The sequence below is a fragment of the Amblyomma americanum genome, chromosome 4 (assembly GCF_052857255.1).
Source record: "Amblyomma americanum isolate KBUSLIRL-KWMA chromosome 4, ASM5285725v1, whole genome shotgun sequence".
Classification (NCBI taxonomy): Eukaryota; Metazoa; Arthropoda; class Arachnida; order Ixodida; family Ixodidae; genus Amblyomma; species Amblyomma americanum.
The window spans coordinates 127,179,828-127,251,416 of NC_135500.1; the positions used below are offsets into that span (position 1 = coordinate 127,179,828).

At 49.7% G+C, this 71,589-nt stretch overlaps 2 protein-coding genes and 1 non-coding gene across 3 annotated transcripts; all 3 read right to left on the reverse strand.

The window, feature by feature from the left end:
- Positions 1–7,029: 7,029 nt before the first annotated feature.
- On the reverse strand, positions 7,030–35,839 carry LOC144129814 (uncharacterized). The gene is made up of 4 exons (XM_077663883.1): positions 35,752–35,839; positions 19,294–19,562; positions 10,486–10,643; positions 7,030–9,129 (listed from the first exon to the last, which is right to left on the reverse strand). The coding sequence occupies exons 2-4, from the start codon at positions 19,505–19,507 to the stop codon at positions 7,030–7,032; spliced, it is 2,472 nt and encodes an 823-aa protein (XP_077520009.1). The 5' UTR covers positions 19,508–19,562; positions 35,752–35,839.
- Positions 35,840–36,119: 280 nt separating this feature from the next.
- TRNAL-AAG (transfer RNA leucine (anticodon AAG)) lies at positions 36,120–36,201 on the reverse strand. Its single transcript has one exon. It is a non-coding gene; the product is annotated as a tRNA-Leu (tRNA).
- Positions 36,202–45,127: 8,926 nt separating this feature from the next.
- On the reverse strand, positions 45,128–64,379 carry LOC144129815 (uncharacterized). Its single transcript, XM_077663884.1, has 4 exons — positions 63,831–64,379; positions 63,067–63,335; positions 48,699–48,856; positions 45,128–47,227 (listed from the first exon to the last, which is right to left on the reverse strand). The coding sequence occupies exons 1-4, from the start codon at positions 64,208–64,210 to the stop codon at positions 45,128–45,130; spliced, it is 2,907 nt and encodes a 968-aa protein (XP_077520010.1). The 5' UTR covers positions 64,211–64,379.
- Positions 64,380–71,589: the final 7,210 nt, after the last annotated feature.

Here is a 71,589-nt window from a genome sequence, read left to right on the forward strand (position 1 = left end):
TTCTTTGCGTATTCACTACACCTTGCCTGTCAGCCAGCTATTGCCCCCCAGTTTCAATGGACGCTCTTAGGCATATATTTGTAAACCTACACTCATTAATGGTAGACCGCGAGACGCATCGTTACCTGTAAAATTACCTTCGGAAGTATACAAGCAGGTCTCTCATGATGCGAAAGAGAGAGATAAATAACTTTAATGACCAAGGGATTAGGGACACGCAGGTCCCTGAGTCCCCGCACTACCCCACTGCTCTATACGTTCATGAGTTTATGGAGTTCCATGTCCTGGGCGGCTCGGTCAGGGTCGATCTTTTGCCTGGCCGGGTCCGTCGAGCGCAGTATAGATCTCCCATACTTCCCAAGTTGTCAAGAGCTCCGGACACCGCGGGGTAGGTAGGGTCCGCCGGGGATTCTAGGAGAATGCGGGTAATTGTGCTAGTAGACGGCATATTTAAGTCGGCGCAGTGCAATCACCTCCACGATAGCTACAATTCGAAAAAGAGATAACAACGGAGAATATAACCGAGAAAGTAAAAAAGAGAAAGAAACACAACTTAATAATAAATAAATGAGTGCTGTCGCAAGCGCAGAAGATTTATTCCCTCGAGACTTCGCGCTCTTGTTTCGGGAGGGAAGAAAATAACAACGCCTTCTTGTACAAAACACGTCCGTACAAAACGCACTGTAGCGTTTCAGGGCTGATTTAACAGGCACTGCAGCACTGACGATAGTAAATGAGTCCGATAGACGAGGCACACCCCGCTACAGTCCGCTGAATCTCACGAGCTGCCGGCACAGCTATTCTGCCGACTGAGCCATCGCAGTTTCTTGCTGGCGTGCGTGAAGCTCCGTCCTCGCCAGGTGCCAACCACTGGCGAGACAGGTGAGCGTAACCGCGGCAGTTGGCGCTTGCACCGTGCGTCGAGCCGCTCTACGCGGCGACGAAGAATAGGCCGCACAGCTCGGCTAATTGAGTGAACGCGTGGAGGCTATAGGCAGCAGTGCATGCAGATTATCACGGATGCGTGCATTTTGCGTTTATTGATGATTGTGCTCGTACGACTATTACCTTTAAAGCGGCAGTTATCGCAAGTCCGAACTTGTCGGACTTCCCGGCTGGATTTATAGCATTTGACCGCTTAGTTGCGGGCTTCTGCGTAACACTTTGGCAGCGAATTTTGGATGATAAACTAGAGGAGAAAAATAATTTCACCCAGAAATACGTAGTTTATTGAAATACCCTCAGCTGAGCTCTACGCAGTAGTTCTGAAGGCGCTAAATATCTCCCATAGACTCCATGATACTTCCTGTGCAACTCGGTTAGGGAGCGGCACAGTGCGATAGGTTTTCTGGTAGCTGCTCACTGGTTGGATTAGCCGCTTGTTCAAAGAAAAAAAAACATTGCTCTTATACCTGAGCTTATCTTGAAATAAAACCACTAAAAGGTCACAGGCAGCTGGTAAGAAATAATCGTGAAATAATATCTTGGTTAGACTTGATAACACTTGATTGAAATAAAAAGTTGTAAGTGACAGCTATGGAGGCGTTTGTGGTGTGTGTGCATGTTCGTGCGTGTTGTGTCCACGGGCGTATGTACCCAAAGACATTGAAAATATCAGCTAAAATATTAAGACAAGGAAACCAGGAAGGCATCTAAAAAAGCACAAGCGACGACTAAGTGAAGACCCGGAGTTCCGCGCCCGTGAAGAGGAGTGGAGGCGTCAAACGCGAGAGGATCCAGCCATCACTAAGCCAGCTGTAGCACTAACAGTCAGGTAGCGGTAGCAACCAGGTGGCAACCAGCGGGCGTTATAATATGCAGCGTGCTGGATGATCATCAGGCAATTTACAGGTGTCCCGAGCCCTGAAAAACATGTTCAGGAGCACGGAAGCAAAAGAAGAAGCATGATGCTTCAATTGCGCGAACACAAAACAGTAGTAATCCGAAGACAGCAGTAGTAATCCGACGAATTAAGCACAACAGTCGTACAAATGATTGGTACTGCAATTACAAACCCTTGTAAACCGTGGCATTAATGCAAATTAATAAGCGGTAGCCTGTCTTTTGGTAGGCCACGTGACCAGTGTCAGACAACCTAGCACCATTTTCCCCCAATAAATTTAATTCTGTGATGTGTTAGTCTGATGGCGGTCGCCCACACTGTTAAAAATGTTTCAGGGCTTTAAATGATCAAAACAATACGCGTTTTGTTGTTTTTAACAGCTCGTTGAAAACGAACAAAAAATAGGAGGACTCGAGCTCCGCCAGAAGTGCATGACGCCATAGCGTTAATGGGTTAATGACCATATATGCGGAATCGATCATTCTCAACTTTACATCCAACGATACTTGGGACTCGTCATACCACTCCTGGCGCAGTCGTGCAGCGGTTAAGAGGTGCCCTACTGCCCTGCGATCGCAGGTGCTGCCCCGGTGGGGCTGGTGCGGCCTATGTTGCTCTTCCTTAGCAAACCTTCGCGACCAGTCATTAATGTAATTGCCACCTGCCACGGTGGTCGTTTTGCTCACAATCCGCTGGGCAGGTTGTGATGATGCCACATTGTCACGTGACCTAACGCCGACTTGGGTTCAACGCCCAGACGACTACGCTGGATTTTCAGCTGAAGGTGCTCCCAGCGGGGGCCTTGAGCGGCCCAGGTGAACCTTACCGAGAGGCCAGTCATTAATTTAACTGCCATCTGCCACGGTCGGCAGGTCGTGTGACGCCGCAAGGTCACGTGATCTATGTGGCCCACCGGCCTCCTTGGTTGCTCTCTGGGCACAAGCTGCCTCACAACGCCGACGCCGACAACGGCGTCGCGTACAACGCTGACACCGGACTTTCTGGACAACAAAGCCTTAAAGCGACTCTGAAACACCTTCCCAGAAGAGAACATCAACTCGCTCAATCACTGTACTGTGTTGCCATGAACACCTGAGTCAAGTAATACAGCTTTTCATGCAGCAGAGAACCCACAATCAAGCGCGAAAGTTGCCGAGCCCATCCCGGCGACTTTTCCATGCTCGCAACCTCCTTCATCGCTGGCACCTGCGTATACAATTTGAGCGATGGCTATTGGTTAGATTCTTTCAGACGTCAGGCAGCTGCCGTGACCGCGGCCAATAAGTCGCGTAGCTCCGGAGGGTCAGGGAGCTCCGCCCCCGAGGCTATGGCCGTCGGAGGAGCGCCGACCTTCCAGCGTGCAAAAAGTGCCCAGAGGAGAGGGAAAGGCGCGAACAGGCTGAAATTCATTTAACTGAGCTTCTTCAAAGCGCATTAAAAAAATTCTTCCTGGACGGCATTCGTGAAGCGGCGTGCTTTTAATTAACGATATTGGTTTTAAAAAAAATTAAGTACAAATAATGGCTCAACACGCTGCGGCGCGACGCACGCAGCATCAAACGACAAAGGTTTCAGGACACATAAGCAGTTTTCTCCAAAAACAAGCCTTCTTAGCGCGCAAGATCTTTAGAATATGGGGACGCTGTCGATTAAGGGGATATGTTAATAACGTGACGCCAGTGCGCATGCGCAGGAGAATTACCCGAAGGGCTTTAGTGTACTCCGCCTGCGCACTGGCGCCGCAAATGTCTCATTGCCCCCTAATTCTTTGGGTTCCTCTATTCTAAATGTGCGTACTCTATATGCTTTATACGTGAATGGTACGGGAACGCGTACTGCCGCACGCAGCGGCAATGACTCCGAGTACGCCATGGAGTGATTTATTTGTCGGTTGTCATATGTGTTGCAATCTGGGCTTGTTTTTTGCCGATAATATTTGAAAGTTTTTTTGTTTTTTTTAAACAGTACGACAAACGTCCTTGAGCTGCTTCAGATATGCCAGGTTTTCATGTCCACTTTCCTGGTGCATTAAACAAGAAATTCGTTTCACAAATGTGGCATTTATATCTTCTTATTCGTCTGAGTTACTGAGCATTCATATTGATTTTTCTGTTATTCAGCAATTAAAGCATCTTTTTTTGTCATCTTTACCATTTCTTCCAAAATTTTCCAATATTTCCCGAAAACAACTCGAAAAAAAAATTTTTTTTTCAGGCCACCTAGAACTTCGGGAAATTTTGCATCTAGCTGGTCCCCCTCTTCAGGCGACTTTGCCAGTGCGACGACCGCCGGCAGAAGGTTAAAAAATATCGGGAGGGCGTGGGGAAGGCTGTGCGGCCTGACACAGGTGGCCGTAGCCTAAGCGCCGCCGCTAGGTTATAGAAATTTCGCGCGTGTTTATGCAAGAGCCAGTTGCGTGAGTGCAGGCGGTTATCGATTAGGCTTTGTCGAAGGAAGACGGGCTCCGACGCATGGGAAGCCGCCGCCCGCAGTCAGCTCTGAAGCAGAGCTGCTGAGTGTTCAATATCTGTATTGCGTGCTTGTGCAGCCTATATCGTCGTTTAAATGTTTGTATTAAGTTCAATTTCGCTTTTTATTTTTCAATTTCTTGCCCCTCCGGAACGGTCTTCCTTACTGACGAGTCTAGGCTATGCGGACAGGATTAGAATTATTCATAAAACGGGCATGACAAGATGAGCTGCGTAGGACATTCTCGGCCCAGCCGCTCCCCCGGAATATGCATCCAAAACTACAGAACGGGCGCTGGGAGGTAAGAGCCAGAGCCCAGGAGGAACGCCTAGTCGGAAGGGCGGACACGGTGCACGTGGACGCCTCCAGCTACTCGGGAATCAGGGCGACAGTAGCCTCAGTGGTCGACCACGCTCACTGGGAGGTCACCAGCGCCACCTTGCACTACGAGAACCCAAAGGAAGAAGGAAAAGCAGCCATTGCTGTCGCGATGGTCGAAGGCTTCATGAGGGCCACTCATTACAAAACAGCCACGCGCTCTCAGGCAGCCTGCCGGAATTATCTAAGGGTAGGATCAACAAGCCAGCTCTGCATATCCTACGCCAAGGCCCTACGACCGCCATCGCTGAGCACTAAGTTACACGGATACCAGGACATGCTGGCCTGGCTGGGAACTGCGCGGCGGATGCCGTAGATTGAGGATACACTAACCGCTTGAACCGTGGAAGCAGTAGTTCTGATTTATGGGGGTACCTTGTAATAGCGTTGAGAGTGGAGGATGGCCCTACCGCCACCGCACAGCCAGCTCATTAAAGAGCAGGCGACCACTTGGATGTGGCTCCGGATACTTCTCCTACTTTATACACACTAAGCGGAATTCTCCCAGATGCCTATAGGGCCGCCTGTCCACTCTGCTGGTAGGTGCCCACATTATAACACACCTCGTGACATCGTGGGGCTGCCAACGTAACTAGGTAGACCCCAGTATACAAAACCTATCACAGAACCAGTGGGAGGAGGCTTTGTGCAGCTCAAAGCTGGAAAGCAAGGGATGACTGGTGGACCGGGCGGGAGCTGCTACAGTCTATACGTAGGGACCCTGGACTATAGGGGCTCCACCCATCGGCCGAAAAAGCTTAGCTCGACTCGGTAAACTTTTTTTCATTCATTCATTGATTCTCGCCTGTTCTCCGAGTGTGAACTGTCCTTCATAATCACGGGGATGTGCGGTTATGTCATCGATGAAACCAAAGGGAACTGAGAAAAACATAAACGTCCTGTGCAGAAAAACGCACATGTATTACAATCATCGTTGGCAAAATAAAGAATGAGGCCATGGAAGCATAAAGAAAAGCAAAATTATTTTATTCAGTAATGTGATAAGCTACCGAATTACGGAGCCGTAATTCCTTTTGTGGCATACTATAAATGATGTCTGGTTATATCTTTATTTCATGTTATAGTAAAGGCATAGATACCCATAAGAGTGATGCTCTGTGGGTAAATCAGCTTGAGACAGATCCTCTTATGAACTAGCACGACGACCAGTCTGTCCAATGTACCCCTGCACTTCAAAGTATGGGTAAACAGCAATAGACGACCGCCTTCCGCATGTCTTGAACCCTCGTACGTGTGGCTAAGCTTTTACTGCAAATTTTCTGAATGGCTAAAGGCACGGAAGGCGATGAGAAATGCGTCTATGAAGATAATTACGCAGTTAACTGCGTAATCCACTCTTGAAAAAGGTACCGCAGGGACAGCAGAAGTGTTTAGCCCGTGCTGTGCATCAGGGTTGCCCAGCCACACTCTTTGAGGGGCCGCAAAGGACGCGAAAATGTTATTGTCGTTTCAGAATCAAAGCGCGACTGCACAATGCGGATGTGATCGAACATGCCATTGGCGTTTCGCAGCTTTCATGCAGGAAAACCAGCAAGCACAGTTGTCGATCCACGCTTGCCAATTAGCTTTCTTTAATACGTGGCAAAGAACAAATACACAACACATAAATATTAAGATATGTACATCGCCCAATCACTGGAAAAATTATGCGTATGAGCGAATAATTAGCTCAATGAGGCAGAACTTCAAGTCACATTACAATAGCAGAATCAAAGGCTTACTGCCAAAGTGCTAAAGTGCATGGATACATTTAAGGTCTAGTGCAAATGACATTGCATCAACTTGCTCTCAGACAACACTGACGAGGGAGGTGGCATTGTGGACACCTTTGACAAAAATCACACCAACGCATGCCTGTGGTCTCAGGCTGACACTCACACATAAATTACAATCTTGACACTCGGGCGATCGAAAGAGAAGTTCTGAAGCGGAATTTTGTCCATTTTGAAAGCACAGCCTTTGCGAGCCATGTCAGAAATCATTGTCGGCAAAACGCATATATTCACGCCAAAAACACAGATGCTGAGTAGAGAACGTTGTATCCTGATACGGAGGTTCTTAACTGTAAATAACACACGGTAAATGCCAGCGTTACATCGACCGCCAGCGGCGATACAAAGGAGTACTTATGTAAAAAAAGAAAACCTATTGATAAGAGCCTTCGCATCATGTTCTTGCCTACCAAATCACATCCTTGAACAAAAACATAATAAAAGCTCACAATATTAGCAAGTACATTTTGCAACGAACGCAACACGTTCTACAACCAAATATAGTCTAAATTTAAACTTCGATTCGCAGGCTCATGTAACGGTCTATCACACTTCGAAAAAGCGGCACTTTACCCCGGGATTCATATTTGATCCAGGCCGGCAAGAAAAGGCCTTGGCGAATGGTTCAAAGTTTTTCACAGCACTGTTACACAAGGGTGCCGATTGTCGGCCCGATAATTCCACCTCACAAGCCATCAGGCAAAACGTGAGAAAAAATATTTGTTTGGCGCTGTACTTCTCTAAACCCTTGAGAGGAAGATCATTTTCTTCATCTCGATACGTCACATACGCGGCATAGGCTATTTCCAGGGCTGGTAGAGAGGGAGACATTAACTCCACAGCGGACGGCGCCACACCGGGACACGACACGTTGTTCCCCAGCGTCATGACAATCGCACCTTCGGATGGTCGATTTGTATCGCCACCGTCGTCGAGCAACATCGTCAGGAAGTTGACTGTCTGCACGACCTCTCTGGCGTAGATGTAGCCAAGACCACCGTACAGCATGGCACTTGTACCGCTCTTGTAGTACAGAGGGGGCACCAGGGCCGCGAAGGAAATAGACATGACTTCGAGTACGGGATCGTACCACGTCACTGTTCTCGTGTCAAGCCGCGGAAGCTTGTTGACCGCGGCATGCTGTTCGCTGGCAACAGATGGCTGTAGGGCCTCTCTTAACGAGCGCCACCACGAGAATATGTTTGAGTCGTTGAAGGACGATACGTAGTTAGTGTAGATGTTACTTGGGTTTTTTCCGAAAACGAAAGCATCTTCAGGCCATGTGACAGCAGTCGTCCGCTGCAGCATAGACAGCAGGGCGCCTTTGACAGGACTGCGAATCTTCGACGATGTGCGGACTTTCTCCACAGCCGTGGAATGGACGTGCTCCAGGTAGCGCTTGATGGAACGCCGCTGCTCGGAAGCAAACTTGGGCTGGCTCACGGCGGCGAGGAGCAGATAATCCGTCGCCTCGATGTGTATGGCGCAAACTATCTTCTGAAACTGGGCACCCAGCTTGTATACACTTGCATAGTTAAATAACTGGTTGCTCACAAAGATACCAACCATCTGCAAGAACCACCAAGACGTGTGATAAACAATGGATCTGGCGTAGTAGGCGTCAAATAGTGTGCTAACAGCAGCCAATATTTCGCCATTTGTCGCTAGGAGTACGTCGTGAATTTCGATGGGAGGAGAGACGTTGAAAGCGGACTGCACAGCGATTGCCCAGTCGTCCGCTTTTAACTGCGGGATAAGAGATGGCAGCTTCTCAAGTTCCATTGAAGCGGGAACGAAGATGGACGCTCTGTTTGCGTGGCTCAAATTTCCCAACACGTGGCTCTGGATGACGGAACTTTCAACCAGGAACTCTTGGTATGTTGGTGTGGGTGTTCGATGGACGAAGAACTCTTCGTGAAATAGGTGTAAGTAACCCGGATAGACGTCCTGGTTAGATAGAAGCTCTCCGTGCAAGATCTCCCATATGATCGGAATTGCTGATGGCTTGACAGTGAGGGTACGATTCCGGGCCGGTCGCGGAGGCAGAAGGTCTATGCGGAACCAGAGCGGAAGGGCCCATCGCACGGCTAGCTCGATCAGCGCAACAAGTGCCCTGGAATAGCCGAGTGATTCACTACCTTCCTCCTCGGTAGGCCACGCGAAGCTCTTGTTGTGCACGAAGCGAATCAAGCTGATGACCGCGTCTTTGTCGTTGCCTTGCCTGTTGAGACACGAATGGACGAGGCGCATCGGCCTTTTCATAACGTCACTTTCATGCCGTGCCGTCGCAACGGCGTCCTCGATGTTCACTATCCAGTCCATGACCACATGCGGCACAACAGCCCAGGCCAACCCACGATGCCTGTTAGCCCATGTGGAGCAGACAAGGAGGCCAATGTCCTCGCAAGCTTTGGCTGCAGCCTGACTCTTGGCCGAGCGAAGAGCATTGGCGTGGAGGACGCAGTCACGCGTGTCGCAAACTGTCTTTCGAACAGGGTCTTTTTCGAGCAGAGGCAGCACAACGAACACGAAGAGGAGCATCAAGACACAAGGCAGACACAGTGCCAATGCGGCCAGGATCCACTGCGGTACCGTGCACTCCTTGTCCGGTGCTCGTGATGTATGGCCTGGATAGAAGCTCGGCATCTGCGTGTAATCAATGGTTCAATGGTCCATGGTTCGATGTTGACAACTGCTGTTCTTTAAAGTTGTATCCAACTACAGTAGCGCATAGCATTTGCCAGCGTATCTCGCAGGGGGGGTCATTTGCGGGGAGGGGGGATTTGCCAGCGTATCTCGATACGCTATATTTAGCATGCGCGAAATGAAGTCTGGAGGGGCGGCGACCCCTCAACCATTGCACGCGGTGGTGGGGACCATCCTCCCTAAAGTAAAGCGCCGTCAACTTTGTTATCATGCTGAGGGGGTATTGCACATCCACCACAGGGAGGAACCTGCATGTTTCCATTCACTGGGGAGGTCACCTTTCTATATCTACCCCTCCCCCCCTCCTTTCCCTGACGCTGATGGGACGCGTTTTCTTAGCATATAATCGACTTTTACACAAATGCTATGCGCTAGAAAGCTGATGTGATGCGATGCGCACTCATGTAAAAACGGTTATGTCCAACTGAAGAACGGGCTGATTTGATAGGCGAAGGCCGCGGGGTCGCCAGATTGGCTAGCGCCCTGTCCGGCCGCCGCCACTTTGCTGTGTTAACAAAAGGGCGGTGAGTTCCCGTTGGGCCACCTTCCACTCTTAGGGTAATTCCGCCTTTGTTAAGCAGCACGACCCGACTCAGCTGAAGAGCCTTGCAAGCCTTCGGGGTGCTTGTTTCAGGGGGTCGACAACAGTGGAGATTGATTTGTCCGTCCAGATTAAAACTAATCAACGTAATTGACCTCGAGAAGCCGCTGTTTGTTTGATGGAAAGGAGTGTCGGAAGAATGCTGCCGAGTAGTTTTTAAGTACGAATGAAAAGATTTCGGCTGACCATGCCGTGGTGTTTTCAACCGGACAAAGTGCGTGACGTCACAGTATGAGTGCAGATGCCTTTTATATCTTAGAGGAACTGCCTGGTCGCTTTCCTGGAGCCGCATCTATACGCTGTGCCAATACGTCGCCCAGCCGGCGCCCAGTAGTTTCCGCCAACACTGGATTACCGCCGATAAAGCTCGTCAAACACATCGTCGAACTCCATCATTTGCCGGCACCGGTCCGCCAGTGCGAAATGTTTGCGGGAAGTCCTTATGCAAGAGCTGACCATCATGAGCGTGTTTCTGTCAAAATCAGTGTTGCGTCTTATCCCAGAGTCTACGTCACTGACAGCAGCCATAAACAGTAGAAGACTAAAAGAATGGAAAATAAAATGCATTGCTAGAAAAAATGCTCGCAGGTATCTTTCGATATATGTTTTCTATTCCAGCGGCGAGTCGACCGCCATTGACGGCCGCCGCCGCCCGCTTCACTTCTCAACTATGCCTATGATTTGGAATGTCTCACGTTGGCGGCGTCTTGCATCAGGTCAGCGTCACATGCATCCTTCGGAGCGGTAGCCTTGACTGCCGCCTGGGGCGCAGCCGCCTCAATATTTGCCATCACGCCTGGCACATCGACAGCCGTTGCAGCCAGGGCGACCAGCTGTGTGCCTCGTCGGAGCACTGGTGGCAATCAGAAGAGAGGCGGGATGGTGCAAGCGTGAGTCAGGCACCTCGTTTCCCACTTTGAAATGGGCCACATATCAAAATAACGCGTCTATTGTTCGCTAGTTTCTTACAATGACAAAGATATGCCAGCAAGAATGGCACTCCGAACAAGAGGAAGCGCACAGCGAAGAACTGAGATGCAACAAACAATTCTATTGTTAAAATGTCGACGTTGTTTCCTGAAAAAAAAATTAACGTGGTAATGAAGCACGCTCACACAACAGGGCACAAAGAATTCAGCAGCATTCGCTAATTCTCTGCAGCTATGAATGCAAGGAAGGTACATTTAACTCATACTGGATATAGCAATTTAGCATTGCTGTTGGATAGTAAAGGCACGTTTTTCACGCGAATGCTCCATCGAGGCCACATTCAACGCCAAACATGCAATATGAAAGACGAAGAACAAAAAGACTTTTAGTTGAAGATTCAACTCTTGCTTTGATAGCAATGACTTAAAGATTGAGACAACCGCTCTTCAAAAGTGGTAACTAACAACGTTTGCACAATATCCTTCGGTCTTTATGTTTTATGATCGTGTTTTTGGACAGTTTGCGCTTCTGTCGCTCTCTCTCTCTTTCGAGGCAATTTACTGAACAAGAGTACAAGGAAACGTTGAAAAAAAAAAGCAGTCAATTATGCCTGTCGACGTCGCGGCTCTTGGGTGCAGACGACCGAATAATTATGAAACACTCGGAACGCACATCACAAAAGGAGTGAATAACATTGCAATTATTGCACTTAGCTTGCAGCATATAATTATTGAATTGCAGGCACCGGTGTAAGAGCCGAGACATTTTTTTAATTCCGCTGTCGTAAGGTTCAAAGATGGTATGCCATTCGAAAAGAGTTTAATGAACCGAAGGTACTCATATGCTAAAGGACATGTGGAAAGATCTAAACAAAATTAAAGAAATCAACTGGAGAGGGTTAATCGGTCACACTGGTAAAATTTTTGTTTCGCGGTGGTATTAGGGGACAGTCCATAATAGTGAAATGGTGACGTAACAAATCTTATATCCACAGGTCAACTTTTTCGAAGAAATACATGATGCGCGAGCCAGGTTTTGTTAAAGAAATTTGCAACGAACCCGTTATCGAGTTTTTGACTGAAATTATTTTAAATGCACTAACTGTACCGCACTGACGCAAATACACATGAAATTTTTCTAGGAATTATATTCCGTGAAGATTAAAGCTAGGTATAGTGCTTTCAATTTAAGAGCTGGAAATTCCAAGTTGAAGCTCGCTTTTCTGGAGGAAGAAGGGAACTTCAGTTGGCTTAAGTTGATGTGCACCATAAAAAAGAATATATCTCAAACAATGGTGCTCCAGTCGAAAGGAAAATCATACTTAGTGGTATCAGACATACGATACAGCCTTTCCACACATTTATAACGCCGATATCTCGACCCTCCTTGATAGTGCGCTACATTTCTCTGTTAGTGTACGTGTCACCTTTACCGTGGGGGATGTTAGATGCCATCATTTCTCTGTGCACTTTCCGCACTGGTTGCGCAGTGTAAGGCCATAGATATAATCGTACTCGCGAATTAGCGGATTGAGGAAGCTTGTGAGCAGTCGAGGTGCCGCATTTTGTGCATCCGTCATGCGTCGTAACGCATGCAGAGGCGCACCACGTCATTAAGCAATAAGTGGTTTTGGCATCCATTCCGGCATTTTCCGTCTGGGGTCCAGAAATCGCGGCGCGGTTGACTCCGAGACCAACGTCGGGACAACGTCCACCGTGGTCGAGAGTGACGCTGATGAGAGAGAGCAGAAGCAGGCGCAGAAATTTCTGTGGCATATGCATTCAGATTCGGGACAGAATATACCTGGTGCGCCGAGATGGCTTCAATTATGCACGGACACGGAAAAAGAGCCATCGAAGGAGTCATGCCAGCAAGCAAACTAGACGGATCTATGCAACAGATTTCGGAGACAGTGAAAGCGAACTGCTTTTAATATGTTCAGGAATACCTAAATAACTTAACAATTTTCCGTAAATGCAAAAGGAGGTGGACGGAGAGGATTCCAAGAGAAAGCAAGCATAGCAGGGTCGGCAGATAGACAGGTAGGCGGATGAATTAGAGATTGCATCGGAATGGAAAACGTTTATTGTCAGCAGTGAACCCTAGTGGGCCCTATACTAGGTCGCTTCGAGCCCATGGTTCTCGGCGATCTTGTGAACCCACTAAGTGGCCCGGACTTGTGTCAACGGGTCTGAGCTGGCCAGTATAGCCTCCCACCGCTCAAGAGAAAGCACTGGTAGTAGGCCCGCCGGTGGCGGTTTCTTTTTGCACTCCCAGGTTATGTGATCGTATACAGGCTATCTCGCCGCCTTCTTTGCACGTCGGATTGTATTGCGTTGGATACATGAGTGCTATCGACGCGCTAAAAAAAGTTCGCGTCTAGACCCGACGCCACGTTATCTCCTGGCTTTTGTCCATCTTTTTGTTTGGTTGCGGATAGATCCTCCTTTCTAGATTAAACTGACTGCTGTAGGCATCAAAGGATATGAATGCATCTAGTGAAATTTGGGGGCGCAAACCGGCTCACAGCTCTGCTGACATAACCTCGAGCTATACTGTGAGCCAACTCGTTTCCCCTGCTCCCAGAGTCTGCCGGCACACATATCACTTCCACCTCTCTTTGGTTCCAGTCTTGTTGTTTTAGAATTCGTTCTGCCTGCTGGGAGATCATATCCCACACGAAATTGTTTATAGCGACCTTGGAGTCGCTAATTATGGTGACTACTTTGTACTGACCATTGCTATGGCGACAGCCGCCTCCTCCACTTTCCCCGAGTTTTGTGTTTACCGCACCAGCCTTTAGTTTCACCCGAGTCGTTTCCGTCCACGACCACAAAGGAGTCGCCTCCTTCGCATTCCGCCGCGTCTACGTAGGCTGCGTATTCTGAGCCTTCTAGCTTGGCTTCAAGGGCCCTTGCTTTTGCTCTCCTCCTGGCTTCGTGAAAAGCAGGATGCATGTTTTTTGGAATTGCTTTAATAGTAAGTAATTTTCTGACTTCGGTCGGTAATTTTGTCCGCGCGTTTATTTCCGGGATTCTATCATGTAGTCCTAGGTTGCTCAGGATCTTCCTCATCGCGGCTATGGTTGCCTCACATATATGTGCCTCAAGTAATTTTGTGGTGGTGTTGTAGACCCCCAGTTTAAAAAGTCCTTCCGTAGGGGTGTAGTGCGGGAGGCCCAAATCTGCTTTACATCCTTGACTTATGGTCATCTCTGTTTTGTTCTTTTCCGGCAGCCCGAGCTTCAGGTAGGGAATGGCGTATACTGTTCTGCGTATCACAAAAGCTTGAGCGATTCGCCACATATCTTTCTCATTGACTCTCCGTGTTTTGTTATCTATTCGCATTATGAGCCTGGTTGTCATGTTAATTGTCGACTTAAGTCTGTTTATTTTCGCTGTGTTGTTTCTATTGTCCTGGATTATCAGTCCTCGAACCCTAATTTTATCCACTCTAGCTACCGTTGTCTCATTTACATCTGCGAGAATGTCTCCTGCGTTGCTGTCGCGTTTGCTCGCCCCTCGGATTTGCTTGGCGAGCATTTTAACCCTGCCCATTCCGCGTATTACTCGACAATGATGATCGCCTGTTCGAGATTGTCTTCTATTTCCTCATCGTTTCCTGTGTCCGTCCATATTATTATGTCGCCCGCGTATAGCGTACGCTTTATCCCTGCGACAGTCTTCAATAGCGGCTGTATGTTCCTCAACGCCAGTTTGAATAAAAAGGAGAGAGCACTGAGCCTAACGGTGTGCCCTTGTCTCCAAGCTTAAAAGATTGGGTATGATGTCTCGTAGATTTATTTCAGCTGTTCTTCAGGACCCTAACGTAATCGTAGGTCCGATTGCCAGGGGCAATCTCCGCCAGATTAGTTAGTATGGCCTCGTGTTCACGTTATCAAAGGTTTTTGTAGGTCGAGGCCCAGTATGGATTTGGCGCCCCATTTGCTGGGCAGGTCTATGTTGTCTGCTTTGAGCTGGAGCATGACGTCCGGCGTGGAGAACTTGCCCTAAAGCCTAGCATCGTTTCGGAAAATACCTCCCTTTCCTCTGCGTATTCCTGGAGTGTGTTTAATATTACATGCTCCATCAGCTTCCCCAGGCACGACGTTAGTGATTTAGGTCCGAGGTTGCCCATTTCATGTTTTTTCCCGGGTTTTGGAATAAAGATATTTTTGGCGTGTTTGCATTGCTAAGGTAGACTACCTCGTTTCCATATTTCATTTAGGTAGCCTTTGACTGCCGTGGCCGAGACTAGATGTCGGCTCCTTAGCATTTTGTTGGTTACGCTATCTGCCCCCGCCGCCGACGTGGTTCTTAGTTGACACATTGCTCTGCATACCTCCGCTATGGAGATGACCTCATCTAGCTCTGTGTTCTCTGCTCCTCGGTAAGGTGAGATGAACCTCCTTTTTCTGTGTTAAAGTGTCTGCTCCTCAGTTCCTCTAATAGGTCTGCGGCCGTTCCCTGGTAACCGTGAAGCAATCTTTTCAGCTGCCCTTGTGCCGCCTACTTAGTTTGCCCTGGGCCTAGCAAGTGGCGAAGAAGATGCCATGTGTTCTTGCACCCTAGCTTCCCATTCATTTCATTGCAGATATGTCCCCAGTGTTGACTCTGAAGCTCGTTTGTGTGTCTTCTTTTTTTTAGTGTAGATATTCTCTTTTCAGTCCTTCTATTTTGCTTCCGCTTTTTCCACCTCTTCATGAGGCTCTCGTGTGCTTCCCATATAAGGGCCAGCCTCGAGTCTGTGAAGTCACGCCCAGTGCATGGTTAGAGTCTGTATAGTGTGTCTGCTTACGTTTCTTTTGACTGTCTCGGCCTATTGATTTAGATCCGAGATCTCACTGGGAGTGGTTCTGGCCCTGACTTTTTCGAGTATGCCAGTCTGCCAGTTTCGTATTGCGCAGCTTCCCCTTCATCGGCCTGGTTTGTGTTTCAAAGATATAGTGATCGTTACCCAATGTGTGTCCTGCGTTTGACCACCTCTCACCCTGTGGGTCTTTGCCTAGCGTCAAGTCCGGGAACGTGTTTACACTGACGCTATTGACTATTCTCGAGGGGGCTTGCGGGTTGTTTAGTAACGTCGGCCTGAAGTTTTGAATTTGCGTCCATAGTCTGTTTCCCTTGGGGGAAACCGTCCGGCATCCCCATGCTGAGTGCGGGGCGTTAAAGCCACAGTGGTAACAAATCCTCTCTTATTAGATTGTCTAATGGCTTTCCGCACGAGGTCACCAGTCATGTCCCCTGGTTAGTCGGTGAGTTGCATGTATCCAGATTAAAGAGACTCTTGTCCCCATTAGTGTTTTGGAGTAGTTCTAACATCACGTAGTCCTCGCTTGTGTTTTCGAGTGCGTGTTGTGTTGCAATCAGATTTCTCTGCACAAGCGTGGCCGTGAACGACTTGGGTTTGTGCTCCCCTTGTACATCTAGCGGTGTGTACGCGGTGTAGCCGGTTAATTTGACCATGTCGCTTGCTTCCTGTAGCACGATAAAGTGCGGTGCGTTTATGCTTTTTTGAATATATACCTGCAGCTTCCCTCTTTTTGACTGGAGGCCTCTGAAGCTCCTCCGGCAGATTCTAAGGTGCTGGCGAGAGGCCATGACGTCTTATAGAGGCTGCATGTTGCTGCGGCTGCAGCGATTAGAGAGAGCTGCAGCAAATGGAGGGAGCCTGGCTTCTATGCTTGCTAGTGGGCCATAATTTGCTGGAAGCAAGCCATGGTTTGTTCCCTGAACATGAATCGCCGCAGTCAGATTAACAACATGCACGTTCGGCTATTTTATCTACCCTAGAGGTAAGGGCATCAATACTAAAGTCTTGAGAGTCAGCCCGCTTCAAGAGCGTGTCCATGTCAGACCTAAGCTTGCTTGGGCACTGGTCGATGCGTCCTCATTTGGACTTTCTACTATCTTTCTGGGCGTGCTGTCTTCGGTGTTTCCCTATCTGGGTAGAGGTCTTTTCGCGGGGACTCTGGTGTCTGTATCCATTGCGTTTTGGATGTCTCCCCCTTCGTTTGTGTTACGTGGGGGCGCCTGACTCGCGTTTTGCGATTGTTCCAAAAGTGGTTTTGCGACCATCTTCGGCTGTTTTGTTTTACCGTTAATAAATTTCCTGATATTCGCCATTTCCTTCTTTATGGGGTAGAGATCTCTCTCTCTCAGCGAGCTGCTCTACCAGTACCTTCTCCCGAGCGGTTTCCCAAGGGGAGGTCTTACCCAGCCAGCTCACTTTTTTGTCTGTGCCTCTGTTTTTGCTTGAGCCTATTCCTTCGCTCGAGCTACTGTCTGTCAGGACCCGTGGTGGCGCCTCCGCTCTCCGGCAATAGTGGGAAGGAGCTCGATTTGCTTCTCCTGCGGTAGCCTTTGCGGTTTTCGTTGTGGTTCCTGGTCCTCGATATTGGTTGGTGTCCGGAGTCATGTTGCCCCTGGTCGTTGTTGGCTTAATACGGTTTTATAGGGCTTTATAAGCAAGCCTAGATTTGCAGTACCGGCTACCGGTGGTGTGCCTGGACGTCTTCATATGCTGGTTGCGTGGCCGCGCATGTGGCCTGCACTAGCTGACGCGGCACGTAATCGTTCAAATTCCAGCCTCTGGGCCTGAAGATTATTTTATATTCGCTCTCTGAGAGCTTTGGCATTGGTGCTTTTTTTCGGACGTTGGGGTCTTGCCTCTTATTCTGAGTGTTAGTCGATTTCTTCTCCCCAGCGCTGTGCTAGCCATCGTTCCCGCCGAAGTTCCCGGCGGTGTTCGTGCTAGCGTTTCCGCTGGCGTTCGCGGGCCTCCCGAATTTTTTCACCATACGGTCCTGCACGTCGAGAACGATCTCCTACTAACCGTTTTAAAATTCCAAGTTGCCCAGTTCGTCTCCGTCGGCGGCGTTTTATATCGTGGTGGTCTCAGGGCCGCCCCCCACCCCACGGGGCCGGCTCCTGGTGATGCACGGGTTGCTACGTTAGTTCCGGGCGTTAGTTCTAGCCTGCTCTCACGCGTCCGAAAGGTGAAAAAGTTCCATACAATGCGAAATAGACCAGGTTTCCCGAAATTCGGTGTCCTCTTGCACAGAGTAACAATCCGGATCCTTTCGCGATGGTTTTCGGTCCGCAGGCCCAAGTTGAATGCCGAAAAACGGCTTCTTGGCGGGAGTGCTTGCGACGCACGTCCGCACCGCCGGCTGGTCTAAAAAAATTTTTCAGGGGAAAGGAAATGGCGCAGTATCCGTCTCACATATCGGCGGACGCCTGAACCGCGCCGTAACGGGAAGGAATAAAGGAGGGATTGAGAGAAGAAAGGAAGTGAGAGGGAACCCGTAGTGGAGGGCTCCGTAATAATTTCGACCACCTGGGGATCTCTGACGTGCACCAACATCGTGCAGCACACGGGCGCCTTTGCGCTTCGCCTCTATCGAAACGCGGATGCCGTGGTTGGGTTCGAGCCCGGGTACTCCGGATCAGAAGCCGATCGCCTTAACCACTAAGCCACTGAGCCACCGCGGCGGGTAGACGTCGGTCTCGTAGAATGGAATCGTAGAATTAAGGAGACTACTGATCCGGAGTTCCCTGATTGGAACCCGACCGCGGGTTCTTTCACTCCCTCCTTCATACCTTCCCTTGCGGCGCGGTTCAGGCGTCCAACGATATATGAGACAGATGCTGCGCCATTTCCTTCCTCCCCCCCCACGAAAAACCAATTATTAGAATTAAGGAGATTGCAGGGATACAGTGGCCACACCCTGCAAAGGACAGGGTTAGTTCGAGAAACATGGGACAGGCTTTTGCTCCACAGTGGGCGCAGTTATGCTGATGATGATGACGGATGATGAAAACTAAAATGGACTTCAGAATGTGCGCTCTCTTAATCTGGAGATGGGATGGGCAGGAGGAAGGACGATTGAGAACATGCTCATATTATAACATATACAGTAAATATGAGTGAGTAAAGATACCAAGAGGCACGTGAGAAATAACACTGTGTGTGTAACTATGCTCTTCTCCTGGCAGTGAAGCATGAGGCTACACAGTGGGACCACTTAGTGGCATACTTCAGGCACAAATGAAAAAAAAGGCACTCTTCCGACACAGTTTTTTTTTTCATTTGTGGGTGCAGTATGCCACTACATGGCCCCACTCTGCTGCCTCGCACTTAATTGCCAGGAGATGAAAGCAGTAACGTTGCTTATAAAATTTCAGGGGACAAAAAAGACGAGATATCTTGGAGAACAGAGGGGACGTTCGGAGTGGCTTCGCGCAGAAAGCACTCCTGAAGGATGCGCGGACGGGTCCTGGAAGGAATCGAACTCGCGACGTGCCACGTTTCGCGTCCAGCGTTCCTACAGCCGAGGTGTCCCTGCTCGGCTGTTCTGACCTAACCGGAACAAAAAAAAACATTGGTTGAGCGCACCCGGGCAGCGGCCGACGTCACTGGGGTCCCGTACTAGGGGCAGCACCTAGTGTTTGTGAGGGCCGTCTCATTAGGAGTCGGACTAATGATACCTCCCTGCACGTACTCTTTTCTCGAGGCAATAAATGTCTTTCACCAGCTCCACTTACAGCCGACGCTGTACGTGTTATGCTCACCGGGCTGGGACAGAGCCGAGACCATAGATATCACCTCGGACTTCATTTCTCCGCCCTCCGGTGGACCCTGTGCAGCTGGCTCCAAACCGACCACGCCGTTACTGGATGCCTCGCCTACGCAGGTGCCTGTCGCCGCTGTAGAGGCTGGCGGCGTTGCTTCCTGCGCTTGCTTGTTGTCTGAGGTGTGGATGTCAGCACGGGCACCACCTCGCATCTCAATGCCGAGAACATCGGATGTCTGTGGCTCAATCTGATTAGCTCCTTGAGGTCTGAAAAAGAAGATTTCAGGAACGGAACGTGAGAGGAGTGCTGCGCTGGAGATGCGAAGAGTTCAACACCGCAGTTACTAAATACTCGCGTTGTCAGTTTTGAAGTATTCTTAATTATCGGTTAACAGCATACGGCCCCAGTCATCATGCGCGATATTGCCAACGCCGCACAGAAGGATGGAAATTACGCGCGCAAGCAGCGTGCTTGAGCACGAAGCTCTTCACACTTTGCCGGCGAACAGAAATTCGTGACGGTAGTCCCGCACGGCGTGACTGGACCGGCAATTGGAATCGAGGTACACTTCTTGATGATGGTGATCATATAATGGTGTATCTTTGGTGCAGTGAGTGACCAGCGGTGCAGTTGTGTATATTTGGCGGTTATGGTGTATGTATACTGTGTAGTGACCACAGTTCCGTCCTAACGGGGCACAACGGCAGCGCCCATCAACCTCATTTTCTGTAGTATGTAAGAGTGATGGCACAGGAGAAAGCTCACCTGACCGGCGTACTGGAGACACCGCGTTCTTTTCTGCGTTTTCTCCGACGTAGACTGCCAGCCTCGGTAGACGTGTTCGCAGTGCCGTCCTAATCGTTATCAAAAACTGCGATGCAATGTTTGAGGAACATTGTGATAGCCCCTATTGTATTGCATCAAACCAAGGCATAGACATTACTGAGTATCCTTCGACGTTGAGATCCAAACACGTTCATTAACACCTGCTATAGAAGTCCTCGTGCACGCATTCTGGCGTTCTAGAGTGAGCAGCCCATCAAAAAAAAAAAAGAATGCTACACATGCTCTTACTCACTGCATCGCACATATGAGAGATAGAAATTTATCACATGGCCAGGTTCGCGGCTAAGTGACACGAATCTTGTTCGGTGGCTTAATCACTTTTGCATGGGGCTTTGATCTCATTTTACCAGTTTTCAGCTATTTTGGTACATTCAATTGCCTCACAATTTTGTTAGCATTGGGTATTTCCTTCGCACTGTCACTTACTGCTTCACTTACTTACTGCTGCAAAACACGTATGGTTTCCGTGAGACCACAGCAAGTGCTGCTTTAGCTGACAACGAAGAGCAGTAGCAACTAAGAGCACTTGGCCAAGTGTACGGCGAAAAATTCCTCGTGTTGCCACGATCAATTCTGATGTCGAAGCACTAACAATGGCATCATACTGCCACAGCATACTTGAAGCCTTTTTGGTTTACCACGAGATAATAATGCCAGTCCCGAGCGGAGAATAAGAGTGGAAGAGGAAGCTCCAGCATAAAAAAAAATCAACCTTCTATCTGAATCAAGGCGGCTACCTAGTGCAAAACTTGATCCATTCTTATTTTCTTCGAATTAAACCGTAACGGCCAATAGAGTCATTTTATTTTCTACTCTTTTCATTTTCTATACCTGCAGCAATTTTCCTCATTCATTTGATTGAAAAATATGAATTTGTATTGATATTTTTTAATTACTTCTTTTCGACAGCTGCCTTCAGCCTTCTGGGGACACCTACTGATTCTTGGCCAACAGTCCACATTGAGTATGAGCCACTTCTACGTTAAGGCTAAAAATAGTGACAATCTTCCCAGCCCTCGATCTACCGCGGAAGACTTTTGTCTCTGGACAAGATGTTTTGCTGACAATATACCTTTCTCGCAATGTACTACAGAATAGCTGAAACAACATGAATGGCACAATACTCATGCGGTAGACTCAAAACTAATTTTTAGTTTACTGTACGGTAGCGTTTTATTAGTGCAAGTGTGGCTCTCGCGGTCGCGAGACCATGCGCTAGTCGCGAAGCAAGAAGAAAGAAGAAAAGCCACGAAGCTCGCACAGTGACCGAAGTCTACGTGTTACAGCGAGGATGTTACCGATCCTTCCGCAGAAGCTGGCCCAGGTCGACCTGGTGACGAGCGAGTGCTTCGACTGCGGCGACATCTTCGGCCACGGTAGATTCCAGCGCTGTCTTTTCGTTCTCACGATGGCGTCCGTGTGCGCGATGCACTGCCACACACTCGTCTTTCGTCTCATCTCCGGCGACGTCGACCACTGGTGCAAGCAGCCGCGGGGCGACGGGATGATGTCTGCTGCCTCCTGGAGGAATGCGGCGATCCCTATTGACCCCGATGGACGTTTCAGCCGGTGCACCGTCTACAAACACCCGGACGACCCGAACGACACGAGGGTTGTGAGCTGCGACGAGTGGGACTACGACCCGGAGAGGCAGAAGAGCACCATCGTGAGCCAATGGGACCTTGTGTGCGACAGGCAGCCGCTTCTTGTTGTGGCGCAGGCCGTCTCCATCCTGGGCTCGTTGATATTCATGAGTGGCGTCGGACTCGTTGCGGACCACTTCGGTCGACTGCCCGTGCTCCTCTCGTCGGTGGTGGCCCTGCAGCTGGCCACATTGGGCAGCTCTTTTGCAGCCTCGTACAGCGTGTACGTCCTCTCGAGTTTCCTCAACTCTGGCTGCGTCGCGACGGTCATGGTGCTATCCTCCACGCTGCTCTTTGAGGCTTCGACTCATCGGCGCCGGAGCCTGCACTTATTCGTCGCCATGTCGGCGGGCATGCTCACAGCGGAAGGGTGGTTCGTCTTTGCGCGACTTCTGCGACAGCTGGGACAGGTCGACTGGATTGTTCTGCAGATCGTCATGCTCCTGCCGACAGTCCTCACGCTGTATGCGTTCGCCGCAGCATACGAGTCTCCGCGTTGGCCCGTTGCCAAAAAGGACATGGCCAGCGCAGGAATGATCATGCTCAGCGCGGCCAAGAAGAACCACTTCCCGCTAGTCACCACGGCCTGCATGCTGGTGAGGCTTAATGAGGAGGTTGCCCTTAGTGCTGCCCGCCTCATGGTCACCGGAGGAGACGTTGCAGGAGCGCGTGACCTGCGGCACCGGGCTTTGGTGATGTTCTGTTCGAGTTTCGCTGTTACCTTCACAATGTTCGTAGTACAGCTTCTCGAGACTGAGGTGCCATCCGGAACAAACTCTTGGCTTCAGTTGGCACCCATCGGCGTGAAGATCATGGGCTTTCCGTTGCTTCTTGTCGCGGTCAGGATGACCACCGCCCATCACTTGCTGGTCTCAACCCTAGGCGCCCTAGGCGGCACCTCCTGCTTGATCAGTCTGACGTTCCCATGGAAACGCGACCTAATAACCAGCGTTTTGTTTCTCTTGGCCAAGCCGCTCGTACTCGGTTGCGACGTCATCATATTCACGACTGCCATGAATGTGGGTGGCGCTGCCGTCCGCTGCGTGACCATTTGTTGGCTCTTCGGCTTCGGCCGCTTGGGAGGCGCCTGTGCTTCTACTTTGCTGACAGTGCTAGACGTCGGACACGGAGACGTGGTTTTCGCTATCGCCGGGACGGTGCTGTTCGCGGTGATGCTCGCTCAGCTCAGACTCCCGCCAATGCACGAGGTCCTGATACTAAGCAGCACAGATCCAGCCACCAAAAACATAGGGGGCGTGGAATTCATGAAGCACACGCTCGACACGCCGAGCTACAGGAAGGAAAGCCGCAGCAAGTCCCGTACAAGCTCTCTGTCATCGAGATGCCCAGGCTCAGAGTTTTATACTACGGACAGCTATTGATTTCAGGGCTGTGTCTGATTTAGCCGGTGCGTGATGGATGTTTGGAAATGTCCCCAAGACTTCGTTGCCTGAATATCATCACAGAAAAAGTTTTCCTTTCAGTTCTTTTGGGCTCTGACTATTGACTTTATCGTCTTACTGCTTATGCGCGGGACGGAGAACTCGGCTCGGCGTGTTTTTATTTGAATTCGTGTTTTCCTCGTATCATATGCTGTCTTGACTCATGATACTTTGAGGAGTTAATATAAAGTGTAATGTAACGTAGTTAGTTTTTTTGTGACAACTGCTTTATAATGCAGTTTCCTGAGAAGTGATGTGCCAGCTAAAACCTACGCCCGAATGTAGTTTATAGTTTCAGTCAGTATGACGCGCCGTCAATCGAAACGTAGTACTTTTGCAGATTGTCCCAGCGAGTAAAGTCATTGTGCCTCAGCAAACGCACAACCATAGAATGTGTATGCAGTTTAAAGGACATCCTGTTTTTCGTATTGTTTTAGAATGTAAAAAACATGAATTTACGAAATTAAGTTCTTCCCCATTCAGTTCTCATGGCAAGAAAACGAACCTGGCTAACCAATGTCGATTTGTGGTGTCACATCTGATTCTGTTGTTACAGTAAATTACCCTTTTCATCTCTCGAACCTTTTCACTTATTTTTAATGCGACAATGGTCCGCGTCAGAGATGCAGCCAGTAAGCTCTTTCGGGAGGGGCGCAAGCCCTGGCGCTATTGAGCCTTTGGAATATTGCCAGCGTGCTGTTCAAGAATACGCCTTTCTATGAACCACCAAAGGCGCAAAGTTGCGTTTCTGCTCGCCTGTCCGATGACCTTTCCATTGATCTACATTCATAGCGGCCTGCAAGACATATCGTTATTTGTAAAATTGTCTACCGACGTACGGAAGGACATTGGTCAGCGAAATTTATTGCTCCCAGCTGCACGCTAGCCCATTGTAAATTCTGATGAAAGCTAACAATTATAATGCAGCTCATTGTCGTAAAATGTCAAACAAAACAAAGAAATCTTCAGCCTTGTCGCGAGCGCAGTTTCTTTTTCGCAACTCATCACGTTATTTCGACTGAAAAGAAGGAAACAAACACCTTCACTCACAAAACATAAGTGCACCATACATTGTAGTTCTGGAGCTCGTTGCTGAGTTGAAGCTCCGTCTGCGCCAGATGTTTAGAAGACCTCGTTCTCTTCGCCTCGAACTTTGAAAAGCACATAAAAAGGTTTAGAACTGTACTAGATGCAATAAAGTTGTCCGGTATAACCTTGAAAGGAGAGAAGTGCCACTTTGCCTGTGAAGAGCAGCTGTTTCTAGGCCACATCTTTACCATGGAGGGAGTACACCCAGAACCGCAGAAAACAGCTGCCCTCACGCTGTTTCCTCCGCCTGCCAATAGGAAAGCTCTGCGCGGATTCCTCGGACTGTGCGCATGTTACCGACGATTTGTCAAGAACTTTTCACGCACCGCCGAGCCTCTGACCTACCTGAGAAAGGCATACGTGCCATTTAAATTGGAAGCGCTGCAACTGGAAGCCTTCAAGGAACTTCAGATTTCTTTACAGTCCCCACCGATTCTCGCGTACTTTGGTGAAAGCGCCGCGACTGAAATTCATACAAACGCAAGCAGCGTGGTCCTAGGCGCCGTCCTCGTTAAGAAAACTGACTGACTGGAGAAACTAATCGCATACGCTCGTAGTTCCCTGTCCAAGGCTGAGGCTAAGTATTCGACAGCTGAGAAGCTGTGCCTTGCCATTATCTGGGCTATGCCGAAATTTCGCCCCTACCTGTACGGACGATAGTTCAAGGTGGTCAGCGATCACCAAGCACTATGCTTTCTTGCAAGTTTAACGGACCCCTCCGGCCGCCTCACTCGATAGAGCTTTTACCTCCAGGAGTATGACGTCACCGTCATTTACAAGTCCGGTCGCCGCCAACTGCCTGTCAAGAGCGCCTGTTGATGCACCGCCGCCGGACGACGATGATGACGCCTTCCTCAGTCCCATCAGCTCTTGCTCTTTTAGATAGAGATAGATAAAGAGGAGGAGGGAAAGGCAGGGATGTTAACCAGAAAGGGGTTCCGGTTGGCTACCTTGCACTGGGGAAGAGGGATTAGGGGACTAAAAGGAGGAAGAGAGAAGGGAAAAAAGACATAACACACACACGCACAGCGCTGTCACAATTTGTCACTCAATCCAGTCGCTCTCAAGTAGGCAAAGAGTGCCTTGTATGCCTTGAGGGCACTCGACAGCTGTGGCCACGAACCGAGGATCTTTTGCTCTGTTAATGGGCGAGGATCGAGGCGGTACAGGGCACAACACAGTGTATGTCATGCACTTGCAAATGCAGGGCACTCACAGAGAAGATGAGCGATGGTCTCCTCACAACCACAGCTCTCACAGGCAGGGCTGTCGGCCATCCCCATCCGGAAAGCATTGTAATTGGTAAATTCAACACCGATTCATAAACGGCATAACAGCGTTGCGTCGCGACGTTCTAACTTACGTGGAAGACGAAGGCGCAGTTCAGGGTCTAGTGCCTTGAGGTGGAGGTTGCAAAACTCTCCCGTGTTCCACGCTGAAAGTGTGAGCTCCAGCGCCAAAGGGCGAAGCCCACACGCAGCGTCAGGTCTCGATATTGGGATCCTCATTGGAAGTCCGTCGTTGTGAGCAGAACGCGCAGCCGCATCAGCCTGCTGATTACCGTTAATGCCACAGTGTCCTGGCAGCCATTGGAAAATGATGTCACCATGAGAACACATATTCGGCACCTCACACGGGTTCCCTGTCATCACCTCGCAACACTCCCAATAATTAGGCCGCGTACTGCATTCGCCAAAGTCATTGAAGCCCATCGCGCATATCTTCCATCGCAGTTCACCCCTGCGTCAAGACTGTGCTCACCCTTATGGAGTCTTCATGAACCTCAGGTTCACCTCTATATTCCTGGCATTACAAAGAAAGCTGGTGTATCACTGCCCGCTCTCAAACAACTGACATTGAGTCACCTGCATTCTTACCACAGTCACCGCATACATATTTACACAGATGGATCAGTTCGCTCGACCAGTTCTGCGGGGCCGGTGGTGATACCGGCCAGATCCATCTTCATGAAAGTGAAGACGACCTATCCAACATCTTCAACTGGTGCAGAACTCGCAGCCTTACGGGCTGCGATAGAGTTCACCAGTCAAGAACCTCCACATGACTGGACGGTTTTCACCGACTCTAAAGCAGCCCTTCAAGCCCTGCAAGCTGCGCTACGCCGCGGGTAGCAGGAGCAACTTGTTGCCGAGATCCGTCTACTGTACCACGGCACCGTTTCCAAAGCTCTAGCTCTTTTGCACAGCAGTAACGCTATGACCCAGACCTGAAACGCCTCACCGAGTACTTGAAAGGCTAGGTTTCTTCACACCTCGCTTCTTTCAAGCGAGGATTGTCTTCGTTCTGTGTGCAGATTGATGTCCCCGTGAAGAACTTTGCAGCGAACAAAATATGCAGCCTACCTCTTTGTTGTACTTGCAAGCCTCAGTTCTTCAGGCTTCACACGACGAGCCGACAGCTACACATCTCGGGTTTGGTCGCTCCTTCCGCCGCTTTCAAGACAAGTATTGCTGGCCCCGACTGACTGCCGATGTCGCATATGATGTGAAAACCTGCCGAGATTGTCAGCGCCATAAGACCCTCCCACTCGACCAGCAGGATTTCTGAAGCCCATTGAACCCCCCTCTAGGCCCTTTCAGCAGATCGGCATGTACTTGCTGGGCCCTTTCCCAAAGTCAACGTCTGGAAATAAGTGGATCGTCATAGCGATCCGACTACCTGATCCGCTACGTCGGGGCAAAATCACTGCCGAACGGAAAAGCAGCAGAAGTCACCAAATTTTTCGTGGAATGCATTCTTCTGCGACACGGCGCCCCCGATGTGCTCATCACGGACAGAGGAACAGCATTCACGGCGGAACTAACGCAAGCCATCCTGCGTTACAGCCAAACCAGCCACCGAAGGACAACTGCATACCATCCGCAGACCAACAGACTGACTGAGCGCCTGAACAAAACCATCGCCGATATGCTCGCCATATATGTCGATGCCGAACACAACACCTGGGATGTCATCCTGCCTTACGTCGTCTTCGCCTACCACACCGCAGTGCAGGAGACCACTCAGATGACGCCTTTTAGGCTCGTCCATGGCAGGGAAGCCACGTCCACGCTAGACGCCATGCTGCCCAACGTTACAGGAGAAGAGAACGTCGACGTTGCCGCCTACCTTCAGTGAGCAGAAGCCCGAAGACACCCCGATTACGGATCAAAGACCAGCAGCGGACCGACACCTGATGCTGCAACCTACGAAAACGAAACGCGGAATACAACCGGATACCGAGTCTGGGTTTGGACGCCCATTCGCCGCCGCGGATTGAATGAAAAGCATTTGCGCTGCTATTTCGGCTCGTACAAGGTCCTTCAGAGGCTAGGTGAACGGGACTATGAATTAAGTCGTCCCTGAAGAAATAGCTGCATCCATGGGACGCCGAGTGCGACCAAAAGTTGTCCATGTCGTCCGTCTAAAGCCCCATTATGCGCGCTAAATGACGCTCTGTTTCCCCACTCGGTGTTTATTTTGCACAATCCATTTTGTTTCGAGTTGCCTAATGTTTTAAAAATCGGGTTGATGCTTCGTTGAGAGGGGAGTAATGCCGCGAATCTTTGTAGTGTTTGTTCATTCTTCAAAGCGGCCGACACACCGCTTTATAACTTCGTTTGCGACGAAGGACGCAACCAGATTTATCTCGATTGATCGCATTCAGGCGGAGCCGATTCTACGTTGTTCCAGGGTGTTCTAGTAACTTTGCACGCTTTAGCTCGAAAGTTCGCTATCAGCTGTAAATTGAGCACGAGGATTCTGTTCGATGACCGCCGAGCACGCTTGATGCTACGCCACCGCCGAGTGATTCAGTCCATTGCAGGTGCAAGAAAGCCCAAATAAAGAGTTTTATTTAGACGCCATTTTTGCTATCTTTCTGCTCTCCAGAATGCAGTCACCATTTGATGATGCAGTCACCACTTGATGACATCTTCAAACCTCTGTCTTACCTCGCGTCTACAAAACACACAGCCTCTCTGAAAGACCGGAGTATGTGCTACATGAGTTGATAATGCACAAACGCAGCATCGGAAAAATAGCAAAAATATAAAATTTCTCTCGTTGTCAGCCATAAAATTAGGGAGACAATTAAGCTCTGCCTGACTGAATTGATGCAGCAGCGTTAATGGTTATTTGCAACATTCTAAGTTAGTATCTCTTTGTAATTACACACCCTCATTACATACAACTGCACATACCAGACCACGTGAAACACTCCAAGACATAAGGTGTCCCTTTAGCCACGTAGAAAGATCGTATACCTGAATCTCCTAGGAGTAGCATGTCTTGACTCTCAACCCAAGGGCCGTGGGTCCGATTCACAACTAATCACCCAAATTTACAGTCATGAGTGTTTAATTTGTTTTACATTGTTGTATCTTATAACGACACTTAAGTCACGCTACAACCTCGCAGTATGACTTCGATTGGGGTTAATAATTTTCATTCCACATCTCAACGTGTGACATCATGCAGAACTCTCTCGACCAGTCCTGAATCGGGGTTAATATCGTTACCGAGGAATTACCAACAGGAAGATTCTGCCGCAGCATATTTTAAGCTGACATGTAGTTAACCAAGAGGGAGATGCGCACGCAGAAAAACAATATCAGAGTTCTGAACATAGAAGAAAAAAGCAGAGGAAGCTCGAGCATGAAAAACAAATTTTCACCAGAACATAGCCGTATTCCTGGTCGAAAACTTCATGCATTATTATCACTCGGGTAAAACTCATCATGTAGCAGCAACTTCTCTTTTGTTTTCATTTTCTATGCTCACAGCCATTTTCATTGCTGAATCGTTAAAATAACCTGATTTTTGTTTTAATTTCCTGAAGATTTCGTCTTTTAAAAAAGCCAATTGCCCCATTTTGATGTCACCTCTGTGTTCTTCGCGAGCGGCACATGGTAGGCAGGAGCTAATCTAATCTAAGGCTAAAAACAGCGACACTCTTGCTCTGCATGCCTTTCATCTACAATAGAACAGTCTCGAATCGGGACAGCAGCTTTAGCTAACAATTAGTGTAATCACAATTACTATAACACTGTACAGGCACCATGAATGGCTTGATACTCATGTAGTGAAAAATGAAGATTGGTTTTTGGGGAAAGGAAATGGCACAGTATCCATCTCACAAATCGGCGAACTCCTGAACAGCGCCATAAGGGAAGGAATAAGGGAGGGAGTGAAAGAAGAAATGAAGAAAGAGGTGCCGTAGTGGAGGGCTCCAGAATAATTTCGACCACCTGGGGATATTTAACGCGCACTTACGTACATAGCAAACACACGGGCGCTTTAGCGTTTTGCCCCCAAGTGGTGGCACTGCAATCTTATTTTTGGTTTCCTGTAAGTTAGTAGCACCACAGTGCCACAACGACAGGCGCAATCGCGCGAGCATGCGGTAGTCTTCAAGCAAGAAGAAAGAAGACAGGTTGGGAAGCTTGCGCAAATGCTTCATTGGCATTCTACCCTATACCGTGGCCAATCCCCCCCACGTGGGTATGTGCCATATTACTTGAGGAGAAGAAGAAGAAGAAGAAGAAGAAGAAGAAGAGACTAGGACTGCCTCTGTCTCTTACAGTTCTTCTATCGTTCGGTGCGAGTGCCAAGGGATTCCCGTTAAGCAGTGTATGCGGCTACCTTCACGATTACATAAGTGCAACTAATCGATTATCCTGTTAGCTATACACAAAATTCTTTCGCATGTCCAAAAAAGGCTAGATTGATTCTATTCCGGATGACTCATACCCCTTGAATTCATTTTATTTTTCCCAATTTTTTTTTATCTTGATTCAGTCTTCTGACGTTTCCTTCCCCGCGCAAATGCTTCATTGGCATTCTACCCTATACCTTGGCCAATCCCCCCACGTGGGTATGTGCCATATTACTTGAGGAGAAGAAGAAGAAGAAGAAGAAGAAGAAGAAGAAGCTTGCGCAGTCACCGAGGCTAAACTGCTACATCAAGAAGGCTTCTGATATTTCCGCAGAAGCTGGCCCAGGTTGACCTGGTGACGAGCGAGTGCTTCGACTGCGGCGACATGTTCGGCCACGGTAGATTCCAGCACTGGATCTTCATTCTCACGGAGGCGTCCGTGGGCGCGATGCACTGCCACACACTCGTCTTCCGTCTCATCTCCGACGACGTCGACCACTGGTGCAAGAAGCCGCGGGGTGAAGTGGTGATGTCTGCTGCCTCCTGGAGGATTGTGGCGATCCCTATTGACCCCGATGGACGTGTCAGCCGGTGCACTGTCTAAAAACACCCGGACGACCTTAACGACACACAGGTTGTCGGCTGCGACGAGTGGGACTACGACCCGGAGAGGCAGAACAGCACCATAGTGAGCTACTGGGACCTCGTCTGCGACAGGCAGCCGCTTCTTGCTGTGGCGCAGATCGTCTACATTGCGGGCGCTCTGCTCTTCATGAGTGGCGTCGGACTCGCTGCGGACCGCTTGGGGCGACAACCCGTGCTCCTCTCGTCGGTGGTGGTCCTGCTGTTGGCAACACTAGGTGGTTGTTTCGCTCTGACGTACCGCATGTACATCCTCTCGAGGTTCCTCAACTCTGGCTGTGTCGCGACGGTCACGGTGCTCTCCTCCACGCTGCTCTTTGAGGTTTCGACTCACCGGCGCCGGAGCCTGCATCTATGTGCCGCCATGTCCGCGGGAATACTCGTAGCGGAAGGGTGGTTCACCGTTGCACGGCTGCTGCGACAGCTCCACTGGATTCTTCTGGAGATCTTCATGCTCCTGCCGACAGTCCTCACGCTGGTCGTGTTCACTGCAGCGTACGAATCCCCGCGTTGGTGCGTTGCCAAAAAGGACATGACCAGCGCCGAAATGATCATGCTCTCTGCGGCTAAGAAGAGCAAGTTCCCGCTGACCACCACGGCTTCCATGCTGGGAATGCCTAAAGAGGAGTTTGCGCTCAGTGAGGCCCGCTTTCAGGTCACTGGAGGGGATGTGTCCGGGGCGCATGAACTGCGACACCATGCGCTGGTGATGTACTGTTCCAGTTTTGCTATTACGTTCACATTGTTGTCAGTACTGCTACTTGAGGCCGAGGTATCATCCCGAAAAACTCCTGGTTCCAGTGGTCATCTGTTTGCGGAATGCTCTTGGGCTTCGCGCTGCTTATCGCTGCGGTGAGAATGGTAACCATGTCGCCCTTACTATTCACCGCCCTAGGAGGTCTTGGTGGCATCGCCGGATTGATAAGTCTGACTTCAGCATTGAAAGATCACCTCCTAACCAGTGTGTTGCTGGTTTTGGCCAAGCCGCTCGTATACGCCAGCGATGTCATCATATTCACGACTGTCATGAGTCTGGGTGGCGCTGCTGTCCTCTGCGACATGATATGCTGGCTCGTGGGCTTCGGCCGTTTGGGAGACGCCTGCGCTGCTGTCTTGTTCGCGATGCCAAACGTGGGTCACAGAGACCTGCTTTTCGTTCTCGCTGGGACGGCGCTTTTCGCGATGATGCTTGCGCAGCTCAGTCTCCCGCCGAAGCACGAAGTTCTGATAGTAAGCACCGCAGCTCGTACCTCCAAAAACATACGAGGCCTCGAATTCATGAAGCACTCGCTCGACACGCAAATGAGTTATAAGAAGGAAAGCCGCAGCATATCCCGTGCAAGTTCTTTGTCATCGAGAGGCCCAGGCTTAAAGGTTGACACCATGAACACTTACTGATTCAAGAGATGTGCCTTATTTAGCCATCTATATTGTGTTTGCAGACGGCCTCGACATTCTGTGGTATTGTATTCTGTAGTTATGTTTGTATAAACTAGGTGGCGCTAGGCATGCGCCCTATCTGGTCAGCTGACTCGCACATCTGTATATATATTCATCATTGAACTGGAATAAAAGGGGAGTTGGTCGAAGTATGTACGTGGCGGGTGCTTGACGTGGTGGTGCTCCGGCGGCTCCAGGCAGTCGGACCGGGCAGTTCCCCAACGGTACGGGATACAACAGTTGGCGACGAGTGGTGAAGTAACCGAACGCGGAAGCAATGAGCCTGCATCAACCGCCCGAGTTCCTGCCGACGCCCGGGAAGCCCGCCATTCCTTGGACGCAGTGGCACCGCCTTTTCAAGAACTATCTCCTGGCGTCCGGGAGCGACGCTCACCCACCTGCGCGCCGTAAAGCTTTGCTGCTACACTGTTTGGGTGTGGAAGGCCAACGCTTGTACTACGCGTTGCCGGAGGAGAAATCGTCGACGCCGCCTACAGAAGGAAAGGACCGTCGACGAGCTGCAAAGTACTCTCCATTAACAACAGGTCAACCGGTGAGAGTCAAGTTGCCTGGTCACGTGCCTAAGGGCGCTCTGAGCTACTCGAGTCCATTCACCATTGTGGACCAATGTGGTCAAGATACCTACAAGCTCAATGATGGCCGCACATGGAATCGGAGTCGGCTGGTACCTTGCCCCCAACCAGTTCCACCACCTACAGTTCCGAAAAGTTGTTCGCCTGAATCAGCAAAACCACTTGGCGAACCACAGCAGGAGAACCACGACCCACCCCAGCAGCCATCTGTTCAGACGCCAGTTGAAAGGGACGTTCCAGGACTGAGGCATTCGACGAGACAAAGAAGACCACCAGTGTGGTTTAAAGACTATGAAAGACATTGAGTGTTTATTGTGTTTTTCCAGTGTTAGTTGCTAACTCTTTTGAGGGGGGAATAATGTGGTATTGTATTCTGTAGTTATGTTTGTATAAACTAGGTGGCGCTAGGCATGCGCCCTATCTGGTCAGCTGACTCGCACATCTGTATATATATTCATCATTGAACTGGAATAAAAGGGGAGTTGGTCGAAGTATGTACGTGGCGGGTGCTTGACGTGGTGGTGCTCCGGCGGCTCCGGGCAGTCGGACCGGGCAGTTCCCCAACGGTACGGGATACAACACATTCGTTGCGCTTAAATCATTACGGCAAAACTTTTATTTCAACTCTGACTGGTCAATTTATCGTCTTAGTACTCAAGCGCATTTAGCTAAACATGATTTTGTGTAGTTTTTATCTCGCTCATTGTTTCCCTGGCCCCATGTGATCCAGTGGCGAGCTATTATTATACGATATGTAACGTATTTAGTAAAGTTTGTGACTTCTGTGCCAAGTGTATTACATCGTGGTTTCCCTCAGAAGTGTTATGTATGGTGTTACCTGCACCCCAAAGGTAGTTCGTTTTTGGAATTAGTACGACGCATCTTCGAACGAAGTGTGGATTCGCGCGCTGCCGTGTGGTGTAACCCAATGCGACGCAGCTGGCAATTCTACCTCTTAATGGCTCTACGTAGCCGCCGCCGCACCCCTTTCTGATCTGTGCGCTAACCTACCTTTATTGTACGACGCGATAGCTAATGGGTTAATGCCCATACAAGCATACGCAGAAGTGGTCTTTTTTTAAATTGACATTCATAGACCCCTCGGAGTCCTCATACCACTACCGTAAGAGTGGTACCTTTTGCACCATGCCATTAGTGCAGCGGTTAAGTGGTGCGCCACAGCCCTGGGATGGCAGGCGCTGCCACCAGTGGCATTTCTGCGGTCCAAGTGGATCTTCCCGAGCAGCATCGCGCGACCAATAATTTATCCGCCACCTACCAGGTTGCATGTGGACACTATTCTTTTATGGGTGACATAAAGTGTCTCTCTCTCTCTCTCTCTCTCTCTCTCACACACACACACACACACACACACACACACACACACACACACACACACACACACACACACACACACACACACACACACACACACACACACACACACACACACACACACACACACACACACACACACACACACACACACACACACACACACACACACACACACACACACACACACACACACACACACACACACACACACACACACACACACACACACACACACACACACACACACACACACACACACACACACACACACACACACACACACACACACACACACACACACACACACACACACACACACACACACACACACACACACACACACACACACACATACACACACACGCACACACGCACGCACGCGCACACGCATACACACACACACACACGCACACGCACGCACACACACACACACACACACACACACACACACACACACACACACACACACACACACACACACACACACACACACACACACACACACACACACACACGCACACACACACACACACACACACACACACGAACGCACGCACGCGCGCCGCACACACGCACACACACACACACACACACACACACACACACACACACACACACACACACACACACACACACACACACACACACACACACACACACACACACACACACACACACACACACACACACACACACACACACACACACACACACACACACACACACACACACACACACACACACACACACACACACACACACAGACACACACACACACACACACACACACACACACACACACACACACACACACACACACACACACACACACACACACACGCACGCACGCACGCACGCACTGTTACCAGCAAAAGTACTTGAAGTGTCACCCGTCCGGCCTAGAAAGCTGTGTGTGCATTGCCAATCGCATATATTAAGCGTTAGTGGTCTCAAAAATTATTCGGCTTTTATTTCTGATTTGTTTTTCTCTCTGCCCGATCCACTAAATGTGCCCGATTTCCTAAAAGCAATGTTGATTCTCACAGCAGCTATATATATGCTTATGATCACTGTAGGGCTGGTAATTGCAGAATTTTTAACTCTGGTAAGGGCTCGCGGATGTGAACGGCTGCCGGCGAAGTGCTCGAAGGCTCGCAGTGCTCTGTTCGTTTGCGACAAGTCCGTAACTGATGCGGCGTTGCCGTCATCTGTTCAAAATTATTTCCGTCATTCTACCACCTGTAGCCCGATGATCATGCCTTCAGTAGTTATAGCATTTTTGGCGCAAAACGCTGTATAGACCGCGTCGGCAGGAAATGTATAACTGTAAGAAATGCACACCGTATCGCACATGAATTAAACCACTTCACATTAGGGCGTGCTTAAGCGAGGTGCGACCTGTGAAAGCGTTTGATGAGCTGAGCACATCATTGCAGTCGGGACAGGGGTTGAAATAGGCGCTTATAAGACGGTATGCAACACCGAGATTGATTGACTTTCCACTGGTCGCAGGATGGCCCGGTCACACTACACAAGTCTAAATGTTATCAACAATCGCAAATAGATGGAGTTAAAACCGCAATTTACTAATTCGTTTGTCTGTGAATTCGCTAGTGTGATTTCATTATTATGTGTTTTGTTTTGCGTCCTCCCACTTTGCGCTCTTTCCAAGCGGCTAACCTTTCAGATAATACACACGACATTCGTCGAGTGCTAGCACTCGCATTGACTCAACTAGATCTTCATGAGAAAAATCATTTACATACCTGCGTGTGTGAGAACGCGCTTCAATATGTTCAGTTTCGGCTGTCAGACACTGTCGCTTTACCACATTGCAATGGAAGCTCGCGCTCTCTTCATTCAAGTCGAAAACATGCTTACTTCCGCATAGCATTGGTCCTTCTTCCGTACTGACATCCCGAAATATCCGGCGCAGTTGCCGTTTCGAAAACCAACAATGCCTTCTGGCATCTGGCACCATTCCGAATATGCACAGCTGTCAGCTGCATCCATGCGAACGCCGATGCTGCTGCTGCGATGCGTTGCTCCCTCTTTAGGCTTTGCACGGTACCAATTGGCCTTGGCTCCCCTTCTTCCTTCATCGTCACAAAAATAAAAAAACGCAGTAAAACTTTGGCAGCGGTCGGATTCGAACCCACGCCCCCGAAGAGACTGATGCCTTAAACCAGCGCCTTAGACCGCTCGGCCACGCTACCCACGAGCACAGTTAGCTTGCGCCGCGCATTTCAAATCATGGCTGGCTGTCTGAACTCTATACGCGACTTATTTTTTCCCCTCTGTGTCACGCTCAAGCACCCGCTGCTTTTCCGTTCTTCAGGAGCGCCCGTCCCGCAGGAGTGCCTCTTAGTCTGACTTTTTGTGCTCCCAGCAGCGCTTCCGCGAGTTCGTCGAAAGTGTTGCTGATGCCTAATTGTAGCAGTTTCTCGGTTGACGTGTTTCTGGGTAAGTGGAGAGCTGTCTTGTAAGCCTTCCTCAGGATGGTGTCTGCTTGTTCTCTTTTCGCCTTGGTGGTTGCGTGGTACGGCAGGGAGTACGTAACTCGGCTGACTATGAGGCTGTTTACTAGCTTGAGGGTGTCTTCCTCTCCCATGCCATATCTCTTTTGAGAGACGTGGTTGATCATGCGGCCCACCTGCTCTGCCGCTTTGCTTAGCAGGCTAATGGTGTGACTGCATCCTGAAAAGGCTGGTCGGGACACTCGCGGACTGACAGACAGATACGCGGAGATGCCGGACCACCTTAGAGAAACCTTTAACGTTAAGCCCATACCGAGAAATATGGACCCTAACCTTCACGCAAACCGACGCAAGGCTAGGGCGGAGTACGTAGAGAAAACGCTAGCCTCGGAAGAAAACAGTATACACGGACGCTGCCGTCTAGCCGTGCGGGTCAGAACACGCAGCCGCACTGGTAGTCGTAGACAGCAAAGGAAGAATGCTAACGAGCGCCGCAGCAAAAGTCGCGGGCGCAGCGTAGGCCGAGGAAATTGCCGTCGCGCTGGCGGCAGCAGAAGGCTACAGAACCGGTCGCCCACTCAACATACTAACAGATTGGAAAGAAACGTGCAAAAACTATACAAAGGGCAGAGTCAGCAAAATGGCCCTTAGGATACTCGGCGGGGTAGCCTCTGCAGGGTTGGAAAAACTCAGATATAATTTAATTTGGATCCCAGGCCACGCGGGAACAGAGGAGAACGAAAGGGCGGACAACTTAGCTCGAGGGGAAGCAATCCGAGCCGGGCAGTCACACGGGGTCTTCACCTTCAAGCCTGCGAGGGGGGATACACAGAACTTTAAACCTATGCAAAGGCGTCAGGATTAGATACCCGCCACCACACAAAGCTCTGACAAAGGAGGAGGCCACTGCTTGGCGCAGATTGCAAACGAACTCCTTCCCCAATTTATATATACTAAGCAAAATGTACCTATCGCAATACAGGGACACCTGTCCGTGGTGCGGAGCCATACCGACACTCTACCACATCACATGGGAATGCGAACGTAACGAGGCATTTCACAAACACAAACACCCGAGTGCGGAGCAATGGGAGAGCCGTCTCACCAGCAGCGAGCTCACGGCCCAGAGGGCCTTTATAGAGCACGCGACCGGTGCAGCACGACTCAGTGGAGCCTTGGAATAGGGGCCCACCCTTGCTGACGAGAAGACTCTAGTCGCCGGCGCAAGCACGAAGACGACGGAGCCTTCGATCCGTGAATCCCTTTGGAAATCAATAAATGTTTTCACTCATTCACTCATCCTTCTTTAGAGCGGGGATACCTTCAGGGAGGAGAATGTAGATTTAGTGCACATGCCCTATAGAGTAAATATAAAGGGTAATAAAACTTTTTAAGAGGGAGGGGGGAGGGGCTGCAGGCGCAAACACATTCCTTTGGGACATACAGCATCTGCATGTATTTGTTGGTAAAATATTCATAGCGAAAAATTGTAGCGCAAGTACACTGTGGCGGTCACCGAAATTAGTGAAAGTGAATAGAGACTAGGACGTACGAAATAAACAGCCTATAACATGCCGCTTTGGTGCAGACCACTGCCATTGTGTGACAATAAAGGGTCATTTTTCAGGTTATTACTGACTCGTCACAGGTGGAGCGAATGAAAGCTACCAGTTTTTCCAGGGAAAGGAACATTGTATTCACGTCTACAGAAATGCTACTTCCCGGAGAGTCTAGACACACGCCTAGCGGTACTGAACCTTTGCGTATTCACCATACCTTGCCTGTCAGCCAGCTAATGCCCTAAGTTTCAATGGACGCTCTTAGGCATATATTTTAAATCCTACACTCATTAATGGTAGACCGCAAGACGCATCGTTACCTGTAAAATTACCTTCGGAAGTATACAAGCAGGTCTCTCATGATACGAAAGAGAGAGAGAAATAACTTTAATGACCAAGGGATTAGGGACACGCAGGTCCCTGAGTCCCCGCACTACCCCACTGCTCTATACGTTTATGAGTTTATGGAGTTTCATGTCCTGGTCGGCTCGGACAGGGTCGATCTTTTGCCTGGCCTTGTCCATCGAGCGCAGTAGGATCTCCCATACTTCCCAAATTGCCAGGAGCTCCTGACCCCACGGGAGAGGGTCCGCAGGGGATTCTAGGAGAAGGCGGGTTATTGTGCGAGTAGACGGCATAATTATGTCAGCGCAGTGCAATGACCTTCACGTTACCTACAATGCGGATAAGAAATAACAACGGAGAATATAGCCGAGAAAGTAAAAAAGAGAAAGAAACACAACCTAATATTAAATAAAAGACTGCTAAATAAAAGAGAGTGCAATAACCTCCATGATAGCCACAATTCGGATAAAAGATAACGGAGAATATTGCCGAGAAAGTAAAAAAAAAGGAACATAACTTAATATTAAAGAGTGCTGTCGCAAGCGCAGAAGATTTATTCTCTCGAGACTTCGCGCTCTTGTTTCAGGAGAGAAGAAAATAACAATGCCTTCTTGTACCAGACACGTCTGTACACAACCCACTGTAGCGTTTCAAGGCTGATTTAACAGGCACTGGAGCTTCGAGGATAGTAAATGAGTCCGAGAGAAGAGGCACACCCCGCTACAGTCCCCTGAATCTCTCCAGCTGCCGGCAGAGCTGTTCTGCCGACTGCGCCATCGCAGTTTCTTGCTGGCGTGCGTGAAGCTCCGTCAACGCCAGGTGCCAATTACCGGCGGGACAGGTGAGCGTAACCGTGGCAGTTGTGCTTGCACCGTGCGTCGAGCCGCTGTACGCGACGACGAAGAACAGGCCGCACAGCTCGACTGATTGAGTGAACGCGTGGAAGCTATAGGCAGCAGTACATGCAGATTATCAAGGATACGTGCATTTTGCCTTTATTGACTGTGTTCGCACGACTATTACCTTTAAAGCGGCAGTTATCCCAAGTCCGAACTTGCCGGACTTCCCGGCTGGATTTGTAGCATTTGACCGCTTAGTCGCGGGCTTCTGCGTAACACTTCGGCAGCGAATTTTGAATGATAAACTAGAGGAGAAAAATAATTTCACCCCAAAATACGTAGTTTATTGAAATACCCTCCGCTGAGCTCTACGCAGTAGTTCTGAAGGCGTTAAATAACTCCCATAGACTCCATGATACTTCATGTGCAACAGGGTTAGGGAGCGGCACAGTGCGATAGGTTTTCTGGTAGCTGCTCACTGGTTGGATTAGCCGCATGTTCAAAAAGAAAAAAACAACATTGCTCTTATTCCTGAGCTTATCTTGAAATGCAAATAACTAAAAGGTCAAAGGGAGCTGGTAAGAAAGAATCGTGAAGTAATTCCTTGCTTAGACTTGATAACACTTGAGTGAAATAAAAAGTTGTAAATGACTGCAATGTAGGCGTTTATGTGTGGTGTGTGTGTATGTGCGTGCGTGTTGTGTCCACGGGGGTATGTGCCCAAAGACATTGAAAATATCAGCCAAAATATTAAGACAAGGAAACCAGGAATGCGTCTAAAAAAGCACAAGCGGCGACTACGTGAAGACCCGAAGTTCCGCGCCCGTGAAGAGGAGTGGAGGCGTCAAACCCGAGAGGATCCAGCCACCACTAAGCCAGCTGTAGCACTAACAGTGAGGCAGCGGTAGCAACCAGGTGGCAACCAGCGAGCGTTATAATGTGCAGCGTGTTTGATGATCAACTGGCAATTTCTAGTTGTCCCGAGCCCTGAAAAACATGTTTAGGAGCACGGAAGCAAAAAAAAGAAGCATGATGCTTCAATTGCGAGAACACAAAACAGTAGTAATCCGAAGACAGCTAGCAATAGTAATCCGACGAATTAAGCACAACAGTCGTACAAATTATTGGTACTGCAAATACAATCCCTTGTAAACCGTCACATTAATGCAAAATTATAAGCGGTAGCCTGTCTTTTGGTAGGCCACGTGACGAGTGTCAGACAACCTAGCACCATTTTCCCCCAATAAATTTAATTCTGTGATGTGTTAGTCTGATGGCGGTCGCCCACACTGTTAAAAATATTTCAGGGCTTTAAATGATCAAAACAAAACGCGTTTTGTTGTTTTTAACAGCTCGTTGAAAACGAACAAAAAATAGGAGGGCTTGAGCTCCGCCAGAAGTGCATGACGCCATAGCGTTAATGGGTTAATGACCATATATGCGGAATCGATCATTCTCAACTTTACATTCAAAGATACTTGGGACTCGTCATACCACTCCTGGCGCAGTCGTGCAGCGGTTAAGAGGTGCCCTACTGCCCTGCGATCGCAGGTGCTGCCCCCGGTGGGGCTGGTGTGACCTATGTTGCTCTTCCTTAGCAAACCTTCGCGACCAGTCATTAATGTAATTGGCACCTGCCACGGTGGTCGTTTTGCTCACAATCTGCTGGGCAGGTTGTGATGATGCCACATTGTCACGTGACCTAACGCCGACTTGGGTTCAACGCCCAGACGACTACGCTGGATTTTCAGCTGAAGGTGCTCCCAGCGGGGGCCTTGAGCGGCCCGGGTGAACCTTACCGAGAGGCCAGTCATTAATTTAACTGCCATCTGCCACGGTCGGCAGGTCGTGTGACGCCGCAAGGTCACGTGACCTATGTGGCCCACCGGCCTCCTTAGTTGCTCTCTGAGCACAAGCTGCCTCACAACGCCGACGCCGACAACGGCGTCGCGTACAACGCTGACACCGGACTTTCTGGACAACAAAGCCTTAAAGCGACTCTGAAACACCTTCCCAGAAGAGAACATCAACTCGCTCAATCACTGCACTTTGTTGCCATGAACACCTGAGCCAAGTAATACAGCTTTTCATGCAGCAGAGAACCCACAATCAAGCGCGAAAGTTGCCGAGCCCATCCCGGCGACATTTCCATGCTCGCAACCTCCTTCATCGCTCGTACCTTCGTATACAAGTTGAGCGATGGCTATTGGTTAGATTCTTTCAGACGTCAGGCAGCTGCCGTGGCCGCGGCCAATAAGTCGCGTAACTCCGGAGGGTCAGGGAGCTCCGCCCCCGAGGATAGGGCCGTCGGAAGAGCGCCGACCTTCCAGCGTGCAAAAAGTGCCCAGAGGAGAGGGAAAGGCGCGAACAGGCTGAAATTCATTTAACTGAGCTTCTTCAAAGCGCATTAAAAAAATTCTTCCTGGACGGCATTCGTGAAGCGGCGTGCTTTTAATTAACGATATTGCTTTTAAAAAAATTAAGTACAAATAATGGCTCAACACGCTGCGGCGCGACGCACGCAGCATCAAACGACAAAGGTTTCAGGACACATAAGCAGTTTTCTCCAAAAACAAGCCTTCTTAGCGCGCAAGATTTTTAGAATATGGGGACGCTGTCGATTAAGGGGATATGTTAATAACGTGTCGCCAGTGCGCATGCGCAGGAGAATTACCCGAAGGGCTTTAGTGTACTCCGCCTGCGCACTGGCGCCGCACATGTCTCATTGCCCCCTAATTCTTTGGGTTCCTCTATTCTAAATGTGCGTACTCTATATGCTTTATACGTGAATGGTACGGGAACGCGTACTGCCGCACGCAGCGGCAATGACTCCGAGTACGACATGGAGTGATTTATTTGTCGGTTGTCATATGTGTTGCAATCTGGGCTTGTTTTTCGCCGATAATATTTGAAAGTTTTTTTGTTTTTTTTTGAACAGCACGACAAACGTCCTTGAGCTGCTTCAGATATGCCAGGTTTTCATGTCCAATTTCCTGGTGCATTAAACAAGAAATTCGTTTCACAAATGTGGCATTTATATCTTCTTATTCGTCTGAGTTACTGAGCATTGATATTGATTTTTCTGTTATTCAGCAATTAAAGCATCTTTTTTTTGTCGTCTTTACCATTTCTTCCAAAATTTCCAATATTTCTCGAAAACAACTCGAAAAAATAATTTTTTTTCAGGCCACCTAAAACTTCGGGAAATTTTGCATCTCGCTGGTCCCCCTCTCCAGGCGACTTTGCCGGTGCGACGACCGCCGGCAGAAGGTTAAAAAATATCGGGAGGGCGTGGGGAAGGCTGTGCGGCCTGACGCAGGTGGCCGTAGCCTAAGCGCCGCCGCTAGGTTATAGAAATTTCGCGCGTGTTTATGCAAGAGCCAGTTGCGTGAGTGCAGGCGGTTATCGATTAGGCTTTGTCGAAGGAAGACGGGCTCCGACGCATGGGAAGCCGCCGCCCGCAGTCAGCTCTGAAGCAGAGTTGCTGAGTGTTCAATATCTGTATTGCGTGCCTGTGCAGCCTATATCGTCGTTTAAATGTTTGTATTAAGTTCAATTTCGCCTTTTATTTTTCAATTTCTTGCCCCTCCGGAACGGTCTTCCTTACTGACGAGTCTGGGCTATGCGGACAGGATTAGAATTATTCATAAAACGGGCATGACAAGATGAGCTGCGTAGGACATTCTCGGCCCAGCCGCTCCCCCGGAATATGCATCCAAAACTACACAACGGGCGCTGGGAGGTAAGAGCCAGGGCCCAGGAGGAACGCCTAGTCGGAAGGGCGGACACAGTGCACGTGGACGCCTCCAGCTACTCGGGAATCAGGGCGACAGTAGCCTCAGTGGTCGACCACGCTCACCGGGAGGTCACCAGCGCCACCTTGCACTACGAGAACCCAAAGGAAGAAGGAAAAGCAGCCATTGCTGTCGCGATGGTCGAAGGCTTCATGAGGGCCACTCATTACAAAACAGCCACACGCTCTCAGGCAGCCTGCCGGAATTATCTAAGGGTAGGATCAACAAGCCAGCTCTGCATATCCTACGCCAAGGCCCTACGACCGCCATCGGTGAGCACAAAGTTACACGGATACCAGGATATGCTGGCCTGGCTGGGAACTGCGTGGCGGATGCCGTAGATTGAGGATACACTAACCGCTTGAACCGTGGAAGCAGTACTTCTGATTTATGGGGGTATCTTATAATAGCGTTGAGAGTGGAGGATGGCCCTACCGCCACCGCACAGCCAGCTCATTAAAGAGCAGGCGACCACTTGGATGTGGCTCCGGATACTTCTCCTACTTTATACATACTAAGCGGAAATCACCCAGATGCCTATAGGGCCGCCTGTCCACTCTGCTGGTAGGTGCCCACATTATAACACACCTCGTGACATCGTGGGGCTGCCAACGTAACTAGATAGACCCCAGTATACAAAACCTATCACAGAACCAGTGGGAGGAGGCTTTGTGCAGCTCAAAGCTGGAAAGCAAGGGATGACTGGTGGACCGGGCGGGAGCTGCTACAGTCTATACGTAGGGACCCTGGACTATAGGGGCTCCACCCATCGGCCGAAAAAGCTTAGCTCGACTCGGTAAACTCTTTTCATTCATTCATTGATTCTCGCCTGTTCTCCGAGTGTGAACTGTCCTTCATAATCACGGGGATGTGCGCTTATGTCATCGATGAAACCAAAGGGAACTGAGAAAAACATAAACGTCCTGTGCAGAAAAACGCACATGTATTACAATCATCGTTGGCAAAATAAAGAATGAGGCCATTGAAGCATAAAGAAAAGCAAAATTATTTTATTCAGTAATGTGATAAGCTACCGAATTACGGAGCCCTAATTCCTTTTGTGGCATACATTAAATGATGTCTGGTTATATCTTTATTTCATGTTATAGTACAGGCATAGATACCCATAGGAGTGACGCTCTGTGGGTAAATCAGCTTGAGAGAGATCCTCTTATGAACTAGCACGACGACCAGTCTGTCCAATGTACCCCTGCACATCAAAGTATGGGTAAACAGCAATAGACGACCGCCTTCCGCATGTCTTGAACCCTCGTACGTGTGGCTAAGCTTTTACTACAAATTTTCTGAATGGCTAAAAGCACGGAAGGCGATGAGAAATGCGTCTATGAAGATAATTAGGCAGTTAACTGCGTAATCCACTCTTGAAAAAGGTACCGCAGGGACAGTAGAAGTGTTTAGCCCGTGCTGTGCATCAGGGTTGCCCAGCCACACACTTTGAGGGGCCGCAAAGGACGCGAAAATGTTAATGTCGTTTCAGAATCAAAGCGCGACTGCACAATGCGGATGTGATCGAACATGCCATTGGCGTTTCGCAGCTTTCATGCAGGAAAACCAGCAAGCACAGTTGTCGATCCACGCTTGCCAATTAGCTTTCTTTAATACGTGGCAAAGAACAAATACGCACATAAATATTAACCTATGTACATCGCCCAATCACTGGAAAAATTACGCGTATGAGCGAATAATTAGCTCGATGAGGCAGAACTTCAAGTCACATTACAATAGCAGAATCAAAGGCTTAGTGCCAAAGTACTAAAGTGCATGGATACATTTAAGGTCTAGTGCAAATGACATTGCATCAACTTGCTCTCAGACAACACTGACGAGGGAGGTGGCATTGTGGACACCTTTGACAAAAATCACACCAACGCATGCCTGTTGTCTCAGGCTGACACTCACACATAAATTACAATCTTGACACTCGGGCGATCGAAAGGGAATTTCTGAAGCGGAATTTTGTCCATTTTGAAAGCACAGCCTTTGCGAGCCATGTCAGAAATCATTGTCGGCAAAACGCATATATTCACGAAAAAAAAACACAGATGCTGAGTAGAGAACGTTGTATCCTAAACTTACACTTCGACTCGCAGGCTCATGTAACGGGCTATCACACTTCCAAAAAGCGGCACTTTACCCCGGGATTCATATTTGATCCAGGCCGGCAAGAAAAGGCCTTGGCGAATGGTTCAAAGTTTTTCACAGCACTGTTACACAAGGGTGCCGATTGTCGGCCCGATAATTCCACCTCACAAGCCATCAGGCAAAACGTGAGAAAAAATATTTGTTCGGCGCTGTACTTCTCTAAACCCTTGAGAGGAAGATCATTTTCTTCATCTCGATACGTCACATACGCGGCATAGGCTATTTCCAGGGCTGGTAGAGAGGGAAACATTAACTCCACAGCGGACGGCGCCACATCGGGACACGACACGTTGTTCCCCAGCGTCATGACAATCGCACCTTCGGATGGTCGATTTGTATCGCCACCGTCGTCGAGCAACATCGTCAGGAAGTTGACTGCCTGCACGACCTCTCTGGCGTAGATGTAGCCAAGACCACCGTACAGCATGGCACTTGTACCGCTCTTGTAGTACAGGGGGGGCACCAGGGCCGCGAAGGAAATAGACATGACTTCGAGTACGGGATCGTACCACGTCACAGTTCTCGTGTCAAGCCGCGGAAGCTTGTTGACCGCGGCATGCTGTTCGCTGGCAACAGATGGCTGTAGGGCCTCTCTTAACGAGCGCCACCACGAGAATATGTTTGAGTCGTTGAAGGACGATACGTAGTTAGTGTAGATGTTACTTGGGTTTTTTCCGAAAACGAAAGCATCTTCAGGCCATGTGACAGCAGTCGTCCGCTGCAGCATAGAAAGCAGGGCGCCTTTGACAGGACTTCGAATCTTCGACGATGTGCGGACTTTCTCTACAGCCGTGGAATGGACGTGCTCCAGGTAGCGCTTGATGGAACGCCGCTGCTCGGAACCAAACTTGGCCTGGCTCACGGCGGCGAGGAGCAGATAATCCGTCGCCTCGATGTGTATGGCGCAAACTATCTTCTGAAACTGGGCACCCAGCTTGTATACACTTGCATAGTTAAATAACTGGTTGCTCGCAAAGATACCAACCATCTGCAAGAACCACCAAGACGTGTGATAAAAAATGGATCTGGCGTCGTAGGCGTCAAATAGTGTGCTAACCGCAGCCAATATTTCGCCATTTGTCGCTAGGAGTACGTCGTGAATTTCGATGGGAGGAGAGACGTTGAAAGCGGACTGCACAGCGATTGCCCAGTCGTCCGCTTTTAACTGCGGGATAAGAGATGGCAGCTTCTCAAGTTCCATAGAAGTGGGAACGAAGATGGACGCTCTGTTTGCGTGGCTCAAATTTCCCAACACGTGGCTCTGGATGACGTCACTTTCAACCAGGAACTCTTGGTAAGTTGGTGTGGGTGTTCGATGGACGAAGAACTCTTCGTGAAATAGGTGTAAATAACTCGGATAGACGTCCTGGTTAGATAGAAGCTCTCCGTGCAAGATCTCCCATATGATCGGAATTGCTGATGGCTTGACAGTGAGGGTCCGATTCCGGGCCGCTCGCGAGGGCAGAAGGTCTATGCGGAACCAGAGCGGAAGGGCCCATCGCACGGCTAGCTCGATCAGCGCAACAAGTGCCCTGGAATAGCCGAGTGATTCACTACCTTCCTCCTCGGTAGGCCACGCGAAGCTCTTGTTGTGCACGAAGTGAATCAAGCTGATGACCGCGTCTTTGTTGTTGCCTTGCCTGTTGAGACACGAATGGACGAGGCGCATCGGCCTTTTCATAACGTCACTTTCATGCCGTGCCGTCGCAACGGCGTCCTCGATGTTCACTATCCAGTCCATGACCACATGCGGCACAACAGCCCAGGCCAACCCACGATGCCTGTTAGCCCATGTGGAGCAGACAAGGAGGCCAATGTCCTCGCAAGCTTTGGCTGCAGCCTGACTCTTGGCCGAGCGAAGAGCATTGGCGTGGAGGACGCAGTCACGTGTGTCGCAAACTGTCTTTCGAACAGGGTCTTTTTCGAGCAGAGGCAGCACAACGAACACGAAGAGGAGCATCAAGACACAAGGCAGACACAGTGCCAATGCGGCCAGGATCCACTGCGGTACCGTGCACTCCTTGTCCGGTGCTCGTGATGTATGGCCTGGATAGAAGCTCGGCATCTGCGTGTAATCAAAAGTTCAATGGTCCATGGTTCGATGTTGACAACTGCTGTTCTTTAAAGTTGTATCAAACTACAGTAGCGCATAGCATTTGCCAGCGTATCTCGCAGGGGGGGGGGGGCATTTGCGGAGAAGGGGGATTTGCCAGTTTATCTCGATACGCTATTGTTAGCATGTGCGAAATGAAGTCTGGAGGGGCGGCGACCCCTCAACCATTGCACGCGGTGGTGGGGACCATCCTCCCTAATGTAAAGCGCCGTCAACTTTGTTATCATGCTGAGGGGGTATTGCACATCCACCACGGTGAGGAACCTGCATGTTTCCATTCACTGGGGAGGTCACCTTTCTATATCTACCCTTCCCCCCCTCCTTTCCCTGACGCTGATGGGACGCGTTTTCTTATCATATAATCGACTTTTACACAAATGCTATGCGCTAGAAAGCTGATGTGATGCGATGCGCACTCATGTAAAAACGGTTATGTCCAACTGAAGAACGGGCTGATTTGATAGGCGAAGGCCGCGGGGTCGCCAGATTGGCTAGCGCCCTGTCCGGCCGCCGCCACTTCGCTGTGTTAACAAAAGGGCGGTGAGTTCCCGTTGGGCCACCTTCCACTCTTCGGGTAATTCCGCCTTTGTTAAGCAGCACGACCCGACTCAGCTGAAGAGCCTTGCAAGCCTTCGGGGTGCTTGTTTCAGGGGGTCGACAACAGTGGAGATTGATTTCTCCGTCCAGATTAAAACTAATCAACGTAATTGACCTCCAGAAGCCGCTGTTTGTTTGATGGAGGGAAGTGTCGGAAGAATGCTGCCGAGTAGTTTTTAAGCACGAATGAAAAGATTTCGGATGGTAGTGGGACAGCGACCGCCCTGGTCACTGCGGCAACGCTGCTGTGGTGCCTCCTAAAAAGAAAACGCCTCTGCGCTCATCCTGTGACGGCACGCACCTTTGCCGGCTGACCATGCCGTGGTGTGGTCAACCGGACAAGGTGCGTGACGTCACAGAATGAGTGCAGATGCCTTTTATATCTTAGAGGAACTGCCTGGTCGCTTTCCTGGAGCCGCATCTAGACGCTGTGCCAATACGTCGCCCAGCCAGCGCCCAGTACGTTTCGCCGACACTCGATTAGCGCCGATAAAGCTCGTCAAACACATCGTCGAACTCCATCATTTGCCGGCACCGGTCCGCCAGGCGAAATGTTTGCGGGAAGTCCTTATGCAAGAGCTGACCAACATGAGTGTGTTTGTCAAAATCAGCGTTGCGTCATATCCAAGAGTCTACGTCACTGACTGCAGCCATCAACAGTAGAAGACTAAAAGAATGGAAAATAAAATGCATTGCTAGAAAAAAACGCTCGCAGGTGTCTTCCGATACATGTTTTCTTTTCCAGCGGCAGGTCGACCGCCATTGATGGCCGCCGCCGTCCACTTCACTTCTCAACTATGCCTATGATATTTAATGTCTCGCTTACCTTGGCGGCGTCTTGCATCGGTTCAGCGTCACATGCATCCATCGGAGCGGTAGCCTTGACTGCCGCCTGGGGTGCAGCCGCCTCAATATTTGCCATCACGCCTGGCACGTCGACAGCCGTTGCAGCCATGGCGACCAGCCGTGTGCCTCGTCGGAGCACTGGTGGCAATCAGAACGGAGGTGGAATGGTGCAAGCGTGGGTTAGGCACCTTGCTTCCCACTTTGAAATGGTCCACATAACAAAATAACGCGTCTATGGTTCGCTAGTCTCTTGCAATGACAAAGATATGTCGGCAAGAATGGCACTCCAAACAAGACGAAGCGCACAGCGAAGAACTGAGCTGCAACAAACAACTATATTTTTTCAAAAGTCGACGTTGTTTCCCGAAAAAAAATTAACAAGGTAATGAAGCACGCTCACACAACAGGGTCCAAAGAATTCAGCAGCAGTCGCTAATTCTCTGCAGCTATGAATGCAAGGAAGGTACATTTAGCTCATACTGGATATAGGAATTTAGCATTGCTGTTGGACAGTAAAGGCATGTTTTTTACGCGAATGCTGCATCGAGGCCACATTCAACGCCAAACATGGCAATATGAAAGACGAAGAACAAAAAGATATTTTAGTTGAAGATTCAACACTTAATTGCTTATACTTAAAGATTGAGACGACCGCTCTTCAAAAGTGGTAACTAACAACGTTTGTACAACATCCTTCAGTCTTTATGTTTTTATGATCGTGTTTTTGGGCAGTTTGCGCTTTTGTCGCTCTCTCTCTCTTTCTGGACAATTTACTGAACAAGAGCACAAGGAAACGTTGAAAAAAAAGCAGTCAATTATGCCTGTCGACGTCGCGGTTCTTGGGTGCAGACGACCGAATAATTATGAAACACTCGGAACGCACATCACAAAAGGAGTGAATAACTTTGCAATTATTGCACTTAGCTTGCAGCATATAAATATTGAATTGCAGGCACCGGTGTAAGAGCCGAGACGATTTTTAAATTCCGCTGTCGTAAGGTTCAAAGATGCTATGGAATTCGATAAGAGTTTAATGAACCGAAGGTACTCATATGCTAAGGGACAGGTGGAAAGATCTAAACAAAATTAAAGAAATCAACTGGAGAGGGTTAAGCGGTCACACTGGTAAAATTTTTGTTTCGCGGTGGTATTAGTGGACAGTCCATAATAGTGAAATGGTGATGTAACAAATTTTTTATCCACAGGTTAACTTTTTCGAAGAAATACATGATGCGCGAGCCAGGTTTTGTTAAAGAAATTTGCAACGAACTCATTAGCGAGTTTTTGACTGAAATTATTTTAAATGCACTAACTGTACCGCGCTGACGCAAATACACATGAAATTTTTGTAGGAATGATATTCGGTGAAGATTAAAGTTAGGTATAGTGCGTTCAATTAAAGAGCTGGAAATTCCAAGTTAAAGCTCGCATTTCTGGAGGAAGTAGGAAACTTCAATTGGCTTAAGTTGATATGCACCATAAAAAAGACAATATCTCAAACAATGATGCTCCAGTCGAAAGAAAAATTATACTTTGTGGTATCAGGCATACGATACGGCCTTTCCACACATTTATAACGCCGATATCTCGACCCTCCTTGATAGTGCGCTACATTTCTCTGTTAGTGTACGTGTCACCTTTACCGTGGGGGATGTTAGATGCCATCATTTCTCTGTGCACTTTCCGCACTGGTCGCGCAGTGTAAGGCCATAGATATATTCGTACTCGCGAATTAGCGGATTCAGGTGGCTTGTGAGCAGTCGAGGTGCCGCATTTTGTGCATCCGCCATGCGTCGTAACACATGCAGAGGCGCACCACGTCATTAAACATTAAGTGGTTTTGGCTTCCATTCCGGCATTTTCCGTCTGGGGTCCAGAAATCGCGGCGCTGTTGAGTCCGAGACCAACGTAGAGACCGCTTCCACCGTGGTCCAGAGTGACGCTGATGAGAGACAGCAGAAGCAGGCGCAAGTATTTCTGTGGCATATGCATTCAGATTCAGGACAGAATATACCAGGCGTGCCGAGATGGCTTAAATATTCAAGGACACGTAGAAAGAGCCATCGAAGGAGTCATGCCAGCAAGCAAGCTAGACGGGTCTATGCAACAGATTTCGGAGACAGTGAAAGCGAACTGCTTTTAATATGTTCAGGAATACCTAAATAACTTAACAATTTTCCTTAAATGCAAAAGGAGGTGGACGGAGAGGATTAGAAGAGAAAGCAAGCATAGCAGGGTCGGCATATAGACAGGCAGGCGGATGAAGTAAAGATTGGATCGGAATGGAAAACGTTTATTGTCAGCAGTGAACACTAGTGGGCCCTATACTAGATCGCTTCGAGCCCATGGCTCTCGGCGACCTTGTGAGCCCATTCAGTGGCCCGGACTTGGGTCAACGGGCCTGAGCTGGCCAGTATAGCCTCCCACCGCTCTAGAGAAGGGTCTGGTAGTAGGTCCGCCGGTGGCGGTTTCTTTTTGCACCCCCAGGTGATGTGATCGTATACAGGCTATCTCGCCGCATTCTTTGCACGTCGGATTGTATTGCGTTGAATACATGAGTGCTATCGACGCGCTAAAAAAGGTTCGCGTCTAGACCCGACGCTACGCTACCTCCTTGCTTTTGCCGAGATTTTTGTTTGGTGGCGGATAGATCCTCCTGTATAGATTAAACTGACTGGTGTAGTCATTGAATGATATGAATGTATCTCTAGTGAAATTTGGGGACTCAAACCGGCTCACAGCTCGGCTGACATAACCTCGAGCTATAGTGTGAGCCAACTCGTTTCCCCTGTTCCCAGAGTTTGCCCGCACCCATATCAGTTCGACCTCTCTTTGGTTCCAGTCTTGATGTCTTAGGATTCGTTCTGCCTGCTGGGAGATCATATCCTACACGAAATTGTTTATAGCGACCTTGGAGTCTCTAAGTATGGTGACTACTTTGGTGCTGACCATTGCTATGGCGACAGCCGCCTCCTCCACTGTCCCCGAGTTTTGTTTTTACCGCACCAGCCTTTAGTTTCACCCGAGTCGTTTCCGTCCACGACCACAAAGGAGTCGCCTCCTTCGCGTTCCGCCGCGTCTACGTAGGCTGCGTATTCTGAGCCTTCTAGCTTGGCTTCAAGGCCCCTTGCCCCTGCTCTCCTCCTGGCTTCGTGAAAAGCAGGACGCATGTGCTTTGGAATTACTTTAATATTGAGTAATTTTCTCACTTCGGTCGGTAATTTTGTCCGCGGGTTTATTCCCGGGATTCTATCATGTAGTCCTAGGTTGCTCAGGATCTTCCTCATCGCAGCTGTGGTTGCCTCACATATACGCGCCTCGCATATGTGCCTCGCATAGTTTTGTGGTGGTGTTGTTGACCCCAGTTTAAATATTGCTTCCGTAGGGGTGCAGTGCGAGAGGCCCAAAGCTGCTTCACTTGCCTGACTTATGATCATCTCTGTTTTGTTCTTTTCCGCCAGCACGAGCTTCAGGTAGGGAATGGCGTATACTGTTCTGCGTATCACAAAGGCTAGAGCGATTCGTCACAGATCTTTCTCTTTGACTCTCCGTCTTTTGTTATCTATTCGCATATGAGCCTGGTTGAAATGTTAATTGTCGACTTAGGTCTGTTTATTGTCGCTGTGTCCTTTCTATTGTCCTGGATTATCGATCCTCGGACCCTGATTTTGTCCACTCTAGCTGCCGGTGTCTCATTTACCTCTACGAGAATGTCTCCTGCGTTGCTATCGCGTTTGCTCAATCCCCGGATAACAGAAGTTTGGATTTGCTTGGCGAGCATTTTAACCCTGCCCATTCCGCGTATTCCTCGACAATGTTGATCGCCTGTTGGAGATTGTCTTCTATTTCCCCGTCGTTGCCTGTGTGCGTCCATATTTTTATGTCGCCTGCATATAGCGTATGTTTTATCTCGTCGACAGTCTTCAATAGCGGCGGTAGGTTCTTCAACGCCAGGTTGAATAAAAAGGAGAGTGCATTGAGCCTAGCGTGGTGCCCTTGTCTCCCAGCTTAAAAAGCTGGGGCTTGATGTCTCGTAGATTTATTCCTGCTGTTCTTTCGTACCCTAACGTAATCGTAGGCCTGAGTGCCAGGGGCAATCTGCGCCAGATTATTAATATATCCTCGTGTTCACGTTATCAAAGGTTTTTGTATGTCTAGGCCCAGTATAGATTTGGCGCCCCATTTGTTGGGCAGGCCTATGGTGTCTGCTTTGAGCTGGAGCATGACGTCCGGCGTGGAAAACCTGCCACTAAAGCCTAGCATTGTTTAGGAAAATACCTCCTTTTCCTCTGCGTATTCCTGGAGTCTTTAATATTACATGCTCTATCGGCTTCCCCAGGCACGCCGTTAGTTATATAGGTCTGAGGTTGCCCATTTCAAGTTTCTTCCCGGGTTTTGGAATAAAGATCACTTTGGCGTGTTTCCATTCCTAAGGTTAGACTGCCTTGTTTCCATATTTCATTAAGGTCGTCTTTGACTGCCGTGGCCGAGACCAGATGTAGGCTCCTTAGCATTTTGTTGGTTACCCCATCTGCCCCCGCCACCGACGAGGTTCTTAGTTGACCCATTGCTCTTCATACCTCCGCTATTGAGATGTCCTCATCTAGCTGTGCGTTCTCTGCTCCTCGGTAAGATGAGAAAAACCTTCCTTGTCTGTGTTAAAGTGTCTGCTCCTCAGTCCCTCTAATAGGTCTGCGGCCGTTCCCTGGTATCCGTGAAGCAATCTTTTCAGCTGCCCATGTGCCGCCTACTTAGCTTGCCCTGGGTCTAGCAAGTGGCGAAGAAGATGCCATGTGTTCTTGCACCCTAGCTTCCCATTCATTTCATCGCAGATCTGTCCCCAGTGTTGACTCTGAAGCTCGTTTGTGTATTTCCTATCTGTGTTTCGAGTGTAGATATTCTCTTTTCAAGCCTTCTGTAGATATTCTTTTTTCAACGTGTCTACACTGACGCTATTGCCTATTCTCGAGGGGGCTTGCGGGTTGTTCAGTAGCGTGGGCCTCAACTTTTGGATGTCCATCCATAGTCTGTGTCCTCGGTGCAGGCCGTCCGGCATCCCCATGCCGGGCGCGGGGCGTTAAATGCCCAGTGATAACAAGTCCTCTCTTATTAGATTGTCTAATGACTTTCCGTACGAGGTCACCACTCCTGTCCCCTGGCTTGCCGGGGAGTTGTATGTATTCAGAATAAAGAGACTGTTGTCCCCTTTTGTGTTTTGGATTAGTTCTAGCATCACGTAGTCCTCGCTTGTGTTTTAGAGTGCGTGTTGTGTTCCACTCCGATTTCTCTGCACCAGCGTGGCCGTGAACAACTTGGGTTTGTGCTCCCCTTGTGCTTCGAGCGGGGTGTACGCGGTGTAGCCGCTTAATTTGACCGTGTCTCTTGCTTCCTGTAGCACGATGAAGTGCGGTGCGTTTATGCTTTTTTGAATACATGCCTGCAGGTTCCCTCTTTTTGTCTGGAGGCCTCTGCAGTTTCTCCACCAGATTCTAATTTTTTGGCGAGGGGCCATGATGTTTTATAGAGGCTGCATATTGCTGCGGTTGCAGCGATTGGAGAGAGTTGCCGGCAACGGGGGAAGCTTGGCTTCTAAGCTTGCTAGTGGTCCATAATTTGCTGGAAGCAAGCCATGGTTTGTTCCCTGAACATGATTCACCGCAGTCAGATTAGCAGCATGCACGTTCGGCTATTTTGTCTACCCTAGCGGTAAGGGCATCAATTCTAGAGTCTTGAGAGCCAGCCCGATTCAAGAGCGTGTTCATGCCCGACCTAAGCTTGCTTGGGCTCTGGTCGATTCGTCCTCATTTGGACTTTCTGCTGCCTTTCTGGGCGCGCTGTCTTCAGTGTTTAACTCTCTGGGTAGAGGTCTTTTCGCAGGGACTCTGGTGTTTGTATCCATTGCGTTTTGGAGGTCTCCCCCTTCGTTTGTGTTAGGCGGGGGCGTCTTATTCGCGTTTTGCGATTGTTCCAAAAGTGGTTTTGTGACCACCTTCGGCTGTTTTGTTTTACCGTTAATAAGTTTTCTGATATTCGCCATTTCCTTCTTTATTGTGTACAGACCTCTGTCTCTCTTAGCGAGCTCCTGTACCAGTTCATTCTCCCGAGTGGTTTCCCAAGGGGAGGTCTTACCCAGCCAGCTCACCTTTTTGTCTGTGCCTCTGCTTTTGCTTGAGCCTATTCCTTTGCTCGAGCTACTGTCTCTGTCAGGGCCCGTGGTGGTGCCTCCGCTCCCCGGTAATGGTGGGAAGGAGATCATTTTGCATATCCTCCGGTAGCCTTGGCGGTTTTCGTTGTGGTCCCTGGTCCTCGATATTGGTTGGTGCCCGGAGTCACGTTGCCCCTGGTCGTTGTTGGCTTTATAGGGTTTTATAGGGCTTTATAGGCCAGCCTATTTTTGCAGTTCCGGCTTCCGGTGTTGTGCATGAATGTCTCCATATGCTGGTTGCGCGGCCGCGCATGTGGCCTCCAGTAGGTGACGCGGCACATATCTTTTCAAATTCCAGCCTCTGGGCATGAAGATTACTTTATATTCATTCTCGGAGAGCTTTGGCATCATTGCTCTTTTTCGGATGTTGGGGTCTTGCCTCTCATTGTGAGTGTTAGTCGATTTCTTCTTCCCAGCGCTGTGCTAGCCATCGTTCCCGCCGAAGTTCCCGGTGGCGTTCGTGCCAGCGTATCCGCTGGCGTTCGCGGGCCTCCCGCCTTTTTTCACCATGCGGTCGTGCACGCCGAGAACGGTCTCCCACTCGCCGTTTTAAAAGTCCTAGGGGGCCAGTTCGTCTCCATCGATGGCGTTTTACATCGTGGTGGTCTCAGGGCCGCCCCAGGGGCCGGCTTCTGTCGATGTACGGGTTGCTATGTTAGGTCTGGGCGTCAGGCCTAGCCCGCTCTCACGCGTCCGAAAAGTGAAAAAGTCCCATGCAATGCGAAATAGACCACCAGTTGCGTTCCTTTTTACCCCCTTCTCTTCCTTGATGTCAGCCCGAAGGGGAAAGGTAGAAGTTGTTGGATGCCGACGTCTTGAGGTTCTAAACTTGCTCAGTCACCTTACTCGTGGAACTTCAGGAAGTAAACTGTTTAATCACACATAAAATAGCTAAGACAGAACGGAAGGTACAACAAGGAGAACAACTATGTACATAGTGATTGATCCGCAGAGTGACCAGACGAAATCAACCCCCGGTCCCACCAAAACGCCTTCTTTTAATCCCTATGTCCCCGCCCTCAGTGGGGACACCAACCAATTAGGTCAAAACACAAGCACACATCCAATCAAGGACCGGGGAAAGGAAAACACATCCAATAAAACACATGGGAGAGGAAAACACATTGAAAAAGAGACAGAGGAGCGTAAAACACGCCCAATCAAAGATTGGGGAGAGGGGACAGGTCACTGTCACGAATACTAACAATTCCCCTCTCGGATCACTCCATCCTCCCCCGCGGGGCGGCATGATTACTCGCTTAAAGAGCATGCGAGGGCCGCACAGATTGTCGAAAGCCGTGCCACTTAAGGCGCCGCCGCTCCCCTATTCTTCCTGATGCCCCACGTGCACAGGAAGTGCCTGGCAGTCATATGGAGCTGATAAGCGCTCACAGTGAACATGAGGAACGCGTCTTCGAAATTGCCTCCTAGCCACACACTGAACGACCGCCGCCCGGGTAATGGCCTTGGGCAGCGTCGCCGCGGTAGGGATGAAAGGCGACGCGCCTTCGTTGCTGCTTCTCGGAGCGGGCTGCGAACAATGGGGCCCGGCCAAGCTGGGTCGTCTGCGCACCCCGAACTCCCCTCCGTCGCCGTCCGCTTGACTCGTTAGTTCCATGTGGAGTCAAAAGGAAATAGATCACAGCGTACGCACTCTTGTCCACATACAGGCGGCGTTCCGTACGTGATTACTTGAGGCTCCGGATATGTCCAAGCCAGCCGCGCACGACACCTCCCCACCAAGTGTGCTGCATAACATCTTGGAATGAAGCACACAGAGAAAACCGAAACAGACCAACGTGCCGCGGGCCCGGAGCCGAAGAAGCACCATCTGCCGCTGCCGAACCATATGCGTTGCCAAAGCCTCAGGGTACACCTCCATACATGACATACCTCCAGGCCCCGGATACCCCCACGCCTCTAGTTGGCAGCTACGAGTCGCGACATTGCATCGGCATTAGCGTTTTGCTCCCCCTTTTTGTGCTCGACCCGGATATCGAATCTCTGCAGAGCGAGTGCCCAGCGTGTCAGCTTGGCGCTGTGCGGACTACTCACAGTCAAATATTTGAGCGGGTTATGGTCCGTTATGACCCTAATTTGTGCGCCACACAACCAGACTTCAAGTCGCCCTAATGCCCAAATGATGGCATAAGCCTCCTTCTCGATAGTCGCCCAGCGGGTCTGAGCCGGGCTTAGCTTTTTGCTCAGAAAAGCGATAGGCTGCTCGCGGCCCTCGTCATCGCACTGGGCAAGGCAGGCACCCACCGCGTAGTCCGAAGCATCGGTTGCGAGCACGAACTCCTTACTTGGGTCAGGCGCATGAAGTGAGGATGCGCTCTTCAAGCAAGCTTTCACCTCATCAAAAGCTTTCTGCGCCTCGTCATCCCATGGGAGCCGCTGCGGTGTCCGCCTGTTAGTTAAGCTCGTCAGTGGGAGCACGACGCGAGAATAGTCGGGGACATATTGTCGGTAATAGTTAGCTAAGCCCAGAAAGCTTCTGAGCTCCTTCTTTGTTTGGGGCCTCGGCATCTCGTCTATTGCCTTGACCTTTCCTGGATTAGCGCTGTGCTTCCCCGACCCAACCACATGGCCCAAAAATTCGACTTCTCGTCTCGCGAAATGACATTTGCCTGCGTTCACGGTGAACCCGGCGGCTGCGATCGAAGCGAGCACCGCCCGAACGTGCCTCAAATGCTCCTCCCAGGTGTCTGAATAAATCGCGAAGTCTATGTAGGCGCATGCGTACTCACGGTGCGGTGCTAGTACCTGGTTTATGACCCTCGGAAATGTCGAACTCGCATTTCGAAGGCCGAAGGGCATGACCCTCCATGCGTACTGCCCCACCGGAGTGACGAATGCCGTGAGGGCCTGTGCCTGCTCGTCAAGGGATATTTGCCAATTGCCTTTCAGCATGTCTGTTAGGCTGATGAAGTTGGCCTTCGCTACTCGGAACAGCAGCTCGGACGGTAGGCTCATCGGAAAGGCGTCCTGCTCGGTTATCGCATTCAACTTCCGATAATCGCAGCACAGGCGCAGCCCCCCATCTTTTTTAGCGACGCAAACCACTGGGTGAGCATGAGGACTCTCAACGGGATATATTAGTCCCCACTCCAGGAGCTCATCTACTTGCCTCTCCACTTCCTTCCGATACGCCATCGGGACCTTGTACGCATGGCCAGCCCGTGGCTGAGCACCCTCCTTTAGCACGATTTTGTGCGCTCCTAGCGTGCATTTGCCGGGCCTACTGCTGAAAACCTGGCCATTCTCCTCGATCAGTGCCTCTAGATCTCGGCGCTGCGCTATTTTTAACACCTCTGCGCGTCGCTCGGTTGGGAGGACAAGCTGAGTACATGGATGCCCAGCAACAGGCTCCTGGTGGCACAAAAGCTCGTCCCGGACTGCCATGCCGTGTGTTCCCTCTCTAGCCTGTGCCCACGCTTCCTGGAGTGATTCGTCTCCAATCTGCGCCTCGCGAAACCGTTGCCGCGTCGTCTGTGCCACCGCGGTTTTCCCTTCGCTGCAATCTGCTGCTACCGCGCCCGCTAGAACCTCGTCAACCCGCTTCTCCCTCTCTTCGATTTCTTCGTCAGAACCCTCGGCTTCTCCCTGTTCTTGCGCATGGACACGATCGCTCAGAAGCCGCTCATAGTCTTCGGGAGTGATTAACGCGCTTATCCCAGCTATAAGCTCGTCTGTGACTGCACACAGTATGCCCCGCTCCGACGGGTCAAATGATACTCGCGGTGCTCCCTGAGTTGTTACTAGGGGAACGTACGCCAGCTCCGCGACAACCTGCTTTCCGAAAGCCCCGGTGAGTTTTATTGTTGCCCCCGCGCATTCATATCGCGGCACGAGCGATCTGCGGATGACCGTGATGTCGGCCCCTGAGTCAATGCGTGCACTTATAGCGTTCCCGCTACTCAACAAAGTCACCTCTCCGGCGCTGACCTTCTCCTCCGCGGGCTGCCTTTCCACTGAGCCGTGCACTGTCTCCCTGTCATGCAAGGGGACCGATATTCGGGCGATTACTGATTTCTGGTCTGCGCGTCCGCCCCCCATGTCTGGCTTTTCCGCGGTTTGTCTTTTCGGACAAAATCTTGCGATGTGCCCATGCCCGTGGCAATGGAAACACTGTCCACGTCCCCGGGGCCGCGTGTTGTTTGGTCGGGACTGGGTTCCGTCGCGCTGTGTTACCTCGACTGCCTCGTTCGTCGCCACCGCCGCGCTCGCTGCTTTCCCGACCTTATATCTTCGGCTTTCGTCGTGGTTTTCTGCCAGCGTGACAATCTCACTAGGTTTTAGGAACCCTGGCTTATCATTTAGAGCAACGTGCGCTCTCGCCTCTGCACTGAAGGCTTCCTTTAGTCGGTCCGCGACGGCTAGCAGTTTGAACTCCTCTAACGAAGTTACCTGACAGCTGTTTAAATAGTATTCCAGGTAGTTCTGCAGGCGTACCGCAAACTGCTCCCACGTCTCATTTGGGTTTTTGTTCGCGGATGAGTAAAGACGCTTGTATTCGGCGGCAGTGAGCCTCAAGCCGTCTAACACTTTAGCTTTCAGGAGTGCGTACTCGCTCCTTTCCTCTGCGGACAACCGCGTGAGTAGCATGCGTGCCCTCTCGCTTAGGTGTGGCAAAACTAGTCCAGCCCACCACTGGGTTGGAGCTTCGTATGACCCCAACGTGGCCTCTACGTCCTCGAACCACCCTGGTACCAGGGCTTCTTGAAGCGGCATCGGCGTGAGGACGCCTTTCATAAGGTTAGCAAATTTCAACCTTCTGTCCTCGTCCATTCTTCCGCTCGCTCCCGCGCTCTCACCAAGCCCACCCGCTGTTCCGCTCTGCTTAAGATTCAGCCTTGTATTTTCCAAAGCCAACCGCTCCTTTTCCACCGCTAGTTCAGCAATTCGTAATTGCACTTGCAACTCGGTCATTTGTTGCACCGGCGCGCTAACTGTCAGAGGGTGCGTCGGACCCTCATTTGCCTGACCCGCGGCTGCCAACTCTCCGTTTCCTGCCCCGTTCTCCATCTCTTTCTGTTTAACACTGTCACTTCTCAAAACCCAAGGCTTTGGCATAAGCACAAGCCCGACAGAAACAGAAAGGTACTCGCCTGGCTACCGAAGCTCCGCTTTACGAGGCTGCCGGTGCCCCAGCATGGAAGACTGGCCCGGAAGTTGGTCGCTGCGCCGCACGGTCCCGGTTGGAACTCGTCTCCTTGATCCGCGTCGTCGTCGGCTCCTCCTGATCAACAGCGCCCTCCTTGACTCTGGTCACCTGGTTCTTTCAGCTGCCCGCTGACTTGGACCTTCACCGTCACGTCGGCGTTGACCAGCTGTCACTCTTCAAATCTTCTCCTCTGGACGTGCCACGCTATAGCTCGGCCGCCGCCTTGTACTTCCGCCCTCCTTCAGTTGCCTCGAGTAGGAAGACGTCGCAATCCTGTCGACTGCGCCAGTTGCGTTCCTTTTTACCCCCTTCTCTTCCTTGATGTCAGCCCGAAGGGGAAAGGTAGAAGTTGTTGGATGCCGACGTCTTGAGGTTCTAAACTTGCTCAGTCACATTACTCGTGGAACTTCAGGAAGTAAACTGTTTAATCACACATAAAATAGCTAAGACAGAACGGAAGGTACAACAAGGAGAACAACTATGTACATAGTGATTGATCCGCAGAGTGACCAGACGAAATCAACCCCCGGTCCCACCAAAACGCCTTCTTTTAATCCCTAAGTCCCCGCCCTCAGTGGGGACACCAACCAATTAGGTCAAAACACAAGCACACATCCAATCAAGGACCGGGGAAAGGAAAACACATTCAATAAAACACATGGGAGAGGAAGACACATTGAAAAAGAGACAGAGGAGCGTAAAACACGCCCAATCAAAGATTGGGGAGAGGGGACAGGTCACTGTCACGAATACTAACAATTCCCCTCTCGGATCACTCCATCCTCCCCCGCGGGGTGGCATGATTACTCGCTTAAAGAGCATGCGAGGGCCGCACAGATTGTCGAAAGCCGTGCCACTTAAGGCGCCGCCCCTCCCCAATTCTTCCTGATGCCCCACGTGCACAGGAAGTGCCTGGCAGTCATATGGAGCTGATAAGCGCTCACAGTGAACATGAGGAACGCGTCTTCAAAATTGCCTCCTAGCCACACACTGAACGACCGCCGCCCGGGTAATGGCCTTGGGCAGCGTCGCCGCGGTAGGGATGAAAGGCGACGCGCCTTCGTTGCTGCTTCTCGGAGCGGGCTGCGAACAATGGGGCCCGGCCAAGCTGGGTCGTCTGCGCACCCCGAACTCCCCTCCGTCGCCGTCCGCTTGACTCGTTAGTTCCATGTGGAGTCAAAAGGAAATGGATCACAGCGTACGCACTCTTGTCCACATACAGGCGGCGTTCCGTACGTGATTACTTGAGGCTCCGGATGTGTCCAAGCCAGCCGCGCACGACACCACCGTTTGCCCGAAGTCCGGTGTCCTCTTGCACAGACAGACAATCCTGGTAATTTCGCGGTGGTTTCCGGCCCGCAGGCCCGAGTTTAACGACGAAAAACGGCTTCTTGGTGGGAAAGCATGCTACGCACGCCCGCACCGCCGGCCGGTTTAATAATAATGGGTTTTTGGGGAAAGGAAATGGCGCAGTATCTGTCTCATATATCGTTGGACACCTGAACCGCGCTGTAAGGAAAGGAATAAAGGAGGGAGTGGAAGAAGAAAGGAAGAATGAGGTGCTGTAGTCGAGGGCTCCGGAATAATTTCGACCACCTGCGGATCTTTAACGTGCACTGACATCGCACAGCACACGGGCGCTTTAGCGTTTTTCCTCCATCAAAACGCAGCCGCCGCGGTCGGGTTCGAACCCGGGAACTCCGGATCAGTAGTCGAGCGCCCTAACCACTGCCGGCCGGTCTAACAAAGACTGTTTCGGGGGAAAGGAAATGGCGCAGTATCTATCTCACATATCGGCGGACACCTGAACCGCGCCTTAATGGGAAGGGATAAAGGAGGGATTGAGAGAAAAAAGGAAGAGTGAGGGAACCCGTAGTGGAGGGCTCCGAAATAATTTCGACAACCTGGAGATCTCTGACGTGCACCCACATCGTGCAGCACACGGGCGCCTGTGCGTTTCGCGTCCATCGAAACGCGGATGCCGTGGTCGGGTTCGAGCTCGGGTACTCCGGATCAGTAGCCGAGCGCACTAACCACTGAGCCACCCAGGCACCGCGGTAGGTAGATGTTGGTCTCATAGAATAGAATCGTAGAATTAAATAGATTGCAAGGATACAGTGGCCGCAGCCTGCAAAGGACTGGGTTAATTAGAGATTGGTGGGATAGGCTTTTGCTCTACAGTGGGCGAAGTCAGGCTGATGATGATGACGGATGATGCAAACTAAAATGGACCTCAGAATGTGCGCTCTCTTAATCTGGACATGGGATGGGCACGAAGAAGGACGATCGAGAACATGCTCATATTATAACATATAGAGTAAATATGAGTTAGTAAAGATACCAAGAGGCACGTGAGAAATAACACTGTGTGTGTAACTACGCTCTTCTCCTGGCAATGAATCATGAGGCTACACAGTGGGACCACTTAATGGCATACTTCAATTCACAAATGAAAAAAAGGCATACTGCCGGCAGAGTTTTTTTCATTTGTGGGTGCAGTATGCCACTACATAACCCCACTCTGCTGCGTCGCGCTTAATTTCCAGGAGATGAAAGTAGTTACGTTGGTTATAAAATTTCAGGGGACATAAAAGACGAGATGTTTTAGAGAACAGAGGGGACGTTCGGAGTGGCTTCGTGCAGAAAGCACTCCTGAAGGATACGCGGACGGGTCCTGGAAGGAAGCGAGCTCGCGACGTGCCACGTCTCGCATCCAGCGTTCCTACAGCCGAGGCGTCCCTGCACGGCTGTTCTGACCTAACAGCTAGGACCAAAAAAAAACAACCTTGGTTGAGCGCGCCCGGGCAGCGGCCGACGTCACTGGGGTCCCGTACTAGGGACCGCACCTAGTGTTTGTGAGGACCGTCTCATTAGTAGTCAGTGCAATGATACCTCCCTGCACGTACTCTTTTCGAGGCAATGAAAGCCTTTCACCACCTCCACGTATACAGCCGACGCTACACGTCTTATGCTCACCGGGCTGGGACAGAGCCGAGACCATAGATATCACCTCGGACTTCATTTCTCCGCCCTCCGGTGGACCCTGTGCAGCGGGCTGCAAACCGACCACGCCGTTACTGGATGCCTCGCCTACGCAGGTGCCTGTCGCCGCTGTAGAGGCTGGCGGCGTTGCTTCCTGCGCTGGCTTGTTGTCTGCGGTGTTGCTGTCAGCACGGGCACCACCTCGCATCGCAATGCCGAGAACATCGGATGTCTGTGGCTCATCCCGAGGAGCTCCTTGAGGTCTGAAAAGGAAGATTTCAGGAACGGAACATGAGAGGTGCGCTGCGCTGGAGATGCGAATAGTTCAGCACCGTAGTTACTAAATACTCACGTCGTCAGTTTTGAAGTATTCCCAATTATACGTTAACAGCATGCGGCCGCAGTCATCATGCGCGATACTGCCAACGTCGCACAGAAGGATGGAAATTGCGCGCGCAAGCTGCGTGCTTGAGCTCGAAGCCCTTAACACTTTGCCGCCGAACAGAAAGTCGTGAGGGTGGTCCCGCACGGCGTGACTGGACCGGCAATTGGAATCGAGGTACACTTCTCGAAGATGGTGATTATATGATGGTGTATCTTTGGTGCAGTGACCAGTGGTGCAGTTGTGTACATTTGGCGGTTATGGTGCATGTATACGGTGCAGTGACCAAAGTTCCGTCCTAACGGGGCACAACGGCAGCGCCCGTCAACCTCATTTTCAGCGGTCGGCAAGAGTTATGGTACAGGTGACAGCTCACCTGACCGGCGTACTGGAGACGTCGCGTTCTTTTCTGCGTTTTCTCCGACGTAGACTGCCAGCCTCGGTGGTCGTGTTCGTAGTGCCGGCGGCCTCCGCGTTCTCCTCCTCTTGGGACGTGCTGGACCTGGATGACGACGACCGGGAGGAGCTGCTACGGCTGCCGCGTTGGCCGCTGCTTCGTTGGCGGCGGCGCTTCGGGGGCTTCTCGGATTGCGCCGTGGCAGAAAGCGATGGCGGCTGGGATGCGGCCGTGGCAGCGGCATTAGGCTCAACGGCTTGGCTGTGCGAGCCAGCCGTAGTCTCCGCGGGTACCATGGCTCGCCTCGCACCCTTGAGCTTCGCATCCTTGTACGATGACCCGTCGTCGCTGGACCGCATGTCGCTTTTCCCGGAGAAGCGAAGATGCAAACAAAGACGTCGAGTAGAGAGGCTACGAGCCGAGACCTTTTGGTTGTGCCTAGGATCGGACGAATTAGGGCACGTGCGCCGAGCGGGTGGCACGCACCGCTCTTCTTTTCGTCGAGGAGATTTCGACCCAGATTCACTTCATGGCTCCCGGTAACCCTTAGATTAAATGCCGATATAAACTAAATCTCTCTTGGCGCGCCTTTTGTCGAAATGAAGTGTACGCCTTAGGGGCATTATTTATTTCAATCTACAGGAATGATAAGGAAGATTAGGGCTAAACGCGACACTAATTTGCGAATCTTCGCCTCTTTTTAATTTTTCTTAAATGCCATCCCACAATATTATACGGATGTTCGCTGCTTTCTTGCCATTGTGCTTTTTAATTATAAACAGGCCTGCTGAAGCGGGAAAAGAAATTTTGATATTCTAAAATAAGGATAGCCGCAAATGCGTTACTGCACGACCACTTACAAATGTAGCTGCAGGTTTAATTGGACATGCAGTAATATTGTAAGGGCCAGGAGCGCATGCGTTGGAATTTATAAAGGAAATAATTTCATGGCGAGATGTCGTAGACAGAAATATTGATCCTTAACATGCTGGTGTAACATAAGGCTCGGCTGATTTGACTGGTAAGTGTAAGTTATCTGAAGTAAAGGTTTCTACATTTAAGAAACTAGAATTAAATCTGTTAGCGAGCGAAATACTGCTCCGATGAATTCATGTTATCATAAAATTGGAAGGGAGGCTGTGCTCTTTATTTTCTATAAATTTATTGATGTATTGCCAAAATAATCTAGCGTTGTGTGTTGTGTCCTGGGATACAGTTTCATTTTAGTTCTAGTTGGATTAGATTTGGCCTTGTCTACGTGCATCTGTACATTGAAGTGTCACGTGATCGTGATTTAATATCAGCTGCTGGTCCTTCGACCCAAGATATTAAACTGTTTTTTGGAATATGGTGGAGTGCTAGACGCACTCTGCACGGGTAGGCCCAGTATTGCATTGCCTCCGGGATTGGCCTGGGGCCTATGGGCCTATTAGTGCGCGGCGCCTTTTCTATCTATCTTTATCTCCTATACTTTAAGTCTCCTACTTTCCGCACGTGACAGCGACCGTGGCTCGGCTTGAGCCAGTAGGCAGGCCCGTGCTCTTTCCTTTTCCTACTTCCTCGCAGCAACATCTGTCAGTCAGTCAATAAAACGTCATTCGTCATGTTTTGCTGAGTTTCGACTCACTTCTTGGGCGGCACTCTAGGCCAACACCACGCTGGCGACGAGTACGGGATTTATTAGGCCCACTGGCCTAGCGTTAGTTGGTTGTTATGAGTTAGTTCAAAACTAATGTGACGACGTGCCGTCATCTTCAGTTCTTTTCTCTACGGCCTATTTCCGGCGGGAAATTCAACTTCTTCATCAGAGGACTTCGGCGTCTACTTGCCTCCTCCTACGTCGTCATCGAGGACCGGGCCGCTGCCAAAGAGCCGCGTTCGCCCGGAGTACTGAAGCTATGGAGAGCGAGTGAGTGCGTTCATCACCGGCGTTTCTTAGACGTGTGAAGAGCGTTCGTGGAAATGAGCGAGGTTACGTTTTGAGACTCCTCGAGTTCAGCCGGTATAGGAGGTCGCTAAGCTTAGCGGACCTACGCAGTTACCACCATTGCGTGCAGCCTGTTGCTGCGCAGACGAGGAGAGAGGAAGACCGTTGGCCGCGATTTTTTGTAACCGGCAATCGTGAAAACCGGGAGGCCGCCAACTTTCATGTTCAGTATTCAATACTAAATGAATGAAGAACCGCAAGTACGTTGTATTGAGTCAGCATTTTCGTTAGCAGCGATTCAGGAGGCCACCGTTGTTTTGTAACCGGCCATTGGAGGAACCGGGAAGCTGCCGCCGTTTACATCACCGGCCATTGAGCGAACGGGAGGCCGCAGCATTTTCGTAACCGACTATTGAAGAAGCTAACCACCATATTGAGTATTGCGTCGGGAGGCCAATGGGTTATTTCTGGCGATGACGTTTGAAAGTTGAATTGAGAGACTGTTGTACTAGAGAAATAATCTGTGAACAAGATAATCAACGAAAAAAACTGTCGAACGCGACGCAAGGGTTCTCAGGCATTCAGGCACCCGAGCCTTTCCTTCCGAGACCGGGACGCCCTGCGGTGCCTTGGGCACAGTGAATACAAACATTTGAACTGTATTAGAACTTATCTGCTGGTTCTTCAGCATCTCCTGATGGTAAGAAATCGTTGTTGATTTGCAATTTAGGGGACGAAGGGCGCATTATTTATTTTGCAACTACTACGGCGCAACCGGAGATTGTGTCGTTCCCAGCAGCAGCGTGCACAGGAACGGGAGATACTGCGCCAAATGTGTATCAGGCTGCAGTGAAATTACTTGCCCAAGAGTTTTCTGTGTTATATTTGGTTGTAGAACGATGTAAACTCTACTACCGCGTGCAGCAGCCAGATGAGTCGGTCACAGAATACATAGCGTCAGTCCGAGATCTGGCAAACGCGTCCAATTTTGCGTCTCTAGATGAAGCAATGAGAGACAGGTTCGTGAATGGCATCTTATCCCTACGTGTTTGCTAACGTCTTTTGTTAGAAGGATCCGGTATCTCCTTCGCGACAGCTTCGAATATTGCTTTGCCGTATGAGCAAACGGCTCGCGACGCTCAAGAAGTCGCAGCACAAATACAAGAAGCAACATACTGATTGCATCAAGTTCGTTCACAGCGTCCAGCAACTCTATTGTTGTCAGAAGTTCCTCCGCAAGTTCAAGGGGAAATTTCGTCTTTTCGTCAAATCGTCCCCGACGTCAAGAAACCATGCCTCCGTTTAAGCAAACTTATCCGCAGCCTTCTACTGCTTTTCAAGAGCGGCATTACGCCATATGTCCACAAGGTCCACGATTTTCAAGACGCCCAGCGCCACAACGCATCGTAACGCCGTCTACGAGTAGACGCAACTTTAGCAGCGTTGCTGCCAGCGTTCCGAACGAACGCAACTTTTCCTACAATGTTCCGTCAATGAAGGCGAACAGACGCGCAACGTGCAACATGCCGCACTGCTACTGCTGCAGATGTGGATCGGATCGTCACATGGCGTCGGCACCTACATGTCCTGCGCAAAGGAGAACTTGTCTCTATTTTGGACGAGTTGTGCATTTACTCAGTCTGCAATCGGCCTCGACCTTTATGCGTCAGAGGAAGATTACATTCAAGCTTCGGCATACGCGTCGGAGGAAGAGATCATTCCAACTACTACCGTTCATGACGTAAAAACGGCGAAAACATCTGTGCCACCTTCGCAGCCTGTTCCTTTTCCAGAGAAGGCTTGGCAAAAGTTGACTGACTGATGTTAACGAGAGGAAGAAGGAAAAGGAGAGTGCACGGGCCTGCCTACTGGCTCAAGCCGAACCACGCTCGCTGCCGCGTGCAGAAAGTAGGAGGGGGTAAAGGATAGAGGAGCAAAGAGTGAAAGAAAAGACGCGCCGCGCCCGGGCCGATCCCGGAGGCAGTGCAATACCGGGCCAACCCGTGTCAGAGTGCTTTATGCCAAAAACTCCGCCATTATCCAAAAATAAGTTCAATATTTTAGGTCCAAGGACCCGCTGCGGATAATAAATCAGGTATCAATCGACATAGTCGGCACGTTTGTGCGAGCGCCTCGACATTGTCGCTATGCCATCCCTTTAGCTAACTATTTTTCCAAATGGCCTGAGGTGAGGATGACAAATAATGTAACCACTGCAGATATTACAGATTTCTTATTTGATGTATTTTCCCATGAAGGCTATCCAGAAGAGATAGTATCCCATCTAGGCCTTCAGATCATTTCAAAGAAATTTAAGCAATTTTTAAGTAACAGGGTTATCAAGTTAACTCATTCTTCGATATATCATCCGCAGGCCAACGAACAAATCGAAAGATTTAACAGAACTTTCAAGTCTTTTGTTCAATTATCATCGTAGGAACGTCGGCCTTTGAAAACCACAATTGCACAGTATTTTGCATATATTGATCTACACCTAATACCACAACAGGGGTGACACCGGCAGTTCTTCTTCATGGCAGATGCCATCGTACAAAGCTAGATATTGTTGAATTTCCTTCATTTCCGTGAATGTTTGCTGAGAATCTATATCTAGCTATTCAAGATTTGAGGAAAAGGATGAAGAAGAAACAAATGACGATGAAAGAATACACAGGTAACAAGCGTGGAGCAGGTCCGCCCAGAATTCAGCCAGGGGACTTTGTCAAAGTTCTTAAACCCCTCATGCAGTTCAAAGGAGATAGACGTTTCTCGGCACTACGGGAGGTCATTCAACAACATGATCCAGCATCATACCGCCTAGATGATGGCAAGCTATGGAATGCTTCTAAGCTGGCAAAGGTACCGAGACAACTGAATAGGGAAGAGGATGAACATTTTGAATTATTTCAGTTACTTTTCCTTACGATTCTAGAACTTATGCACAGGATCAAGGCTCGGCGGGACCAGTTTTGCCTCGTCAGCCTCCTGATGTATCAGCGGTACCTCAGTCTTCAGAAGCTAGAACTTGCTTCACCATTTCTTCACCGCCACCAGCTGGACAATCCATGCCGTCCCACCTCTACAGTGATGTGAGTGAGTTACCTGTGAACGGGTGTGATCTGCCTTCTGGCACAAGTGCTCAGTGTCCAAGGAATTTATCAGTGGACAGGCAAGATGTGCCTCCTGCCTTGTGTTCCCAGTCATCACTGCCGCCTGATGAAAGTGGGCCAGCCCCAGCTGTTCCGCCTAGGAACAGACGCCGACGGCAGCCTTCGGAACCTGAACTGAGGGCGTCTCCTCAAGAATCCAGTTTGGCACCGGAGCGACCAAGAAGGGATACTTGCAAGCCATACTGGTTTAGGACTATGTATCCCAATAACTTGTCTTGCATTCTTGTGCCTTGGCTAAGAAGGGGCATTGCATTGAGATTTCAATTCTTGGGTAATATAATTGAAACTTTCATCATGAAATGCAACCAGGTATGCTTCATGCTTTAATGTCATTTCTGTAATTTCTGTAATTTAATGTCTTCTTCCCCCCAGTAGCTATTGTACGGAAAGTGAATGTAATATATTTCGGTGCATAATATTATACTGATAACATGATGTGACATGTTTCGATATTTCTGATATTTCTTTCATCGTATTCTCAAGATAATTCTGTATAACATTATGAGGTTGCATTTCTCAATAAGAACTTCTTCTAAGTTACATTCTAACATGATAAAAATAATGCTCAATTGTTCAGAAATGAGTACGATTTCTCAGCCTACCAGGAATATTTCCTTTTCTTCGTGCAGGCAGATGCCAGACATATAATGAATTTTTTACCAGCAGAGTACGATCATTTCATTCAGAGTGGCGTGACTTCTTTGGAAAGTGACTTGCTGTTTTTTCGTATGTTCATTCCGGTATAGTAGAATTGGCCGATGTTCATCTATGTATACGCCGGTTGAGTAAAGCTCGCCTATGTTCTATGGCCGCGTGGACCTTCATTTTTCATTGAGTAGGATGTTTCTTCCGGCCAATTAAAACTAGCCGATGTTCTAAAGTAACTTCGTAAAAACAGCAAGCAGAAGGAGCGTTTTAAAAGATATCATTTTATTTGGATGAAGGATTCACTGCTCATGGGGACGCCCATCAGCAGATTGCCTGGAGACGCTCAGCGAATAGACGATTCATCTAAACCTTAATGATATCATGTGAGCTCCAGTGTCTAACGTTACTAGAAGCCTTTAGTGACACTGGCCTAGCAGCATATGTTGAGCATTTTTGAGCATTCTGCTTGCCATGTATTTAAGACCCCTCATTATTTCTAAAGAGAAAAAGGGAGAAAGATATATTCCGGATGGGTATATTCATTTTTTTCTATGAAGTGTTCATTATTCTTTTGGAACTTTCAGATATTCATTGGTTTGATGAAGTGTGAAATGTTCGTTTTTGATGAGTGCGGTGTTCATTCATTGTTCTTCCGGGATGGAGTATGAAATTTTGTTTTCTGATTCAAAGCTTACATAGGAGCAAGCTAAATTCTGTGTTCAGATATTGGTTGATGTTGTAATTGTATAACTTCGTATTGAAAATTTTGCATTCAATTTCAATTTTTCACGAATGTTTGCTTTTCCCAGAAGGGACGGAGTATGTCGTGTCCTGGGTTTCAGTTTCAGTTTGGTTCTACTTGGACTGGATTTGGCCTTGTCTATGTGTATCTGTTCTTTGGAGTGTCACGTGATCGTGCTATATAAAAGCCCCTCCCTCCATGAATAAAACGTCATTCGTCATGTTTTGCTGAGTGTCGACGCACTTCTTGGGCGGCCCTCCAGGCCGACACCACATAGTGCATGAATGAAAATTTTAGACGGTAAAAGAGTGACGGCGCTTTTTATATTCAGGTTTAATTTATTGCGAAATTTTAAAATTCCGCAAACTGCTTTTGATTTCACGATGCTAGAAAACATGCCAATAAGTTTTTTGTTCGCTTGAGTAGGTCACCGGAGATCTACTCTTTTCTTAACTTCCTGTTTTTTATAACTTCTACGAGCGGAAATACCCTGTTAAATATACCTAGTGTTATCTCAATGAATATTTCATATTTTACAGACCGGTGTGTTGCTTTAAACCCATCAACCCAGCTAAATGCCGACATAAGTGAGCAGAATTTAGTGGTAGTGAGTTTTGCTTGCGTAAACAGAAATGTGTGATTGCCTTTTGAAATCGAAAAGTGAAAAAAGAAGGGAACATGATCAATTGTTTCGAAAGAAAAGACACCGAATGCGACACTGCTTGGTAAAAAGTTTGCAAAGCATAAAGAAAGTAATGTTTCAGTACTCCGGCTCATTCGAGAGGTTAAAAGAGCGTCTTGCTGGGCAAGTTGGTAACTGTACATCTTTGGTTACAGGACTCAAAACAGACACAACAGAAGGCAGAAAGATGGGACAGAGCACCACTCACAACTGATTTATTTGAAGGCAACACGGACAAATATATACCATCTTACACGCAAGGAATACTATCATCTTCAAAATTGATATTGCCACGTGCCGAATGCGCCGCGCGGCCTCCACGCTTAGTCAAAGACGACGACGAAGTGTTGGTTGGCTCCCGAGGCGCTCTGGCTCTGTGCTTTGGACCCTGGCTGTCTGATTAAAGCGCCTAGCCTTCTGTTCCCCCCGACGTCTACCTGCACGGCTCCTCAGGTCGTGACACTGGTGGAGGTGCGACCGATGACCCCTTCTCCTGCGGAAGACTCGAAGCGCCCGCCTCTTGTGACCACCCCTGTCCATCGTGCCAGCCGGAGGATCCGAGGCCTATC

Bases quoted from the DNA above. Each gene is read 5' to 3' on its own strand.
- LOC144129814 (XM_077663883.1), bottom strand. From the start codon at position 19,507: ATGCGAGGTGGTGCCCGTGCTGACATCCACACCTCAGACAACAAGCAA. The intron at 10,644-19,293 runs GTGAGCATAACA...GATTGCCACCAG, and splicing joins CTCGGCTCTGTCCCAGCCCG to TGCTCCGACGAGGCACACAG. The intron at 9,130-10,485 runs GTGAGACATTCC...GATTACACGCAG, and splicing joins TGATGCAAGACGCCGCCAAC to ATGCCGAGCTTCTATCCAGG.
- LOC144129815 (XM_077663884.1), bottom strand. From the start codon at position 64,210: ATGCGGTCCAGCGACGACGGGTCATCGTACAAGGATGCGAAGCTCAAG. The intron at 63,336-63,830 runs GTGAGCTGTCAC...CTTCCTTTTCAG, and splicing joins GTCTCCAGTACGCCGGTCAG to ACCTCAAGGAGCTCCTCGGG. The intron at 47,228-48,698 runs GTAAGCGAGACA...GATTACACGCAG, and splicing joins CGATGCAAGACGCCGCCAAG to ATGCCGAGCTTCTATCCAGG.